The following is a 72089-nucleotide window of genomic DNA, read 5'->3' on the forward strand; positions in this document are numbered from 1 at the left end:
TCCCAAGTCCTGCTCCAGTCGGTTCAGCAACGATGAGCGCCGTGTCAGTCTACGGCATCGTCTCGGTTGGCGGCGCGTCCATGGCGGGAGTAGTAACAGACGAAACAGCCTCAAGGACAGGCGCTGCAGCTTGCTCGGACCTCTTCTGATCGTCCTCCTCCACATGGATCACCTCTGAAGGAAGCCCGACCAAACGATGTGAGACCACAGGAAAAAGGACAAGACCAAAGACAGAATTCGTGAAAAAATAATGTAAGCTCTCGGAGTCGCCACGACGTACCTTGCTAGGATGTGACAACGTTGTCCGTATCCATGGGATCGTCCCCCTGGCGTGGCAGAGAAGTCGCGGAGGTGGCAGCTCTGTCGAGTAAAATTCACTCGACCAATAAGCATGAGTTCAATCAAATACTGGAAGAAGATATAAGAACAATACACTTACACTGAGGCGACGGGAACGACGATCCTCATCCGCGGCAAAGCCTTCCGAGGCTTGGATCCACTCGGTTTGGCCACCTTAGAGGGCTGGCCCGCGGGCTCAGCAGCAGAGTCCCTGGTCCTCTTTGTGCGCCGAGCACTCGGAACCACGGGAGAAACTGGCAAGGCACTCGGAACCACAGGAGGAGCTGTCGGGGCACTCGAGGCCGCTGGAGGAGCCGACGGAGCCGCGGGTTCGTGGCGGCGTTTAGTTCGAGGCTCTGGTGGTGGGGGTGGCGAGTTCTGTTCCTCATCTTCCCCCTCTTCTTCTTCGGACTCCTCCTCCGTCTCCCCACTGTCGGAGACGTACTCGACGCTCTCCACGCTGTCCTCCTGGCTGCCTTCCTCTTCCTCAGCTGGATTCCTGTTCGAGACGGGAGAAAACCAGTTGGTCCACGCCTGCACGAGATGCAGTCGACAACATCAGACGTCACACAGTGATACAAGAAAAAGTGATAAATCTAAGACAATTGTGTGCACTCGACAAGTTATACACACCTCATTCGGAGGAGGGTTGTCCGCGCGAAAGGGCTTCACTTGCCGGGCTCCTCTGGGGTTGTCGCAGGCGCCTGTGATGTTGCGGACCCACGACGTCACAAGCTCCTCGGTCACGCACTCGGGGTTAGTCCGAGTGGAGTCCTCAGGCCCCGCGTAGTGCCACATGGCGTGATGTTGAGCTTGCAAAGGCTGGATACGCCGACCTAGAAAAATCGCCAGCAAATCTATGCCAGTGACTCCCTTTCGGACGACCTCTACCAGCGCATCGACCAGAGGCTGGATCTGGATCTTCTCCATCTTCGTGAGCGCAAGCTACCTAGGCGGAGCCGGACGGTCTAGGCTAAAAGGTGGCAGTCCAATTGCGGCATTCGGACACGCAACGTCCTGGCAGTAGAACCAAGTCGACTGCCAGTTCCTAACGGATTCATACAACTGAAGAGCGAGATAGCTACTTTTACTTTTCTTTTGGAAGCCTAAGCCTCCGCAGAGCTGGAGGAGGTGAGTTTTGTCGTCCGACTCACTAAGTCTTTTGATGGTTTGAGATCTAGCAGAGAAGATGTGCTTGAAGAGCCCCCAATGGGGAGGACAGCCGATAAAACACTCGCACAACACGATGAAGGTAGAGAGATGAGCTATTGCGTTGGGAGGAAAATGGTGGAGCTGCGCCCCGAAGTGGTTCATTATACCTCTGAAGAAGGCACTACTAGGAAAAGGGCTATAGATGATATAGATACTAATGGCGCACCACACAAGCAGTGCGCTACTACTATATAGTAGTGGCGCACCATGTGAGGTGTGCCATTAGTGTGGTGGACACTAATGGCGCACCACACTATCGGTGCGCCACTACTATATATTTTTTATTTTTATTTTTTGCAAAACTACTAAAGGCGCACCAGCAGCTGGTGCGACATTAGTAAGCAGGGTTCCTAATGGCGCATCTATTACTAGTGCGCCACTACTATATTTTTTTTGTTTTTTTTGTAAACTACTAATGGCGCACCAAAGCTAGTGCGCCATTAGTAACAAGTGTTACTAATGGCGCATCTGTTGGTGGTGCGCCACTACTATTTTTTTTACAGAACTACTAATGGCGCACCAGAGGACGTGCGCCATTAGTAACCAGGGTTACTAATGGCACATATGTAGGTGGTGCGCCATTAGTAACCTGGGACCAGCTAGATATTTTGGACATCCACCTACTACACTCACTTTCCCCACTTTCATTCTCTCCACCTCCTCCTCCAAGCTTGTCTCGGGTGCCTCCTCCTCCTCACCTCATTTGCATCATAGATTCACCCAAATTAAGTGGTTAAATTACCTTTTTTGATAGGTAAGTTAGGGGAAAGCTTTTATGTTGTAGATCTACTTTTTTGTCCCTCCAACAACGTGCACATGCACTTTTTATGGCCTAGCTAGATCTACGTATGTTTGTTGTGTTGCATATGTTTGTGGTGTTGCATATATGTTTGTGTTTGCAGGTACCGGTATTTGAAATGCGGTAGTTGTCAATATTTTCCTGGAATGTTGATTCATTTCCGTTTCGGCGAGAATTTGGCACTATGCATTCTTTTTTGTCCTATTTTTAGGCAAAGTCATGCCAATTTTTTTTTGGTTCTAAAATATCACTTTGCTCTACCCCGCAGGCGACCATGGTCCGCACGATGACCGAAGGCATCGTGAATAGGTTTTTGAGCTCCGCGAAGGCCGAGATGCTTCAAAAGAACGAGACGGAGATAAGATGTCTATGTCGAAGATGCAAGCTGTAGAGCCTTATGGACCTGGATTCCGTGAAGGTGCGGGACCACCTGCTCTTGTGTGGTTTCATGGATGGCTATCGGTGGCAAGGTGATGAAGATGATTATGAAGTCGTCCATGGGGGCCGGGAAAGAAATGAGGAAGGGCATGAGCAAGACAACCGCGGCGAGGGCGGGCGAGAAGAAGAAGGATCTCCAGGACACAGTAATCATGTAGAAGATGCCAGACATGATGATGAGGAAGATGCCGAAGCAGACGAAGGGCATGTTCATGAAGATGAAGATGCCGGAGCAGACGACGATGGACCATCGATGGCCTGGGTGCAGGACCCTCATATTCAAGAGCTGCTTCTCAAGCAGATGGCTAACGCAAGAGCTGCCGCCCGAGAGAAAGCCAAGCTGGATCAACTGGAGATAGACGCGGTTACTCCATTGTATGAAGGATGCAGGCCCGAGGATACCCGCCTAAAAGTAACGCTCATGGCTCTGGAGATGAAGGTAAAACACAAAATGACCGACGCATGCTTCGACGAGAACATGTCATTCTGGCAGGAACGTCTTCCCAAGGGGAACAAGTGCCCGACCAGTTTCGAGGAGGCGAAGAAAATCGTGTGTCCTCTGGATTTACCGCACGTGAAATACCATGTGTGCATGAACAATTGCATCATTTATCGGGACGAGCTCGCGGAGTCTACCATATGTCCGGTGTGCGACGTTAGTCGATACAAGAAGAGGAAGAAAGCTCCTCGAAAAGTGGTGTGGTACTTTCCGATCACTCCTCGTCTGCAACTGTATTTCACGGACCCTAAGGTAGCAAAGCTCCTGTGTTGGCACGCGGATAGGGAGGAGAAAAAGCGAGAAGATGACGGAAATGATCCGGAGATAAATAAAAAAGACAAGATGCTGAGTCACCCTAAGGATGCGAGCCAGTGGCAAGCGTTGAACTACGAATACCTAGAATTTGGGGACGATCCAAGGAACATCGTGCTAGGCGCGAGCACCGATGGAGTCAATCCGTTTGGCAGCCAGAGAAGCACACATAGCACCTGGCCTGTGTTTGTGTGGATGTACAACCTTCGTGCATGAAGAGGAAGTACATTCACATGAGTGTGCTAATTGAAGGGCCGAAACAACCAGGGAACGACATCAATCTATATCTGGGGCTGCTGAAAGAGGAGCTAGACACGCTGTGGAAAACGCCAGCCAATATGTGGGACGCCGCAGAGAAAGAATATTTCCCTATGAGAGCCGCACTGCTCACGACGGTGCACGACTATCTCGGTTACGGATATGTCGCGGGGCAGGTGGTCCACGGATTTTCTGGATGCGTCAGGTGCATGGATGACACAATGTATCGCCAGGTAGATAGAGATCCCGTGTCTTCAAAAACCGTGTTCATGGGACATCGAAGGTGGCTTCGCGATGATGACACATGGAGAAAAGGCAAGGATCTGTTCGATGGTGAAACCGAACCCCGAAGACGCCCCCTTATGAGGAGCGGCGAGGAAATATATGAGCTGTTGAAAAATTGGAAAGAGTGCGCACCGCCGGGAAAGGCGCCAGAGCCGGGAAAGAAGCGAAAGGCGCCAGAGCCGCTGCTGAAGGTATGGAAAACGAGATCTGTTTTCTGGAACTTGCCGTACTAGAAGATCCTCCGTGTGCCTCACAGCCTTGATGTCATGCATATCACGAAGAACGTGTGCGAGAGTCTGCTTGGTACCCTGCTCAACATGCCAGAGAGGACCAAAGATGGACCAAAAGCAAGGGCAGATTTGAAATCAATGGGCATCAGGGAGGAGCTTCACGCTAATAATGATGATGATGATGAGGCGAAGCAGGACACGGAAAGTCGTCGCAAAGGCAAAAAGTCCAAGAAGACCGGAAATGACTTCCCTCCCGTGTGCTTCACTCTAAGTCAGGAGGAGATCGATCAGTTTTTCACCTGCCTCGTAGGAGTAAAACTTCCTTACGGTTACGCGGGGAAGATAAGCAGATACCTAGACTCAGCGAAGCAGAAGTTTAGCGGGATGAAGTCTCACGACTGTCACGTGCTGATGACGCAGATACTTCCAGTTGCAATCCGGGGGATCATGGACGCGCACGTCCGTGAAATGCTATTTGGCCTATGCAAATTTTTCGACGTCATCTCTCAGAAGTCGGTTGGCGTGAGGCAACTCAGAAGGCTACAGGAAGAGATCGTGGTGATACTATGCGAGCTTGAGATGTACTTCCCACCCGCATTCTTCGACGTTATGGTGCATCTCCTGGTCCATATCATGGAGGATATCATCCAACTCGGGCCGACGTTCCTGCACAACATGATGTCGTTCGAAAGGATGAATGGTGTCATCAAAGGATACGTTCTCAACATGTCACGTCGAGAGGGAAGCATAGCCAGGGGCTTTCTGACCGAAGAGTGCATCTCCTACTGCACGAATTATCTAGGCATCGAGAACCCCGTTGGTCTGCCCGTCAACAGGCACCTCGGTAGGCTCGCAGGATGGGGTCATCGTGAGGGTCGCCGCGAAATGCATGTCGACTTCGAGGGTCGACTCGCCGACTTTGAAAGAGCAAACCTAGTCGCGCTACAACACATAGAGGTGGTCGATCCTTGGGTCGTAGAGCACAAAACCTTTATTGAAAAGACGTACAATGACCGAGGCCAACAGAGGACGGACGAAGATATAATCAAAGAGCACAACTCATGTTTCACGCGTTGGTTCAAGCAGAAGCTTCTGTTGTACCCTTTACATGAGGATTCTTCCGCGGAAGAACAACTCATATTCGCCTTGTCACAGGGCGCCGAGCACAACCTGTTGACGTATGAGGCGTACGATACCAATGGCTACACATTCTACACCGAGGGAAAGGACATGAAGAGCGATGGTTATCAGAACTCCGGGGTAACGATGGAATCCTACACCGGTAACGACAAGGACAGATACTACGAAAGGATCGAGGAGATCTGGGAGCTGAGCTACGGTGGAGAGAAGGTCCCGATGTTCCGTGTCAGATGGCCAAGAGCGTCATAAAAGAAGACCGGTATTTCACCACCATGGTTATACCCGAAGCCAAATCCAAGACCGCGGGCGCAAACGTCACCGCGAAAAATGAGCCATGGGTACTGGCTTCCCAAGTGGACCAATGCTTCTTCATTACCGACCCGCCAAAGCCCAGTCGTGTTGTCGTGAGGAGAGGCAAAAGGAAGATCATCGGAATGGATGGAGTCGCCAATGAGCAAGACTTCGACAAGTACGACGACCCAAAGATGGAACATGACGACGATGATGAAGTACCAGCATACACCGCAAGAAGAGGCAGGACCACCCTACCTAAAGGACGTCCGTTCAAGAGAAGAACTCCATTTACGAAAAATAAGGGCAAGAAGATTGTGAACAAATAGCTAGCTAAGATCGATTGTATTTAAATTGTAGCCTTCATTTCTCGATTGTATTTCGACATTTTCAAATTTGATGATATTTTTTCATATTCAATATGAAAAAATATTGAATATTCATGAGTACACTCAATCTCGATCCCCTCCATCTCGATCGCTATCACCCCTCGCAAGATCCCCCTCGCCGCCGAGCACCCCCCGCACCCTCCCCCGCTCCACCGCCGCCGTCATCGGCATACTTACCACTAGAACACCTATTCACAAGATTCAAGTCCTATTCATAGGCATCTACTTGCAAACATCAAAAAAAAAATACTAGGCACTAGATGTTGTTGTGAGGCACTAGATATTCATAGGCATCTAATTGCAAACATAAAAAAATACTAGGCATCTACTTGCAAACATCAAAAAAAAATACTAGGCACGTCTCAAACCAAGGTGCAACCAGCACAAGAAAACAATGCAAAAAAATACTAGGCACTAGATGTTGTTGTGAGGCACTAGCTATTCATAGGCATCTAATTGCAAACATAAAAAAAATACTAGGCATCTACTTGCAAACATAAAAAAAATACTACGCACTTCTCAAACCAAGGTGCAACCAGCACAAGAAAACAATGGATAGAAAAAAAGGAAAAAAAAGAGGGGGGAAGAGGATTCGAACACGCAACCTCTTGCTAGGAGGCAAAACCCACGCACCACTGCGCTGCTACTTTAGAGGTTAACAACATAGAGAAGGCGCACCTCATATACATGCGCCATTACTATATAAAAAAACATTCTAATGGCGCACCACTCGGGGTGCGCCATTCCTAAGCCGGCTGCCCTCGTGCCCTCCTCTCTTCTCCCGCGGCCTCCCCCCTACCCCCTTTCCACCAAACAGCAGCGCCCGCCGTCTCCCCGCTCGCCGACCGCCGCCGGACCTGCTTGCTTTCTTTCTTGGTTCGTGGGATTCGGCCCGGGTTCCGGCGCCGCCCGGCTCGATCCAGAGGGCCGCCACCCAGCCCAGCCCAGCGGCCGCGCCGGAGGCGTGGGGGATCGGTTTTTCTGGAGCCCGCTGTCCTCCTCCACCTACAGCTCGTCCCGTGTACGGTCGCGCCGCCGACCTGTTCATGGTTGGGCTTCGACGAGGTGAGTAGCAGAGCACTACCGACGGCTCCTTCTTCAGATTCCGGTGAGTCGTCTTCCACCTCTCCCATTCATCCCCTTCTCCTCGCGGCGGTGACCTAGGGTTAGGTTTAGGAGCTCGCCGCCCGCGTCCTCGACCTGAGACCGAACGTGCTGCTGCCGTTCCCGCTCGTGGTCGGCCTGTGCTGCTCCTCCTATTAGTAGCCGGCAGCACACTGCAGTTGTACATCAGTTTTTGGGACAGAGAGAAAACAAAGAAGGGAGGGGATTAGCACTCAGCAGCCACAAACCAAATCTGAACCGAAAGTACCAAACCACGTTTCTTTTTGTTTTCTAGGCCCCTATGCTTCTAGAACTATTTTTCAATTTGATGGCTGTTACTTTGTGCGTGTGCTCGTGTCCATGAGGCAATTCTCGGCAGGAACCATGCCTCTCGATTTGAATGTATGATTCATGCCTATTCTAGGTAAAATTTCAGTAAACTGTAGTAGAAAAGGTAAAGAACTAGTAAGCATGACATTTACTTGATATTGTCCAGATTATCTTTTGAACGCCATATGGTCTAGATTGTATCCACCCCTTTTCGAGAAGATTTCACAAGCATTTTGTTTTCCTTCGGTTGTGCCTCAGATTGTGCCTCAGATTTGAAAATGCGTGCCTCAGATCTAGGTAGGTGCGTGTGTAAGTGATAATGCGAATCTGAGCCTTATTCGAGGCCCCAACAGAGGCCCCTCCAGTATAATTCTGAGGTATCTTCTTAGAAGATGCTGAAGTTTTGCCGGCACCTCCTTTCTTCTTCTGCCAGTAGAAATCTTTCACGCTAGTAGAAGCCATTCTTGTCTATTATTCAGTCCTACCTGTGTTTTCCTGTCAAAGGCCCCCAACGGAAACTTAAAATCACTTCTGCTGTAGCTTTTGTGTTTCATTTGCATTTTGTTCATTTCACCACAAAGAATGCTATGAGCTATAATAAGTAAGTACGATGTGAACATGACAACAGCAGAAACCTTTCATGGTTTGTTCATAGGTCTTACATAGCCAAGTCCTTATTCCCGAACACTAACGACCCAATTTAATAGGAGGAATCTAATAGCTGACGTTGTTCTGTCTACGAGAATATCAGTTTTTCTGTGACGACTTCTAAAAGTCATATAGTATGATTTAAGACTACGATAAACTAGGTGCGAAACAGTTACTGCAAGAACCAACAACTACCAAGTAATATTTGCACATAGGTTGTAAGACATTAACCCAACCAGTTCAAGAGTAAATAGTCCGTTTGCCTGCCAACGTCAGAACAAATGGAGCAATCATGTGACCAAAACATGGAGGATAAATAAAACAACAAGCAGGCATGAAGAGAAGACATAAAGCATAATTGTTCCCCATGAGCATATAGTATACCGACGACAACCAAACTACAGAAGGCCTACCTATCTCTGTCATTTCAAGGTCTATTAAGCAGTGAGTTTAAGACACTGAAATGCATTGATACAAGAGGCACATCTTGGTTCTTGAAACTCTATAAAACAAAAACTCATACTACTAACTAGTTATGCCCATGGTCAGCCACCGAACCTGATGCTCCAAAACCAGAATTGACACTCTAGTGGAGATGTCATTTGTTCTACTTCCGTCACCCCCTCGGCTTAAATACACATAATGTGACTCTACGCGCTTATTTCACTAGCATTGATACAAGAGGCTTATTTCACTAGCCTGCCAAGATTTCTTGCAGATTTAATATTTAACATGTTGTATTTAACCTTTTTTTCTTATCAGTTTCATCCTTATATGACTCTGCAACATAATAAAGGTGCTTGAAGAAAGTTGTGCACACGCAAGAAAGTTGGTAGTAGTATTAGTAGTTTGGGATATTCGTTTCTGAGCCCGGGCTCACCCTTCTCCGAGCTCTCCGACCATCGTGTCGTGATGATTTTGTAGGTACCCCGAGAGGCCCTTGAGTTTTCCGAAATGTCGATTAACTTCCACTCCGGCAAATTCGGGTACTCCATATGTCCTATTTTCAGCAAAGGTCATGCTGAAATTTTCCGTGAAATTTAGCATGACTTTGCTAAAAATAGGACATATGGGGTACTTGCGACTAATGCATGGGCCGGGGTATCTTAGTACTTAATTAAGTAGGATCAACTGCCCCTTTATTCTTGCTGCATTAAACCATAAGTGGCAATAGAGCCAAGTGATTAGTCCCAACTTAGAATTCTCCTTCCCTTTTCTTGATAGGGTATATTATTAGAAGATACCCATATATATCAGTCAACCTAGGGTGCCTCGGCATCAATAAACCCTAAATGATGAAAACTGAACTTAGCATTTAGGGTGCCTTAGTGTCGACAAACCCTGAATTATAAAACCTTGGCTTTTAGGGCGCCTCGGTGTCGATAAAAACCTAAATGATGAAAGCTTAGGCTTTTAGGGTGCCTCGGCGTCGACAAACCCTAAATGATAAAAGCTTAGCTTTTAGGATGCCTCGGTGTCGACAAACCCTAAATGATGAGACCATGATCTTGTTCCTTGACAATAACCAACTTTTTGACCAAACTTTTTTCCTATTTAGAGCGAAACATGGCCCACAACGATGAGGCCGGCGGTTCGGGCAATCCATTCTGGGAGCTGCCCAGGAGATGGAGGAAGAACCTCACCGCTATGAGGACGCCGCGGAAGACACCGATCCCGAGTACACAACCCCTAGTGGCGTCGGGGATGACACCACTGATGGTGCCGCCGAGGATGCCACCACTCATGATGGCAGCGCACGCACATATGGCAGCCAATCGAAGAGGCAACGGAAGGACCGGCGCCCGAACGTGCTCAGCACCGTAAAGGAGGAATTTACTGAAGTGAACTCCGACGGGTATCCAACGGCGCCCAAAGAAATAGTCAAGGGGTACGCGGTTCAGCTCGGGTGCATTCTCCGGAGCACTATCTCGATCAACACCGAGAACCTAAGGCATAAGGACCGAGGGAATTTGCGCAACCTCCTCTTCACGAAGCTGCGCGAACGATACAAGTTCTCCGGTGACGTCGCAAACACACGCCTCTCAAGGAATAAAGTGAATAGTGCCGCCCTCACGAAGATGAGAAAGGCCCTGTCTACTTGGAGAAGCGTGGTGAAGAGAATGATTGACAAAGGTGATAGTTATGAGAAGATCAAGGCGAAAAATCCTTCGATCAGCAAAGATGACTACAAGGAGTTCAAGATCAAGTGCGAGAGCAAGGCAACCGCAGAATCAAGTCAATGGGGGGAAAGAAATGCGGGAGTTGAACTTAGGCGTCCACCAACTCGGTCCCGACGGTTACAGAGTGGCGGAACCTATATGGGACAAGGAGGACGCGGAGCGTGCCGAGCAAGGCCTACCACCCTGCTTCGAGAAATACGGTGACAAGCAGACCAGGAACTATGTCAGGGCCCGGTACAAGGTGGACCCAGTAACAAAGGAGCTTACCACGGATGCGAAGACCAGGGCACTTGAGCGTGTTCTGGTAAGGAATACACCCCACGTAATTAGGTCCATATGGTTGCATTCTAATTAATGAAGCCAAATTTCTAAATGGTTCATTCCTTCCGCAGGACACTGAAAGCAGTAGCGCGGGGTCGTCTCAGAGCTCCCATTGGGACACCAATTTAAATAGGGTGTTTAACATAATGAAAAACAAGGATAAGTCCAGTAAGCCGTCGTCAGCTGGTCGTGTGGCCGGCAAAGGCTTGTCCACGAAATGGTCGTAATACCATAACGCTGGTGGGCGAAAGGAGAGAAATACCAACTTGGAAAGCCAGTCGCGCGAGGTTGAAGAACTCAAGGCAAAACTGGCGCAGATTACGGAGATGGTCCAAGAGCTAGTGCAACACCAAGTGGGAGGGGTGATCACCACCATTGTGCCTACCTTGATTGAGGGGCTGCAGGCATGGATTGCGGGCGGCCAACAGGGGCCGCCCCCGATTCCCAGCTTCACGGCCAACAACTCGCACAACGCGCAGGCGACGCCATTGGTGTCTCCGACGCCGGTGCCATTGGTGCCTCCGGCACCGGCCGACACCTCGGCAGCAAGCGGCCCCTCCGTCACTTGCACGCCCGCCGTTGGCGGTGCCTCGACATTAGCCAAGCTCGATGCCATCACGGTAACTAAGCCTCTCTCGGCCGATGACTTCATCTCCTTGCCTTTGACTGGGCATCCCCTGACTCCCTACATGTTTTCGCAGGGCGCCAACACCGACGTTCCATGCACTCTCCTGCACTTCATGGGCGGCGAGTTGATCGATGTCGCCAAGGGCAGAATCGTTCAACCGGGGAACCCCTTGTTCCACGGTAAATCGATGCCACCCACCACGTAAGGGTTCAACTGGTTCGGGTGCTGCCAGGCTGCGACGACTTGTTACCTCCATTCCACCCCGCTGGGGCCGACAAAGATGATGTGATGACCCTCAGCGCCTGCTTAAGCTGGCCCTTGCTTTGGCCGAAGAGCCAGATTCGTTTGGGGGTGGGGGACACCACCCCACAGACAACATCACCAGTCGTGCCAGCGCCAAGCCATGGCAAGACCGCCGCAACGCTACCGGACATGCATATGGCACAAGATCTGGACATGCATATGGCACAAGATCCGGACGACGATGATGATGACGATGGTACATTTACCAAGGTCGGTAAGTACTTTGCCGAACATGGGTACGGTGAGGAATTCTTGGGGCCTCCTTCTCAAGAACCCAACCCTGCAAAAGACGACCGCGATCTAGCTGGTACCGCGGAGAAACCCAATTGCAACATGCGTTGTCTGGCGTTTAGTTTTGAGGAGACACCTCCAGCTGCCGCCTTCACCGAGCCTCAGATAGCCGAGGTGCGAAATATTATTAGCCCCAACACACTCTGAGCAGATGAAATCGATCCCATTACATCAGCAGAAGAAGGGACGGAAAATAAAGACTAACAAGGGTGCGAGCCAGCCGACACTGAGTACGATCCGTGCTCTGGAAGGGCCACCTTCACCTAAGGATATCTCGAGGAGGGTGCATGTGGCGGGTAGGCCGATGCTACCGACTAATCTACTCAATGCTGCAACCGGTGCTATGCGGAGTCTGCATGACAGTGTTCTTTGTTTGGAGAAGCGGCGTCTCTCCGAGAATAATGTGGCATACCCGGTTTTCGTGGCCAAGGTGCCAGAGGGCAAGGGCTTTGTCGATAGCGCCATCGGGGGTATGATCGTCCTGCGGTTTGCTGACATCTTCGCTATGTTTAACCTTCATCCGTTGCACTACACCTTCATTTGGCTATTTTCGCTGAGTATGGAGATGCGGATCATTAGAGACAAGACCCCGGACCTACTGATAGTCGACCCCTTCTATATGCGTGCCAAGATCTTGGGCAGCGCTGGGGACCGACAAGTCGCGAGTTCATACCTCGAAGGCGTCATTCTGGCAAACTCAGAAAAGGATAACTTCCTCGTGCCTTACTTTCCCTGGTAAGTTATCCCCTCATTGCCACGTAACATATGATTTCTTAGATTTTGATCGTCCTTTTTTTTCTAACATTCCGTGTTTTGTGCAGTGACACACGTTGCACACTCATCCTCTTAAGCCTGAAATATTCCACGACCACGTATTTCGACTCGGACTGTCAGTCAAAAAAAGACTACACAAATATCAAGAAAGTTCTTGATGAAGCTCTTCCCGGCTACGCCATATCTGGAGGCACCTTCAGCAGGACAAGTCTCAGGCACGGCAAGCACGTGTTCACCCACAATACGATGTTCGCCTGCGTCAAGAAGCCGCCTGGCAGTCAGAAGGATGCCTACTACGCCCTCCATCACATGCGGGCGATCATACGGGACAGTAATCACCTTCGGCTACCAAATAATCTCAAAGAATGGGCCGCACGCTTGTCGGCAATCCAGGATGCGGGCATCAGACAAGAATTCTTGCGCATCCAGTCGGAGTTTGCGGAAATCATCCATCAAGATGTCCTTCGTACCTCGGGGCAGTTCTACCTCGGATCTCCGCTGTCCAATAGTGAGATAGATACAATGCTACAAATGCAGGCTAACAACGACCGCAATTTCATGACCATCACGAAAGACGGCAGCTTCATCCACGTTCCCGTGAATCGCTACTAATTCATGTTGCAATATTAAACTTTAATGAACTGGTATGTCTCTTTGGTTTGGACAGTCGTTCAACTTATATATAATCGATGCTATTTGTTAGTAGGACCATGAATCATGCTGTTATAGTTGTAATATTAAACTTTAATGAACTTGTATGTCTCTGTGAATTGCTACTAACGTTTTGTTTGGCTAGTGCATAAAGATGCCGTCGTATGTCGTGTACAAGGGTAAGGTTCCCGGAGTCTACAACGACTGGGAGGAGTGTCGGAGACAGGTTCACCGGTTCAGCGGTAACAAAAGAGTACACCACAAGGGCGGAGGCGGAAGTTAGATACGCGCGCTATCTAGCGGGAGAGAGGAGGGAGCATTGGAGGAACCGGATGAAGACCAGTTTCATTGCGATTATGCTCATTGTGATGACCGCAACTCTCTTCTATGTGATGGTAGTTTAGATGGTCGATATCGACTTGTAATGTGAAGACAAACTCGCTACTCGCGGTCTCGGGACTTGTAATGTTCTAACTTTGTTCGGTATTTTAAATTCGGAGACTAATATGAGGAATTGTATTCGGAGACTAATCTTCTATTGTATTCGATAAATCTGTTGTTTATATGTTGTGCTATCTATATTCTGTGCAATAATATATTTTGTAATCTGTGCAAATATCAGAAAAAATAAAATAAATACCTAATATTCATACTAGTGGCGCATCACTCAGCACACTAGTGGCGCATCACTCAGCACACTAGTGCGCCATTAGTAAGCCAGAGCATATGGGTAAATATGGCCCTGGGAGGCATACTAATGGCGCACCAGGATCTATACTAATGGCGCACCAGGATCTATACTAATGGCGCACCGGGATCTATACTAATGGCGCATTAGGATCTATACTAATGGCGCACTACTTGCTGCGCCATTAGTATACCAGATACTAATGGCGCACCGTCAGCAATACTAATGGCGCACTACCTAGTGCGCCATTAGTATACCAGATACTAATGGCGCACTTGTGGTGCGCCATTAGTAAAAAAATCTAATGGCGTGATGCTAGTGGCGCACCTATAGTGTGCCATTAGTAGCAAAAATAGGTGCGCCATTAGCAAGCCTTTTCCTAGTAGTGAGGGATGAGGAGGCAGAGAGAAGCCTCGGTACATGTAACTGAGCAGCAGGACGCGCTCCCCCTCCTGGGGCGCCGGCTCCGTCTCGCCCTCCGCCGGCAGCCTCCACATCTTGCGCTCGATCATGCCTTGCTCCACCAGCTCCAGCATGTCCTTCTTCGTCACCGTGGAGGGGAGGAAATCCCCCTAGATCCAACCCGCTGGCAGTGCTCGCTACCGCCGCTGAGCAGGAGCCGCCGCCTTCTTCTTCTTCCACGCCTCGAGCTTGCTCGTCTGCCCCTTCGTCATGGTGGAGGCTGTAGATCCGCGGGGGAGGAGGGGAAGGAAGGAGCTTGGGATGCGCAAGAGATCACGAGAGAAGCGAGACAAGTGCGAGCTATCAGGCGAGTGCAACGAAAAACCCTGACTGAAGAGGTTTAAATAAGGTTCCGACTGGGTCACTAGCAGGTGGCCCCGAAATCTTTTCCCCCGACCGGTCGCTGCGATATTAGTGGAGGAGATGAATGCGCGGAAATCGAGGCGGCAGATACTATTCGATTACGATGTCGTCATCCCCGCCGAGCGCGCGGCAACCGAAATTTGAGGATCCCAGAAAATCCGTCGCTGTCAGTTGACTGGTCACGTCAAAAGATTCCACGGAAACACTCGGTCCCTGACGGTTCGTTTCACAAATACATCCACTCGGATCACTGGTCACGAGGATAAAATGGATCGAGGCAAACAACGCCAAAGTCGCATCCATACCAGTCGGATCCGTACTCCAAGCATCGCTTTGTCATTCCAACCCCAATCCATTCGGGGACTAATGATGGGGTTATAGTCCTAGGGTGGGGTCATTGGCCTGCCCAATGGGTCCTACCCGAGGACTACCCTTCATAAGGGATAAGGCCCTTAGTCAGTTCCGACTGAATTAAGGACTTCCCATCATCCAGTCGGTGACGATTCTTACATCATCCAGTCGGAGATGAACATTCAGAACGTATCAAACTTACCGACTGGATTCCACTCTGAACATCGTAACCCCCCTCGAGGGCAATGGTCATATGTTTCCATGTACCTTTATTAGCATTTAAGACATACGTTACCTGTAACGTATGCAGTTATTCGCCACTACTCCACCCCTATGCACCGGACCGTTATGAAGGGTAGCGCACTCTATATAAGCCGCCCTTCCCCACTGGTGCAGGGGTTAGCAATTCATTGTAATCCATATTACACTCGACATCAAGCTCCAAGAGCACTGAGACGTAGAGCTTTTACCTCCACCGTAGATAGTCCTGAACTCATACAACCTCGCCGTAGCTAAGGCTCTGCCCATCCTTTCGTACCCTACACATCTACTATCAGACTTATACCCACGACAATAAGTATATGAGTTCTTTATGACTAATGTGAGTCCATGGACTGTACACACTCTCACCTTTCCATCATTGCTAGCCTCTTTGGTACAATGCATTGCCCATTCTCACCTCGAGAGTTGGTGCAAACTTCATCGGTGCCTCAAAACCCCATGACATGATACGCTCTATCACACATAAGCCTCCTCATATCTTTCCTCAACCTAGCCACCATACCTACCTATCATGGCATTTCCATGCAATCTCCATCGTTCTGTCTCATGACATGTGTGTTCATCATTACATTGGTTTGCATGACCGTATAAAGTTGACATAGTATTTGTAGCAAAGCACTCGTTCATCATTGTAGTAGAATTTGTGCTAGATCATTGCACATCCTGGTACACTACTAGATGCATTCGTATAAAATCATATTTTTCTAGGCTTATCGAGTTGTAAGTAAATAATTGTTATTAATTATTGTTAGAGCACTGTCCTGATGAGGTAAAATAATGATGGAGAGTAATGATTCCTCCAAATAATGAGATGAGGTTTCGAACTTCGAAACAAAAAACACAACCAAAAAGAGAAAACGAGAGAAGGGACAATGTTACTATCCTTAACCACACTTGTGCTTCAAAGTAGCACCATGTTCTTCATATAGAGAGTCTCCTGAGTTCTCATTTTCATATACTGTGGGAATTTTTGGTTATAGAACTTGGCTTGTATATTCCAATGATGAGCTTCCTCAAATGCCCGAGGTCTTTTTGAGAAAGCAAGTTGGACGCACACCCACTTAGTTCCAGTCTGAGCATTCATATACTTATAGCTCTAGTGCATTCATTGCATGGTATTGCCTACTCCTCGCATTGATATCGATTGATAGGCCTCCCATTGCCCGTTGATCTATCGAGTTGATGTGATCATTTCTTCATTTTGTCTTCCCCCTATTGATCCCTATCACCGCATTCTATTCCACCCATAGTGTTATGTCCATGGCACACGCTCATGTATTAAATGGAGTTGAAATTGTTGAAGCATGTGAAAAAGTGGGATCCAATTACTTGACTTGACACCATCGTGCTCACGTTTTGTTATTACGTTACAAAGACACAGTCATGGCATGCTTACATAATTCAGTGAGTAGGGATAACATTCGTTAAGCATCGTATATTTTACATAGTAATGCTTATTTCTTTTATTCGTGGATATTATTATGTTAATAAAAATTACTTCATAATTTGTTGGTATTCATTCCATAAAAGAGCTTACATGATAAACATGCTAGGTAGCATTCAACATCGAAAATTCTGTTTTTTATCATTTACCTACTTGAGGACAAGCATGAATTAAGTGTTGGGGAATGTTGCATGGGATTTTTTTCCTACGCACACGAAGACCTATCATGGTGATGTTCATCTACGAGAGGAGATTAGATCCACATACCCTTGTAGATCGCTAAGCGGGAATCGTTAAGAAACGCGGTTGATGTAGTGGTACAGCTTCGTGATTCAAATCACTGTCGTTCCACGATCCGTTCCGATCTAGCGTTGAACGGATGGCACCTCCGCGTTCAGCACACGTACAACTCGATGATGATCTTGACCTTCTTGTTCCAACAATAGATACGGAAAAGTAGATGAGTTCTCCGGCAGCGCGATGGCGCGCCGGTGTTGGTGATTATCTATTCATGCAGGGATCCGCCCGAGCTCTGCAGAAATTTAATCTAGAGGAAGAACTATGAGGTGTAGGTTTGAGTTGCACATGGAAAAGTTGTGTCTCAAAAGACCTAAACCTCTAGTACATATAGGAGGAGGATAGAGGCAGCCTTGGGCAGCCTTGGCGCACCAAGGAAACCCTCCTTGGGTCGGCCGAAGTGGTAGGGAGGAGTCCTTCTTCAATCCCACTTGGATTAGGACTCCTTCCTTATTTTCCCACCTCTTTTGGTTTTTCCAATTTTTCCTCATGGGCTTTCCTTGGATGACTTTGTCAGCCTATTATACCTTATTGTACATCCAATAAACCCACGGGGACCACCCAGTGGGCTCCCGGAACCCATTCGTCACTCCCGGTACACAACCGGTAATGCCCGAAAACTTTCTGAAATCCAAACACCAACTTCCTATATATCAATCTACGTTTCCGGACCATTAGGGAAACCCTCATGACGTCCATGATCTCATCTGGGACGCCGAACAAACTTCGGTCACCAACACTTGTAACTCAACTATACTAAAACATAATCGAACCTTAAGTGTGCAGACCCTGCGGGTTCGAGAACTATGTAGACATGACCCGAGACACTCCTCGGTCAATATCCAATAGCGGGACCTGGATGCCCATATAGGATGCTACATATTCTACGAAGATATTATCGGTTGAACCTCTGTGCCAAGGATTCATATAATCCCGTATATCATTCCCTTTGTCCTTCGGTATGTTACTTGCCCGAGATTTGATCGTCGGTATCCTTATACCCATTTCAATTTCGTTACCGGCAAGTCTCTTTACTCGTTCCGTAATACAAGATCCCGTGACTTACACTTGAGTCACATTGCTTGCCAGGCTTGTATGTGATGTTGTATTACGGAGTGGGCCCCGAGATACATCTCCATCACACGGAGTGACAAATCCCAGTATTGATCCATGCTAACTCAACGGACACCTTCGTAGATATACCTGTAGAGCACCTTTATAGTCATCCAGTAACGTTGTGTTGTTTGATACACACTAGGAATTCCTACGGTGTCAATGAGTTACATGATCTCATGGTCATAGGAATGAATACTTGACACGCAGAAGACAATAGAAACAAAATAACACGATCACATGCTACATTTATAATTTGGGTCTTTGTCCATCACATGATTCTCCTAATGATGTGATCTCGTTATCAAGTGACCAAACTTGTCTATGGTAAGGAAACCTTGACCATCTTTGATCAATGAGCTAGTCAACTAGTGGCTTACCAGGGACAGTGTTTTGTCTATGTATCCACACATATATTTGTGTTTCCAATTAATACAATTATAGCATGGATAATAAACGATTATCATGAACAAAGAAATATAATAATAACTAATTTATTATTGCCTCTAGGGCATATTTCCAACAGTCTCCCACTTGCACTAGAGTCAGTAATCTAGTTCACATCTCTATGTGATTTTAACGAATCCAACACCCATACAGTTCTGGGGTTTGATCATGCCTTGCTTGTGAGAGAGGTTTTAGTCAACGGTTCTGAACCTTTCAGATTCGTGTGTTCTTTACAAATCTGTATGTCATCTTAGAGATGCTGCTACTACATGCTATTCGGAAATATTCCAAATGTCCACTCTACTATATGAATCCGTTTTACTAGTCAGAGTTATTCGGATTAGTGTCAAAGCTTGCATTGACGTAACCCTTTACGATGAACTCCTTAACCACCTCCATAATTGAGAAAAATTCCTTAGTCCATTAGTTACTAAGAATAACTTTGACCGCTGTTTAGTGATTCAATCTTGGATCACTCTTTGTACCCCTTGACAGACTCATGGCAAGGCACACATCAGGTGCGGTACACAACATGGCATACTTTAGAGTCTATGGCTAAGGCATAGGGGACGACCTTCGTCCATTCTCTTTCTTCTGCCTTGGTCAGGCTTTGAGTCATACTCAAATTCACACCTTACAACACAGCCAAGAACTCCTTCTTTGCTGATCTATTTTGAACTCCTTCAAAAACCTGTCAAGGCATGCATTTCATTGAAAGTTCTAGTCAGAGTTTTGATCTATCTCTATAGATCTTTATGCTCAATGTTCAAGTAGCTGTATCCAGATCTTCCTTTCAAAAACTCCTTTCAAACAACCCTTTATTCTTCATAGAAATTCTACATTACTTCCGATCAACAATATGTCAACCACATATACTTATCAGAAATTTTATAGTGCTCCCACTCAATTCTTTGGAAATCCAAGTTTTTCATAAACCTTGTACAAACCCAAAAGCTTTGATCATCTCATCAAAGCGTATATTCTAACTCCGAGATGCTTGCATCAGTCCATAGAAGGATCGCTGGAGCTTGCATACTTGTTAGCATCCTTAGGATTGACAAAACCTTCTGGTTGTATCACATACAACCTTTCCTCAAGGAAACCGTCGAGGAAACAATGTTTTGACATCCTATGTGCAATATTTCACAAACAATGCAGCAATTCCTAACATAATTCCAACAGATTTTTAGCATCGCTACGAGTGAGAAAGTCTCATCATAGTCAACTCTTTGAACATATCGGAAACATCTTTGCGATAAGTCGAGCTTTTCTTAATGGTGACTTTTCACCATCATCGTCTGTCTTCCCTTTAAAGATCCATCTTTACTTAATAGTCCTACGACCATCAAGTAGTTCTTCCAAAGTCTACACCTTGTTTTCATACATGGATCCTCTCTCGGATTACATGGCCTCCAGCCATTTGTCGGAATTCGGGCCCACCATTGCTTCTCCATACACTACTGGAATCTGCTAGTTTGCCGACAGCTTTAAGCTTTGCCGTCAGCAATATTACGGGGCTGATGGCAAAGAGACTTTGCCCTCAGCCAAAATACAAGCTGACGGCATAGGAGTGGCTGACGGCAAATAAAATCTATGCCGTCCGCTTTATCTAAGCCGGTAGCCAGCTGACGTCAAAGGACAAAAAAGCGGTCGGCATAGGAAGGCTAATGGCATAGGGGCTAACCCCAGTCGCCGCCTCGGCCAGAAAAAAAAATCGGGGGCCTTCTTTGCCGACGGCCAGCTGAGGGCAAAGACTAACGGCTGTCTTTGCCGACAGCTGGCTGAGGGCAAAGAGGCTAACCCCATAACCTGCCTTATCCCCCCGTGACCTCTCTCTCACCGCGCGCGTCTCTGTCTCACCGCGTCTCTCTCGCCCCGCCGCCGCAGCCTCGAGCTCGCCCCGCCGCCGCCGCCTCGAGCTCGCCCCGCCGCCGCCGCCTCGAGCTCGCCCAGCCGCCGCCGCCTCGAGCTCGCCCCGCCGTGCCCGTCGCCTCGCCTCGCCCGGCCGCGCCCGTCGCCTCGCCTCGCCCGGCATCGCTCGTCGCCTCGCCGCCTCGAGCTCGCCCCGCCCCCTCCTCGAGCTCGCCCCGCCGCCGCAGCCCCCTCCTCCCGCGGCCCGCCAGCAGCTCGAGGTAACATTTCATGAGCCCAACTCAGCCACTCCAAACGAAAAACACACCTTGAATTTTGGGCATTTGTAGTCTGATGCAAATCGATTTCTAGTTAAAAAGATCATTTCAAGTCACTTGAGTTTTCCTTAAAAAGACATTGACTGGCCTTTACTTAAATCGTGGTGAGGTGGTTATTGAAGACCCTATGAACACTTTGACATATGCATTGTCTGCATTTTCTGAGTTTGATGGCTGGCCTTTACTTGAGTTTGATGGCTGACATATGCACTGGCCTTTACTTGAGTCTCATGCAAATATCTAATTATACTAGTACTACAAAATAATTGATTCAGATGGGTACTTGTACATAGTGGGCCGTTTGAAAGACACTATCAAGTACAAAGGATTTCAGGTATGCCTGCACCGCCTTTGCTCAAGTACAAAGGATCCCAAGGTGACAGCCAGCCTAGGATAGATCAAAACTTGGACTATATGTTAAGAGAGAGAGAGAGATACGTTAGAGATATTATTTTTTGAGATAGAGATACGTGAGGGATGCGTAACTGACAAAAACGGATATGTGAGAGATTGAATTGGAAATATCTGGTATTTCCATAGTATAAAAATAACATAATATATATTGCAAACTTCATATTATATAGTGTAATCTACACCGTAATAACTTGGTCCCACCAGATTAACGGCTCCTAATTTCTAATTAATGTAGGAATTTCTTGTGTTCATTGAGTGCATTTAAATGTGCAGTAGCTTCTCCACGAGGGATTGGTTTTCGACGACCTCCCCTGCATTCGAAAGGGAGTTGTCGCGTGCCTTGATAGATGACATGGAAGAGTTGGCGCCTGAGTTGCTCTGCAAGTTAGAGAAGATTTTTCCACCGGGCTTCTTTAATCCGATGCAACACATGATTTTGCATCTCCCAACCGAGGCAAGATTGGGTGGCCCTGTGCAAAATCGTTGGTGCTACGCAACTGAAAGAATGTAGAAGACACTTCGAGGAAAATGTAGAAATAAACGTAGAATTGAAGCATCCATGGCCGAGGCGTTCATTACCGAGGAGGCGGCAAATTTCGTAACAGCACACTATGATGCCACTATGCACAACTTGCATAATCCAAAGCCTCGGTACAATCTGGGCGACCCCAAACGACGTGAATCCAATCTCAGCCTTTTCAAAGGGAAGCTCGCACCTTCTGGTGTGGGAAAACCAAAGTTGCTGTGCGTCGAGGAGTGGCGCACACTAACGATGTATATATTGAACAATTTAACAGAAGTTCGGCCATACATCGAGTAAGCGCTCTGTACATTGTTTCGCAACTTTTAACAAGTTTTGTGTCTAACAACTATTATTAATTGATACAGTCGATACGTCGAACAATTCTCGAATGGTGTTGCAATCGAGAAAGAATCCATTCTCGAGTATGAACTTCTTGAAAAGATAGGAGGCGGCTATCCCGGTTTCATCTCTTGGTTCAAAAAAATGGTACCTCCCTTATATATAATAAGTGATTTCCTTTGTTGCTATTACTCATGAGTAACACACCAAACTCTATCTTTTCTTAACTTCTAGGCTAATTCAGATGAGCAAGTCGATGATGAATTGAGACAAATAGCTAATGGTTTTGACTTTAAGGTCCGTACATTTCAGAAGTATGACATCAACGGGTACCGCTTTCGTACTGCTAGCAAAGAGCTTTCAATGCCCGGTCGAAAAACAAACAATTCCGGTGTCTCTGCTATAGGCGAGGGAGGTGTCGAGTATTATGGAAGACTTGAAGAAGTCTACGAACTTCATTATTATGGTGAAAATCCTCCGAACGTTGTTGTGTTCAAATGTCATTGGTTCGATCCTACTAAGACAAGACGGACTCATGAACATCTTGGGATTGTCAAAATTTGACAAGACAGGCAGTTAAGCGGTGCCGATGTCTATATTGTGGCTCAACAGGCCACCCAAGTTTTCTATCTACCATACTGTCGTCAAAGTGTTAAGAACCTAGAAGGTTGGTATGTCGTGTTCGATGTGCCGCCACATCTTAGACCACCTCCCCAAAATGAGGACGATTATGAACCTCAAATTGACCCAATAACATATGATGGAGAATTTTTCCAAGAATCACGTGGTGTCAGACGTCGTACCCGAAACTGCTCTACGTCCGCCCTGAACACGGAGGAACAAGACTCACGTGATGATGAGGAAGAAGTGGAAGTAGAAGAAGTTACCAATGCCGATGAGCTATCAATGCTTGATCGGTTACAAAAAGGCCTTCCACATGATGTCCTTGAACCCGATGACGATATCAGTCATGACGACACGTGTGATACTGATGATGATTTTGCTTCAATTGACCATGGAGAAGAGACAGATGATCCAGACTATTAGTACTTAGTATGCATCCAAACATTGTTGTTTAATTATTCAATTATTAGTTGAATTATTCATGTATTTATTATTGTTCACTTAATTATTGTCCTTGAATTTGTACTAATTATTTAACTATTTATCGTTACAGGTGGTGAGACATGGCAGGCGGGGATAAGTTGAGGATAGCACCTGGGCAGCTACGGAGAACTTTGTTGCAGAGCTTTGCCGAGGAGCCCCGTGGGAGAGGCATAGGAAAGAAGAGAGGCAGAGGACGTGGTCGTGGGAGAGGGAGGCTGCATGATAGGAGCCAGTCGCCACCACCCTCGGCCACTTCATCCTTGCAGACGAGGGTGTCACCGGTGCGGGATCCTACCGTCCAGGAGGAGACACCGATGTAGGGGGCTGAGGCGGAGGCTGAGGCGGAGGGTGAGGGTGCTGAGGCGGAGGCTGAGGCGGAGGGTGCTGAGGCGGAGGGTGCTGAGGCGTTGGCTGAGGCGGAGGGTGCTGAGGCGGAGGCTGAGGGGGCTGCCAACAAGTCGGTCTACCAACGTGGTATGACACGAGTTCCAGACCGATTGGACTTGCAGCACAGGCCATTAATTAAGCCAGAAGGCGAGAAGTAAGTTGATATATATTGTGTACCTTATATCATTATATTTCACCAAGTAGCTAATGTCTTTGCCTTATCATTATGTAGGGGGTGGGATTACCCGCAGAATACCCGGAATCCAAACTGCCTCCTTGGTGCTTTACTTAGGGAGCACTTCCCTGGGATAGTGCAGTTGCCCGGTGAGGGTATGGTTCCCGAGCCAGGACTCAACTGGGAGCACTACCAAGCCGCTCTGCTCCCGGAAAACACACATGTCAGTGGTGTTGTTTGCGTGAGCGTGGCCGACAAGGTGTTGGCTGATTTTTGGGTAAGTATACAATGTTATATATTGTTATTTCCTTCCAAATCATTTCACTATTCATCTGTGCATCTATTTGGCATAATTGCAGAGTCACTTTAGGGTCGAGGAGGGGACGGAGGAGGCGGCCAAGAAGAACCTCTTGAAAGAGTGCAAGAGTTTATTGAATAACACGAGGCACGAAATGCGTGTTCAGGCTGTTCGAGATTGGTACGCCAAGCAAGGGGAGCCGAAGACAAAGACTGAATGTCGAAAGATTTTCCTTGATAAGACCGAGTACATGGAGGTATGTACATTCCAAAGATCAATTCTTAGGGCTAGTTAGGTCTATTTAGTTATAATACTTAGTTTCATTCTTCATTAACTTACATTCATAGGTGCCCCCGAGATGGTTGGCCGATAAGATGGATTGTTGGGAGATGATAGCGGACAGGTGGTGCACAGAGGCTTGGTTGAGCACCCACACTATGGCCAAGGACCGTCGTGCCCAACTGGTTGGTGTGCCACACCACCAAGGCAATGCCAACATCAAGCAATACGCCAAAAAATGGGTATGTGTGCCTTGTTTTGTTTCATCAATAATTCGTTCGTTCATGATTTTTGTTGTACTAATTCTGTCTTTTCGTATAGGCCAAACACAATAACTAGCCCGAGCCTGAGGGATACGCCGCGTTTAGCATGGCCCATAAGGGCTCGTACAAGACGGCGAAGGCATATTCTGAGGGGGACGGGCCGTCGGCGTACACAAGCCTGTCCGCCTACAGCAAGATGACGTCTTATTCTGAGGTGGTCAAACAGCTGCGCGGGCCTGATTTTGACCCGAGCCAGAATCCTATCGATCCAGAGGCGTTAATGATCTCTGGTGGCGGTAAGAGTCATGGCACGCTGGCCATGTGTGATGGCTTCGTCCCTATCACTGAGACTCTATCTCAGATCAAGTCGAGGCAAACGAGCTCGGCTCCTGCAATACGGCAACGCGCGAGGCCAGTTGATCTTGCCATCGAGGTTAGTTTTCTTCATTAGTTCTTTCGTTCTTTTCTCCCTGCATGGATGATGAAAATTCCTTTTGAGGAGTGGTTGCAGGCCGCACTTATGAAGGAGAGGGAGGCCACCAGGCTCTTGTTGGAGGAGAGGGACCGGAATACGTAGAGGTTTCTTGACGAGGAGAGGGCATGCAATAATGCCCATGCGAAGGCCATGCACGACTTCGTTGCGGTAAGTCAGTTGTGTGAGAAGCAAGGCCATGTGTGAGATGCAACAAGGCTATTTCTTTGACTCCTCGAAAACTAATTTGCAGGCTATGTGTGAGAAGCAAGGTTTGCCGCCCCCTCCGCCGATGCCTTCTCCTGTGGGAACGGTGAGTTCCCTTTCAATGACCGACCTTGCACGGTCTTATACCATTGTCTGTTCCCGTGCTAACCACATATTTTAACTCTTGCCTTGTTGCAGCATCATTCAAGAGTTGAATCCCACGATCCCTTTGCTTCTCCTGGTGAGAGCCCTAGCAATCCAGCGACCAACGGAGATGCAGGTTCTCCTTCGTTTCCTGGCATTTGGTAAGTTATTCCTCTCCTTCTTATTCTTCTTATTGTTTAGATCAACTTAGATTATGCCAGGCTTTAATTAGCTTAGTAAATTCTAGTTGATATTAGCCATGGTTTAGTTAGTTAGTAAATTCTAGTTGATATTAGAGCTCAAAAATGACATAATTAGTTTAGAAAGTTTTAAAAGAAACCAGAAGAGAAGAACAAACAAGAGATGAAGAAATAAGAGAAGAAGAAAGATGAGAAAAAGATAACTTCTCTTCTTTCTTTTTCTCTATATTCTTCTTCTTCTTCCACTTCTTCCACTTCTTCTTCTTGTTCTTCTTCTTCTTCTTCCGCTTCTTCTTCTAATTGCTTAGCTTAATTTAGGTAACTTCTTTCTTATTGTATTCTTCTTCTAAATTCTTTCTCATTATGCAGATTTTGATAAAGCAGCATGGCATATGGATGGATGCTCGAGACTTTTTAATGCACTTGTGTAGTCCTAGATGAACTTTGTAATGCAATTGTATTTGTGGATGCACTTGTGATGCTTTGTAATACTTTGTGATCTTGTTTGCACTTTAATGACATATATTCGTGTTGTTTGCACTTGTGTTGTGCTGTCCGTACTTTGTGATGCACTTGTGGTGCTGTTTAGGGGCAGATTCAATATATATATGTTGCTGTTTGTATCTATGTTTTGCAAATGCAGGGAATTAACAGAAAACAAATATGGAAAAAAAGCAAAGAGGGTCTTTGCCGATAGCTCACTGACGGCAACGCCTTTGCCAACGGTGGGCTGTCGGCAAAGAGGACACGTGGCGGCAGCCTGTGCATTCTGGCAACTCTGGGCATCACAATTTTTCGGCTTTGCCGTCAGCTGGGACAAAGCTGTCGGCAAAGAGGCGGCCAAGGAGACCCAGGGGTAGGCTTTGCCGTCAGCTGGGCTCTAGCTGTCGGCAAAGAGGCGGCCAAGGGGACCCAGGTGTTTGGGCTTTGCCGTCAGCTCTGCTGCGGCTGTGGGCAAAGAGGGGAGGCTTTGCCGTCAGCTTTGCTACGACTGTGGGCAAAGCCTACCGTTAACCTTCTAACGGAGCTCGGCCTGCACCGTTGCCGCCACTTCTCTTTGCCGTCAGCCCGTGCCACAAGGCTGATGGCAAAGTCTTTGCCGTCGGTGGAGCTCCGGCTGTCGGCAAAGAAGGTGATTGCCGATAAAATCTTGGCCGACACCTTTGCCGACAGCTCACTGACGGCAAAGCCTTTGCCATCAGTTAAACTGTCCTTTGCCGTCAGCTCTGGCTGTCGGCAAACCAGCAGATTCCAGTAGTGATAGCTCGTAGGTTCGTTGTTGTTCAACAACATGACCTCCAAGACACGGTTACTGTACCACTCTGTAGTAGTAGGCGACCTTGTCGACCTACAGGTTTGTAGTAAGTTGATCCGAAGCTCAATGATCACCATCATCAGTTTCCACTTAAATTGGTGTAGGCGCCACAGGAACAACTTCCTGCGCCCTGCTACACACTGGTTGAAGTGACGGTTCACTAACCTCATCAAGTTCCACCACCCTCTCACTCAATTCTTTCAAGAGAAACCTTTCCTCGAGAAAGGACCCGTGTCTAGAAACAAACACTTCGCTTCCGGATCTGAGATAGGAGATGTACCCATCTGTTTTGGATATCCTATGAAGATGCATTTATCCGCTTTGGGTTCGAGCTTATCAGACTGAAACTATTTCACATAAGCATCACAGCCCCAAACTTTTAACAAATGACAACTTAGGTTTCTCCAAACCATAGTCTATACTCTGTCATCTCAACGAAAATACACGATGCCCTATTTAAAGTGAATGCGGTTGTCTCTAATGCATAACCCATAAATGATAGTGGTAATTCTATAAGAGACATCATAGTATGCACCATATCAAATAGGGCGCGACTATGATGTTCGGACACACCATCGCACTATGGTGTACTAGGTGGCATGAACTGCGAAACAATTTCCACATTGTCTTAACCGTGTACCAAAACTCGCAACTCAGGTATTCATATCTATGATCATATCATAGATAGTTTATCCTCTTGTCACGATGGTCTTCACTATGAAATAGCATTGAAATTTTCAATATTTCAGACTTGTGATTCATCAAGTAAATACTCCTGTATCGACTCAAATCATCAGTGAAGTAAGAACATAACAATATCCACTGCGTGCCTCAAAACTCATTGGACTGCACACATCAGAAATGTATTGCATCCAACAAGTTACTTTCTTGTGCCATGTGGTATGATTTTGCATGTCTCAAGTGATTCAAAATCAAGTGAGTCCAAACTATCCATTTGCATGGAGTTTTTTCATGCGTTTATACCAACAGGTATGGTTTGCGTGTCTCAAATATTTCAAAAATAAGTGAGTAGAAAGATCCGTCAACATGGAGCTTCTTCATGCATTTTACACCTACATGACTCAAGCGACACTGCCACAAGTAAGTGGTACTATCATTATTACTTTGTATCTTTTGGCACAAATATTATGAACATGTGTAACATTACGATCGAGATTTAATAAAACATTGAAGGTAATTATTCAAGCAAAGAGAATAACCATTATTCTCTTTAAATGAATAATCGTATTGCAATAAACACGATCCAATCATGTTCATGCTCAACAAAAACACCAAATAACATATATTTAGGTTTAACACTGATGGGGTCATAGTCCTAGGGTAGGGTCATAGGCCTGCCTTGTAGGTCCAACCCAAGGACTACCCCTCATAAGGGATAAGACCCTTAGTCAGTCCCGACTGAACTAAGGAGTTCCTTCCATCCAGTCGGTAACAGATCCTCAACCGTCCAGTCGGAGATTAGCATTCGGAGTTTATCAAACTAACCGACTGGATTCCACTCTGTGCATCGTAACCCCCCTAGAGGGAAACGGTCATACGTTTCCATGTGCCTTTATTAGCATTTAAGACGTATGTTACCTGTAACGTAGGCATTTATTCGCCATTTCTCCACCCCTCTGCACCGAACCGTTGTGGAGGGCAGCGCACTCTATATAAGCCACCCTCCCCCACTTGTGCAGGGGTTAGCAATTCACTGTATTCTATATTCCACTCGACTACAAGCTCCCTGAGCACTGAGACGTAGGGCTATTACCTCCTGCGCAGAGGGGCCTGAACTCATACAACCTCGCCGTAGCTAAGACTCTACCCATCCCTTTCGTACCCTACACATCTACTGTCATGCTTATACCCATGACAGTTGGCGCCCACCGTGGGGCAGGCGTCTAAGCGACTTCCGGCGAGTTTGCGACTACATCACTTCGTCATGTCGTCCGGTGGAGATTCGAGCATGGGTCACGAGATCTTCTTCGGCGCTCTCTCCTTCACCGTCGATGATTCGATATGGCTTTGGGACGCCCCTCTCAACGTCGAGGCGCTTCCCCGCCGCGGGGCTACGCACTTCCGTGCCGGCGCCCGCGGCATTCTTCTTCTCCAGCAGTCGGCTCCGGTGTTGACCTACACCGCCGTCATGCGCGGCAACAAGCGGTCCCGCCGTCCGCACCTCCAGCGTTGGGTGCAACAAGCCCAGGCATGCCAGAACGCGTCTTCACCAGTGGCAGTTCTAGAGTCGGTTGTGGTTGCCCCGCCGTCCCAGCGCTCGGACTTGGTTCCGACTGAGTTTCCTTCCGAGTACGCGGGGCGTGGGCCTGCAGCAGAAGTACACATGGCCAATTCCCACGAAGATCCCCGTCAAGCTGGCCGGAACGAGCACTAGATCGGCGAAACGTCCGGTGCACGTAGTCCGCCTCGCCGTTCTGCCAGTCGGCACACTCGGCGGAGCAACGTGGAGTTGTTCCGCACACCCCTCCTCAACTTGGCTGTGGCTGCCAAGATAGCCGATTACCTTCAGCCGACTGATTCAGAGGCTGGCAGGGGGATCGAGCAAATCTGCGCCCTGTTGCACACGGCGCAACAGCAAAATTCGGCGGTCTCATAGTCGCACAACAGGATCTACAATAGTTCTGTTCATGCGAATACGCATCGGTCAGTTCATAGCCCTGGTTCTCATCAGCGACACAGAGGAGGCAGTCGTTCCGTAAATCCCGAAGATCGTCGCCGTTCACGCACCCCTCCGCGGGGTGGGTCCTATGGGCCCCGACATCATGATGATCGTCGTTCTGTCGGTGGCACTTACGACCCAAGGCCCGACGCGAGAGGGCATATCGCCCAGCGGAGGGTTGACAGGGGCCAAGCCCACCGCGATGGTTACGATATTGATCGTGCGAGTGGAAGCAGGACCATCGTTTCTGGTCCCGAGTGTTTCAGTCGAGCCATCCGTTCGGCTGACATCCCTCCCAACTTCCGATTGGCGACGGGAATTAGCAAGTTTACAGGAGAGTCCAAGCGAGAAGCGTGGCTGGATGATTACCGAGTGGCAGTCCAGATCGGAGGAGGAGACGACCATGTCGCCATGAAGCACCTCCCTCTAATGCTCGACGGCTCGGCGCGAGCGTGGCTGAACCAGTTGGCCCCCTCAAGCATCTACAGCTGGGCAGATCTGGCCCGAGTGTTCATCAGGACCTTCAAAGGGACGTGCAAGCGCCCTGCTGGTCTCGTGGAGCTCTAGCACTGCGTCCAGGAGCAGAATGAGCCCCTGCGTGATTTCATTCAGCGTTGGACAACTCTCTACCACATGGTGGAGAACGTCATAGAGCATCAAGCAGTCTGCGCCTTCAAGGCAGGCGTGCGGTACAGGGATCTGTACCTGAAGTTCGGCCGAACAGGAGACATCTCCATGAGGAAGATGATGGAGATAGCAACACGCTATGCAAATGGCGAAGAAGAGGACCGCATCCGAAGAGGCAAGCACAAAACAGTCGCCCATGGAGATGGGAGTAACACTCGGAAGCAGAAGCAGAAAGCTTCGTCCACTCCGCAGGCAGAAGCTGCAGCCGTAACCAATGCCAAGTTCAAGGGCAAAGGGAAGGCTCAGTTCACCCCCAAGAAGAAGCAGTTCAATAACCCCATCCTGGACCAGCCATTTCCGGTTCATACGAAGATGGATGAAGAGGGCAACCCAATATATGCGAAGCATACCACTCGACAGTGTCGCCTCGTGATCCAGGGGTTCAGCGAAGGGCAACCGAGTGAAAAGGACAATGAACAGGATGAGGAGGAGAAGGATGATCCATTCCCCCAAGTCCATGCAACACTGATGATTTTTGCTGACATCGAGAGCAAGAGTCGACTGAAACTAGTGAACACGAAGGTGAACATGGCCACCCCTACCAACCCCAAGTTCCTCAAATGGTCTCAGACTGCGATCACCTTTGTCCAGTCGGATCATCCAGCGAACGTACCCACCCCAGGGAGACAGGCTCTGGTCGTCGACCCGGTGGTGGAGGGAGTCCGACTGCGCAAAGTCCTCATGGACGGCGGCAGTGGCTTGAACATCATGTACGCTGACACTCTCAAGGGGATGGGCATTCCGATGTCCAAACTCAGCGAGAGCAGCATGCAGTTCCATGGAGTCGTCCCTGGACGAAAGGCAAAGTCACTCAGCCAGATCGCGTTGGACGTCGTTTTCGGCTCCGACAAGAACTTCCGCAAGGAAAAGCTGACGTTCGAAGTGGTAGACTTCCAGAGCGCTTACCACGCAATTCTGGGCCACCCAGCATATGCGCGTTTCATGGCCCGTCCGTGTTACGTATACCTGAAGCTGATGATGCCAGGCCCGAAAGGTGTGATCACCATCACGGGCAATCGACGGTGGGCCGAAGAGTGTCTGCAGCAGGGATCAAGAATCGCCGACCAGCTGATGGCCGTCCTCGAGCTTGACGAGTACAAGAAAACAGTCGACCCCGCTGACTTGATGCGTTCGAAGAAGCCAGCTTCGGAGTCTGCATTCCAGTCGGCGGGAGAGACGAAGAAGGTCAGCATCCACCCGACGGACGCCACTGCTGCCCGGACGAACATCTCCACCACCCTCGATCCTAAATAGGAAGCCGAGCTCACCCAATTCCTCCATGAGAACTGGGACATCTTCGCGTGGAAACCCTATGACATGCCAGGTGTACCCATGGAGTTGGCTGAGCACCGACTGCATGTGGATCCCACTGCTCGGCCTGTCCGAGAATGCCTGCGTCGGTCCGCCGCGCATAAGAGGAAGGCAATCGGAGAAGAGGTGGCCAAGCTGTTGGCAGCCAACTTCATTGGCGAGGTTCAGCACTCCGAGTGGCTCGCCAATGTTGTCATGGTGCCCAAGAAGGACAAGTCGCTGCGAATGTGCATCGACTTCAAGCACCTCAATAAGGTCTGCCCGAAAAACCATTTTCCGCTCCCCCGCATCGATCAAATCGTCGATTCGACTGCGGGTTGCGAGTGTTTGTCATTTCTTGATGCCTACTCGGGCTATTATCAGATCCGTCTGTATGGCCCTGATGAATTAAAAAGAGCCTTCATCACCCCATTCGGGTGCTTTTCCTACATCACTATGCCATTCGGTTTGAAGAATGCAGGAGCTACCTTTATGCGCATGATCCAAAAATGTCTCCTCGACCAGATCGGTCGGAATGTGGAGGCTTATATGGATGATATCGTAGTCAAGTCACGCAAAGGTTCCGACCTGCTGACTGACTTGGCAGAAACATTCACCAACCTTCGTAGGTACGATATCAAGCTCAACCCCGCCAAATGTTCATTCGGCGTTCCCAGCGGAAAGTTACTCGGTTTCTTCGTTTCGGAACGAGGGATCAATGTCAACCCCGAAAAGATCGGGACCATCGTCCGAATGGAGAGGCCGGTCAGAAAACACGATGTTCAACGGCTCACAGGTTGCCTAGCGGCTTTGAGCAGGTTCATCAGTCGACTCGGCGAGAAAGCACTTCCTCTGTAACGACTCATGAAGAAATCAGATAATTTCGAGTGGACAGACGAAGCCCAAGTCGCATTCGACGACCTCAAATTCCTACTTTCCACCCAGCCGGTTCTTACTGCTCCGCTCAGTAAAGAGCCCATTCTTCTGTATATCGCGGCTGCAAATCAAGTCGTCAGTACTGTTCTTACAGTCGAACGAGAAGAAGAAGGCAAAGCATACAAAGTTTAGCGACCAGTGTATTACGTCTCCGAAGTCCCGACTCCTTCCAAGCAGAGGTATCCCCACTATCAAAAACTCATCTATGGGATTTACATGACTGCAAAGAAGGTAGCCCATTATTTCCAAGACCACTCTGTGTCTGTTGTTTCTGATGCCCCGTTTTCGGAAATCCTCCACAATCGGGACGCATCAGGCCGAGTGGCGAAGTGGGCAATGGAGATGTTGTATTGCGATATCAAGTTCGAGGCCAAGAAAGCTATAAAGTCTCAAGCCCTGGCTGACTTCATAGCAGAATGGGTAGAGCAACAGCAACCGACCCACATCTACTCTGCTCATTGGACAATGTTCTTTGATGGGTCCAAGATGATGAATGGCTCCAGCGCTGGCGTTGTGATCGTATCGCCAAAGGGCGACAAACTCAAATATGTGCTGCAGATACACTCTGATTCCTCCAACAATGAGGCAGAGTATGAAGCTCTCCTTTATGGACTGCGTATGGCCATCGCACTTGGCGTCCGTCCCCTGATGGTCTATGGCGATTCAGATTTGGTGGTTAATCAAGTGATGAAAGAGTGGGACGTCAGGAACCCCACCATGCCCACATACTGCAATGCAGTGAGGAAGCTTGAGAAGAAGTTTGAAGGTCTAGAACTCCACCATGTTCCGTGACTGAAGAACCAAGCAGCTCATGAGTTGGCAAAACTCGGATCCACTCGGAGACCAGTCCCGAGTGACGTCTGCCTCGAGCACCTCCACCTTCCCTCAGTCAAAGAAGATCCTTTCACAGAGGAACCAACACAACCAAAGAGTTCAACAGATCCGACTGAAGTCGACGTACCTGCTGTGGTTGATCTGATCATGGAGATTCTTGCTGTCATCCCCGATTGGACTGTGCCGATCATCGGATATATCCTGAGGCAGGAATTACCAGAAGACGAAGTCCAGGCCAGGTAGATAGTCTGCAGGTCGACGTCGTTCACTATCATTGATGGCCAGTTGTACAAGGAAAGCGTTTCAGGCGTTCTTCAACGATGCATCTCCCCGGAGGAGGGGCAGCTAATCTTGGAAGAAATTCACTCGGGAACCTGCGGTCATCACGCCTCTTCGAGAGCAATCATCTCCAAAGCATTCAGAGCTGGTTTCTTCTGGCTGCAGGCAAACGACATGGCTAAAGATATGGTCGACCGATGTGAGGGCTGTCAGTTCTACTCCAACAAGTCCCACAAGCCAACATCTGCGTTGAAGACAATCCCTCTAGTGTGGCCGTTTGCAGTATGGGGATTAGATACAGTCGGTCCATTCAGGACAGGCCAAGGAGGATACACACATCTGTTGGTGGCGGTCGACAAGTTCGCAAAATGGATTGAAGCCAAGCCCATCAAGAAGCTCGATGCCCTAACAGCCATCAAGTTTGTCAGGGACATCATCTCCAGATTCGGTGTACCTCACAACATAATCACGGACAACGGGACAAACTTTGACTCGGACAGATTCAAAGGTTTCTGTGCAAGCCAAGGTATCCGAGTGGATTTTTCTTCCGTGGCGCATCCTCAATCCAATGGACAAGCAGAGTGGGCGAATGGACTTATTCTGCAAGGTTTGAAGCCCCGACTCCTGCGAGAGGTGGGACATGCCGCTGGCGCATGGGTCACCGAACTACCTTCAGTGCTTTGGGGTCTCCGCACAACCCCGAACAGATCTACAGGGCGATCACCCTTCTACCTCGTTTACGGAGCAGAAGCAGTCCTTCCGAGTGACTTGCTTCACAATGCTCCACGAGTTGTACTCTTCTCCGAAGCTGAAGCAGAACAAGCAAGGCAAGATGGAGTGGACCTTCTAGAGGAGGAGCGCGAGATGGCACTGACTCGCTCAACCATTTATCCACAAGATCTGCGGCGCTTTCACGCACGCCACGTCAGGAGTCGCACGTTGCAAGCAGGCGACCTGGTGCTCCGAGTGGATCAGCAAAGACCTCACAAGCTGGCTCCTCCCTGGGAAGGACCCTTCATCATCTCCAAGGTGCTGAACAACGGAGCATACAGACTCTACAGCATCGACAAGGAGACAGACGAGCCGCGAGCATGGAACAGAGATCTCCTGAAGCGCTTCTACACGTGACCGTCGACTGAAGCAATGTAAAGAACAAGTATTGATGAAATAATATAAAGCAGATTGAGCTTTTGCAGATTCAGAATTCTTCCGCGGTCACAGACTCCGGTCTGGAAAAAAAAACTTAGCTGCGATCCAGAATCGCCTAAGTTCTAACTTTCTCCGAGTGTGCACTAAACGTCGCACTCGGAGACTTAGCTGGGATCAAGAATCGCCTAAGTACTAACCTTCTCCGAGTGTGCACTTAACATCACACTCGAGGACTTAGCTGCGATTAAGAATCGCCTAAGTACTAACTTTCTCCAAGTGTGCACTTAACGTCACACTCGGGGACTTAGCTGCGATCCAGAATCGCCTAAGTATTAACTTTCTTCGAGTGTGCACTTAACGTCACACTCGGGGACTTAGCTGCGATCCAGAATCGCCTAAGTATTAACTTTCTTCGAGTGTGCACTTAACGTCACACTCGAGGACTTAGCTGCGATCAAGAATCGCCTAAGTACTAACTTTCTTCGAGTGTGCACTAAACGTCGCACTCGGGGACTTAGCTGCGATCTAGAATCGCCTAAGTACTAACTTTCTCCGAGTGTTCACTAAACATCGCACTCGGGGACTTAGCTGCGATCCAGAATCGCCTAAGTACTAACTTTCTCCGAGTGTGCACTGCACGTCGCACTCGGGGACTTAGCTGCGATCAAGAATCGCCTAAGTAATAACTTTCTCCGAGCGTGCACTACTCGTCACACTTGAAGACTTAACTGCGATCAAGAATCGCTGAAATGGGAAAGCTTCCCGCGACTGTATCCTACAGATACACTCGGGGACTCAGCAGACCCTCATTGAGGCTCATGTGGATGTCATGACCATTGACAATTACATGACTAGCAGACCATCATTGAGGCTCATGTGGATGTCAAGACAACTGACAATTACATGAGTAACAACTCGCTCTGAGTGCAGCATGTCCGTCGCACTCGAAGACTTAGCCGCGATCATGAATCGCCTAAGTACTCCATTACCTTCGAGTGTATCCTACAGATCCACTCGGGGACTCAGCAGACCCTCATTGAGGCTCATGTGGACGTCAAGACAACTGACAATTACATGAGTAGCAGACCCTCATTGAGGCTCATGTGGATGTCAAGACAACTGACAATTACAAGAGTAACAACTCGCTTTGAGTGCGGCATGATCGTCGCACTCGAAGACTTCGCTGCGATCATGAATCGCCTAAGTACGCTATTACCTCCGAGTGTATCCTACAGATCCACTCGGCGACTCAACAGACCCTCATTGAGGCTCATGTGGATGTCAAGACCACTAACAGTTACATGAGTAACAAATCGCTCCGAGTGCAGCATATCCGTCACACTCGAAGACTTAGCCATGATCATGAATCACCTAAGTACTTTATCACCCTCGAGTGTATCCTACAGATCCACTCGGCGACTTGGCAGACCCTTAGAGAGGCTCACACAGGTGTCAAGGAAACTGACAATTACATGCTCCGCATGTTTGCCATTGGCTTCAACAAGAAAAGTTGACTCGGTGCGGATCAAGCTTACCCGCACCGAACCAAGAATGTGACGGCCAACAGAAGTGGCCAAGGTTTCTTACAACCAACACTCGGCATACTGAGGTAACAGTTTTCTTAAGCGTCGTCCGGATTGGCGCCAGGACTGGAGGGCTCCACGAATGTGTCCAGGTCGATTCCGTCGGCGATGCGGGTGGAACTCTCAAGGAAGGTTTCCATGAAGTCTTCGAATCGAAGTTTCTTCATGTTGGCGACCTTCAACGCTTTCAGCTTCTCCTCGCGCACCTCCTTGCATTGCACTCGGACCAGGGACAGAGCAACGTCTACACCACAGCGAGCCGCGGATTTCTTCCATGACCGCACCCGGTTTGGGACCTCCTCCAGTCGAGTCATCAAGTTTTCCATCTCATACCGCGACTCATCTTCCCGCCAAAGCTCCTTGTCGATCCGACCGATGACTTCTCTCAGTCGACCGATGAAAGGACCAACTTTGCCCATGCGAATGTGCGCTGCGAGCAGATCTCGATTGGCGTCCTCGCCGAGTGGAATGTTCTCGTGAATCGACCGCTCCACGTCAGCCGCTTCAGCTTCAGCGTCCATGCAAAAATCTGCAAACACAGGACAAGCAAACAATAAGCGCCGAGTGTAACGCACGTACCACAAGCACTTGGAAAAACAGGACTTACCACCCAGACACGTCATCGTATGCCGAGCCCAGTTACTGACGTATTTCTCCTGCGCTATACACCGCTTGTTTAGCACATTCATTTGCCCCATCAGATTAGTCCTTTGCGCCTTCATCTTCTCAACTTTAGTAGTCAGCCCCTTGTTCGCTTCACGAGCCTGCTCCAACGACTTCTCTCGTTCCACCAGAACCTCCTTCATACCAGCCATTGAAATCAGTGCCGCATCCAGCTCACCGGCAAACTGAACCTTTTCCGCCCTAAGAGTCTCGTATGCTGTCCCCATCTCACAAGTTTTCTGCCAGCCAGCACCAAGAGACGATCAGACAAATCCAACACTAAAAATTCTAAGTTCTTCAGACCCCTGCCGACGCAAGCAGTCGACAGCGGTCTTGGGGACTACACCCAGTGGGTTCACTGAGAGTGACCCCACTGGCATGAAACTCAAACAGGTCCGCCCTATTGAGATACATGACAACACCTACGCCTACAAGGCTAATACTACCCGACCTGAGTAAAATTACTCTCGGGGACTCTTACAGTAGGTGCACTCCGAGTGCCCCAACTCTTAGCAGTCGACCATATTATTTATGGATCTGACCAAGTCAAAGACAATATGCATAAAGACAACTGCCGGTGCAAGCACTCGACAGAAGTCTCGGGGACTACACCCACTGGGTTCACTCAGAGTGAACCCATTGCAAACATCATACGGTATACGAGCACACCCGGTGGGTTACAAGAGAAAAGTAAATACTTACTAGCCCACTTACTCGGATATCGTCCCGCAGCTCCAAGCTCTGCTGGTACAAGGATGCGATGGAGTCGTACGCCTTCTTGGCTTCTCCCGCCATTAGCTCCGCCTGCACCATTGCCCCCTTGGCCGCTCCCAGCGGATCCTCCGGGAGGCGCTGGATGTTGAACTCGACATTCGACGGGCCTGGCATCGTTGGAAGCTCCTTGGGCATCCCAAGGCCCGCTCCAATCTGTTCAGCAGCCACCAGCACCTCCTCAGTCGGCGGCACGTCCGCGGCGAGAGCAGTAACTGGCGGGACAGCCTCAAGGACAGGCTCCGCAGCTTGCTCAGGTCTCCCCTGGTCAGCCTCATCCACATAAATCACCCCTGCCAGACCGAACGGCGCGAGATCTCAGAAAAAGAAAGGGGCAAGACCGAAGACAGAATTCGCGATGCGATAATATAGAACTTTCAGAATCGCTACAACGCACCTGGCTGGGATGAGACAACGTTGTCCGCGTCCATGGGATCATCCTCCTGGTGCGCCGGAGAGGTGGTAGAGGTGGCAACCCTGTCGAGTGAAATTCATTCGACCATCAAACAGGAGTTCAATCGAATATCAGAAGAAGAACAATGCACTTACGTTGAGGTGACGGGAACAGTGACCCTCATCCGCAGCAAAGCCTTCCGAGGTTTGGATCCGCTCGGTTTAGTCACCTTGGAAGGCTGACCCGCAGGCTCAGCAGCAACGTCCCTGGTCCTCTTGGTGCTCCGAGCACTCGGGACCACGGGAGCAGTGGGCGGAGCACTCGAGGATGCTGGAGGGGCCGAGGGAACTTCAGGTTCATGTCAGCGCTTGGTTCGGTGCTCCGGCAGCGGGGGCGGCGAGTCCTGCTCTTCATCTTCCTCCTCCTCCTCACTAGACTCTTCCTCCGTTTCCCCGCTGTCGGAGACATACTCGGCGCTCTCCACGCTGCCCTCCTCCTCCTACTCGGCCGGGTTCCCGTTCGAGACAGGAGAAAACCAGTTGGTCCACTTCTGCATAGAATACAGTCGGCAACATCAGACGCCAGGCAGAGATTCAAGAAAGCAATAAAACTAAGACAGATACATGCACTCGACAAATGGTACTCACCTGGTTAGGAGGAGGATTGTCCGCGCAGAAAGCCCTCACTCGCCGAGACCCTCTGGGGTTCTCACAGGCGCCTGTGATGTGGAGCACCCATGGCGCCACCTTCTCCTCGGTCACGCCCAAGACGTTGGTCCGAGTGGAGTCTTTGGGCCCCGTGTAGTGCCACATGGCGTGGTCGCGAGCCTGCAGTGGTTGTATGCGCCGACCGAGGAAAATCTCCAGCAAATCTATGTCGGTGACTCCCCTTCTGACGACATCTACGCGTGCGCCGACCAGAGGCTCAATGTCGACCTTCTCCGCCTTCGTGAGCGCAAGCTGCTTAGGCGGAGTGGGTCGATCTAAGATAAAGGGAGGCAGCCCTATCGTGGCATTCGGGCAGGCAACGTCCTGGCAGTAGAACCACGTCGACTGCCAGTTCCTAACCGACTCACTCAGCTGAAGGGCAGGATAACTACTCCTACTCTTCTTCTGGAAACCTAAGCCTCCGTAGAGCTGGAGAAGGTGTGTCTTATCATCCGACTGGTGAAGTCGTTTGATAGTTTGGGATCTAGTAGAGAAAATATGTTTGAACAGCCCCCAATGGGGAGGACAGCCGATGAAGCACTCGCACAGGACTATGAAAGTAGAGAGATGAGCTATAGCATTCGGGGGAAAGTGGTGAAGCTGCGCCCCGAAGTTGTTCATAATGCCTTTGAAGAAAGGATGTGGGGGCAGAGAGAAACCTCGATATACATGGCTAAGCAGCAGGACGCGCTCCCCCTCCCGGGGCGCCGGCTCGATCTCATTCTCCGCCGGTAGCCTCCACGACTTGTGCACGACCATCCCGTGCTCCACCAGCTACAGCAGATCCCCCTCCGTCACCGTGGTGGGGAGGAAGTCCCCCTGGATCCATCCCGCCGGCAACGCTCGCTGCCGCCGCTGAGCAGGAGACGCCGCCTTCCCCTTCTTCTTCTTCGCCTCCAGCTTGCTGGTCTGTCCCTTGGTCATGGCGGAAGCTGCGGGTCCGTGAAGGAGAAGGAAAAGGATGAAGCTTGGGTGCGCATGGGAAGGCGAGAGGAGCGTAGCAAGCAAAGGCAAGAGATCCGGCGAGCGTAATGATAAAACCCTCGCCGCTGGGGTTTAAGTAAGGTTCCGACTCTGTCACTGGCAGGTGGCCCCGAAACCTTATCCCCCGACCAACCGCGGCGATAACAGTGGAGAAGATGAAGGCGCGAGAATCAAGGCGTCAGGCGCTACTCGAGCGCGATGGCGTCATCCCCGCTGAGCGCGCGGTAACCGAAATTTGAGGATCCCGGAAAATCCGCCGCTGTGAGTTGACTGGTCGCGTCAAGAGATACCCTGGAAGCACTCGGTTTCCGACAATTTATTCCACAAAGAATTCCACTCGGATCGTTGGTCAGAAAAGATAAAATGGATCGAGGAAAGCAACGCCAAAGTTACATCCGTTCCAGTCAGATCCAAACTTCAAGCATCGCTTCGTTGTTCCAACCCCAATCCATTCGGGGACTAATGATGGGGTCATAGTCCTAGGGTAGGGTCATAGGCCTGCCTTGTAGGTCCAACCCAAGGATTACCCCTCATAAGGGATAAGACCCTTAGTCAGTCCTAACTGAACTAAGGAGTTCCCTCCATCCAGTCGGTAACAGATCCTCGACCGTCCAGTCGGAGATTAGCATTCGGAGTTTATCAAACTAACCGATTGGATTCCACTCTGTGCATCGTAACCCCCCTGGAGGGAAATGGCCATACGTTTCCATGTGCCTTTATTAGCATTTAAGACGTACGTTACCTGTAACGTAGGCATTTATTCGCCATTTCTCCACCCGTGTGCACCGAACCATTGTGGAGGGCAGCGCACTCTATATAAGCCACCCTCCCCCACTGGTGCAGGGGTTAGCAATTCACTGTATTCTATATTCCACTCGACTACAAGCTCCCTGAGCACTGAGACGTAGGGCTATTACCTCCTCCGCAGAGGGGCCTGAACTCATACAACCTTGCCATAGCTAAGACTCTGCCCATCCCTTTCGTACCCTACACATCTACTGTCAGGCTTATACCCACGACAAACACCAATCCCGATGGTAGAGGGAGTGTGCGATGTTTTGATCACATCAACCTTGGAAAACACTTCCAACACGTATCGTCACCTTGCCTTTAGCTAGTTTCCGTTTATTCTGTAGCTTTTTATCTTGAGTTACCAATCACTTAGCAACCGAACCGGTATATAATACCCTCGTGCTACTAGGAGTACTAGTAAAGTACACATCAATATCATGTATATCAAATATACTTCTGTTGACTTTGCCAGCCTACTCATCTACCAAGTATCTAGGGTAGCTCCGCCTCAGGGACCGCTCCCCTCATAACAGAAGCACTTAGTCTCGGGTTTGGGTTCAATCTTGGGTTTCTTCATTAGAGCAGCAACTAGTTTGCCGTTTCATGAAGTATCCCTTCTAGCCCTTGCCCTTCTTGAAACTAGTGATTTTACTAACCATCAACAATTGATGCTCCTTCTTGATTTCTACTTTCGCAGTTGCAAACAATGTGAATCGCTCAAAGATCATCATATCTATCCTTGATATGTTATAGTTCATCATAAAGCACCAACAGCTTGGTGGCAGTGCCTTTTGGAGAACCATCACTATCTCATATGGAAGATTAACTCCCACTTGATTGAAGCGATTGTTGTACTCAGACAATCTGAGCACATGCTTAACGATTGAGCTTTTCTCCTTTACTTTATAGACAATGAATCTTGTCGAGGTCTCAAACGTCTCAACAAGGGCATGAGCATGAAATCTCAATTTCATCTCTTAGAACATCTTATGTTCCGTGACATTTTCAAAACATCTTCGGCGCCTTGCTTCTAGGACATTAAGTATTACGCAGTGAACTATCACGTAGTCATCAAAAACGTGAATGTCAGATGTTTTGCAACATCAACAGACAACGCTCGAGGTGCAACACACGGAGTGGTGCATTAAGGACATAAGCCTTCTACGCGGCAATGAGGACAATCCTCAGTTTTACGTATTCAGTCCGCAAATATCTATTATCATCTTTCAACTAAATTTTCTCTAGGAGCATATAAAAACAGTAGAGCTATAGCGCAATCTACATAATAATTCACAAAGACCTTTTGACTATGTTCATGATAATTAATTCAATTAATCATATTACTTAAGAACTCCCACTCAAAAAGTACATCCCTCTAGTCATTTGAGTGGTGCATGATCCAAATCCACTAACTCAAGTCCGATCATCACGTGAGTTGAGTATAGCTTCAGTGGTAAACATCTCTATGCTAATCATATCAACTATACGATTCATGCTCGACCTTTCGGTCTCTTGTGTTCCGAGGCCATGTCTGTACATGCTAGGCTCGTCAAGTTTAACCCGAGTGTTCCGCGTGTGCAATTGTTTTGCACCCGTTGTATGTGAACGTTGAGTCTATCACACCCGATCATCACGTGGTGTCTCGAAACGACGAACTGTCACAACGGTGCACAGTCGGGGAGAACACAATTTCATCTTGAAATTTTAGTGAGGGATCACCTTATAATGCTACTGTCGTTCTAAGCAAAATAAGGTGCATAGAAGTATTAACATCACATGCAATTCATAAGTGACATGATATGGCCATGATCTTGTGCTTCTTGATCTCCATCACCAAAGCACCGGCATGATCTTGATCATCACCGGCGCCACACCATGATCTCCATCATCGTACCGCCATTGAGGTTGTCGTGCTATCTATGCTATTACTAGTAAAGCTACAACCTAGCAATATAGTAAAGGCATCTGCAAACACAAACGTTAGTTTAAAGACAACCCTATGGCTCCTGCCGGTTGCCGTAGCATCGATGTTCAAGTCAATATTAACTATTACAACATTATCATCTCATACATCCAATATATCACATCATGTCTTTGGCCATATCACATCACAAGCATGCCCTGCAAAAACAAGTTAGACGTCCTCTAATTTGTTGTTGCATGTTTTACGTGGCTGCTATGGGTATCTAGTATGATCGCATCTTACTTACGCAAACACCACAATGGTGAAGTGCAAATTGCTATTTAAACTCTCTCCAAGGACCGCCTCTGTCAAATCCAATTCACCTAAAGTTGAAGAAACAGGCACCCGCCAGTCATCTTTATGCAACGAGTTGCATGTTAGTCGATCAAACCAGTCTCTCGTAAGCACACGAGTAATGTCGGTCCGGTCCGCTTCAATCCAACAATTCCACTGAATCGAGAAAAGACCAAGGAGGGCAGCAAATCGAACATCGACGCCCACAAAAACGTTTGTGTTCTACTCGAGATAACATCTACGGATGAACCTAGCTCATGATGCCATTGTTGGGGAACGTTGCATGGGAAACAAAAAAAATTTCCTACGCACACGAAGACCTATCATGGTGATGTTCATCTACGAGAGGGGATTAGATGCACATACCCTTGTAGATCGCTAAGCGGGAAGCGTTAAGAAATGCGGTTGATGTAGTGGTACAACTTTGTGATTCAAATCATTGTCGTCCCATGATCCGTGCCACGATCCGTTCGGATCTAGTGCCGAACGGACGTCACCTCCGAGTTCAGCACACGTACAGCTCGATCATGATCTCGGCCTTATTGATCCAACAAGAGAGACGAAGAATTAGATGAGTTCTTCGGCAGCGTGACGACGCGCCGGTGTTGGTGCTAATCTATTCCTACAGGGCTCCCCCCGAGCTCCGTAGAAATATAATCTAGAGGAGGAACTACGAGGTGTAGGTTTGAGTTGCACGTGGCAAAGTTGTGACTCAAAAGCCCTAAACCTACAGTATATATAGGAGGAGGGGAGAGGTAGCCTTGGGCAGCCTTGGCGCACCAAGGAAACCCTCCTTGGGTCGGACGAAGTGGGAGGGAGGAGTCCTTCTCCAATCCCATTTGGATTAGGACTCCTTCCTTATTTTCCCACCTCTTTTGGTTTTTCCAGTTTTTCCTCATGGGATTTCCTTGGATGACTTTGTCAGCCTATTATACCTTATTTAACATCCAATAAACCCACGTGGACCCCTTGAGGCGTGGTGGGACCACCCAGTGGGCCCCCGGAACCCATTCGTCACTCCCGGTACACTGCCGGTAATGCCGGAAAACTTTCCGGAATCCAAAAACCAACTTCCTATATATCAATCTTTGTTTTCGGACCACTCCAGAAACCCTCGTGACGTCTGTGATCTCATCCGGGACTCCGAAGATCCTTCAGTCACCAACACTTGTAACTCAACTATACTAAAACATCATCGAATCTGAAGTCTGCAGACCCTGCGGGTTCGAGAACTATGTAGACATGACCCGAGACACTCCTCGGTAAATATCCAATAACGGGACCTGGATGCCCATATTGGATCCTACATATTCTACGAAGATATTATTGGTTGAACCTCTGTGCCAAGGATTCATATAATCCCGTATATCATTCCCTTTGTCCTTCGGTATGTTACTTGCCCGAGATTTGATCGTCCGTATCCCTATACCTATTTCAATCTCGTTAATACAAGATCACGTGACTTACACTTGAGTCATATTGCTTGCAAGGCTTGTACGTGATGTTGTATTACGGAGTGGGCCCCGAGATACCTCTCCGTCACACGGAGTGACAAATCCCAGTCTTGATCCATGCCAACTCAACGGACACGTTCGAAGATATACATGTAGAGCACCTTTATAGTCACCCAGTAACGTTGTGACGTTTGATACACACAAGGCATTCCTCCGGTTTCAGTGAGTTAAATGATCTCATGGTCATAGGAATGAATACTTGACACGCAGAAAACAATACCAACAAAATAACAAGATCACATGCTACGTTTATAATTTGGGTCTTTGTCCATCACATGATTCTCCTAATGATGTGATCCCGTTATCAAGTGACAACACGTGTCTATGGTCAGGAAACCTTGACCATCTTTGATCAACGAGCTAGTCAACTAGAGGCTTACCAGGGACAGTGCTTTGTCTATGTATCCACACATGTATTTATGTTTCCAATCAATACAATTATAGCATGGATAATAAACGATTATCATCAACAAAGAAATATAATAATAACGCATTTATTATTGCCTCTAGGGCATATTTCCAACATTAAGTTGGGGGAGGCTGATACGTCTCCAACATATCTTCAGTTTCTGATTGTTTCATGCTAATATTTTATCAACCTTAGTTACTTTATATGCAATTTTATATCATTTTTGGGAACTAACCTATTAACCCAGTGCATAGTGTTATTTGTTGTTTTATGCTTCTTTTTGGTTTTACACAAAATCAATACAAAATGGAGTCCAAAGGTTATGAAACTTTTTGAATTTTTTTGAGACCAAGAGACACCCTATGAGCTTCTAGAGATGACCAAAAGACCTACGAGGAGACCACAAGGCAACAGGGTACACCTTGGGGGTAGGGCGCACCCTGATGTCTTGTGGGTCCTTTATGGCACCGTCTAACCTAATTCCAACTCTATAAATTCCGAAGTATTCCAAAACACCTAGAGAGCCACTTGAAACCATTTTTCCGCCGCCGTAAGTCTTTGCTCTTCCGCGACCCCATTTGGACGCCTTTCCGGCACCGTGTCGGAGGGAGAATCGATCATGAATGAATTCTACATAAACCTTGCCCCCTCTCTGATGATGTGTGAGTAGTCTACCACAAATCTACGAGTCCATAGTGATTAGCTAGATGGCTTGTTCTCTCTCCTTGATCTTCAATACCATGTTCTATTCGGAAATTGATAGATCCCTCTAGCTAATCACTATAGACCCGTAGGTTTGTGGTAGACTACTTACAAATCACCATGGAGGCAGCAAGGTTGATGATGATGGCTTCCGTCACCGATTCCCCTCCACCAGAGTACCAACCGAGACCTCCAAGTGTGATCGTGAAAGAACATAGGCTCGCGACGGTGAAAAAAGGATTCGGGTGTCCTTCTGGCGGTTTTGGGATTTTAGCGAATTTATGGACGCGGAGTTAGGTCAAAAGGCCCCACTAGTAGGTAAATTATAAAAATAAATTTTGATGTCGAATCCTACCTAGCTTGTTTATCATGTAATCCTTTACAATAGAAATGTTGAGAAACAATGACTTAGTAAATATTGAAACTATAATAAAAATGAATACTAGCAATTGACAGTTGCATTTCAAAATAACAACACTAGAGAGCGTTATCCCTAAATTCATTTACTCGTGTTAGAAATGACATAACTTTGTCTTTCTAATTTCAGGTATAAATCATGATCACCCCGGTGCCTAAACAAGAACTTAACTCATACTTTTTCACGTCCTTCAGATTTTCAACTTCACTCAATAGTTGAGCGTGAGCCATGGACTTTCAGCACTTAGGGTGGAATAGAATGATCATAGGGATAAATAGGAGAATACAAAACTTTGGATGGTATCACACTAACTAGGTGGATCGTTAGGCTATGAAGATGCCTTTCAATCGATATAGGTGTGTGGAGTGCACTAGAGATGTAAGTTTATGAAAGCTCTCAACTAAAACTAGTGGGTTTGAATCTACCTAACTCCATCATGAAGAAGTCGAGCAATTGAGGAACGTGTAAATGAAATATGCAAGCTTAGTCCTATATTGATTCCCGATAGTATATGAAAGTCACAAAACATGGAGACTCTCTATATAAAGAACATGGTGCTACTTTGAAGCAAAAATTTGATAAAAGGGTAGTGACATGCCCCTTTTATCTTTATTATTTATCTTTATTTTTTCCTTTTTCCTTTTCTTTTTTTCTCGGTTTCCTTATTTTACTATCTTTTTCAAAGTATGGAACCTCATCCTCATTCTTTGAAGGACTCATTTAGTCTCCACCACCCTTTTTGTCACTTGGGCAATGCTCTAATTATTATGATCATGATATTTCTATTTACTTCCAAATTGAGAAAACTAAAAAACCTTATGGCTACATATGAATGCCTCTATCAGTGTACGAGGATGTCCAATGATACTAGTGTAACATGTATATAATGATGAACATGTAGGTGTGTGGTAGACTACTCGCACATCACCATGGAGGCATCAAGGTTGATGAAGATGGCCCCCGTGACCGACTCCCCTATGACAGAGTACTGGTGGAGGCCTCCAGATGTGATGTGTTATTTGTGAATTATGTTGGGTTTTCCCTGAAGAGGTAGGGAGATGCAACAAAATAAAGATACATATTTACCCCAGTGAGAACCAAGGTTATATAACTAGTAGGAGAATTATGCAAACTCCCTTCGACAACACCTACACGCACAGTACCAAACACTTGTACCCAACGTGGGCAAGAGGGTTGTCAAGCCCCTTGAACTCGTTACTTTCAACGATTAAATAGTGATAGATAGATGATAAGTATAAAATTAAATAAATTTCAGCAAGTTCAATTGAGTTTTAGTAAATATATTTAAGTAGACACGCGGGCATAGTTTTTGATAGAGGCTTCTCTCTTGAACATATCTTACGGTGGGAAAACAAATCATTGTGGGGAAATTGGCAGAATAGCGCATAGTCATGGGAAGCGGCGGTTTGGCTCCCGAGCTCACCTCCACCCGCTTGTCAAAAACAATCAAAACAAATAGTAGAAAAATTCCAAAAATTCCAAATTTTTGTGTGGTAGATAATTTGATGCATGAGGACAGCTCCAAATTTCAAATTATTTGGACATCTGAGCAGTTTTGAGCAAAAGAGACAAATCGGGGTGTGTAAAAAAGGTTAGCTATTCAGCAACTGTTGTGACCCGATTTGTCTTTTTGGCCGAGAGCTGCCCAGATGTCCAAATAAATTGATGTTTGGAGCGGACCTCACGTATCAAAATATCTACCACACAAAATCAAATTGGATTTTTTTGAATTGTTTTAGTATTTGTTTTTTTACCGAGAGCAGATGACCACGGGAGCACACTTGGATTTTTGATAGTTATGACATGTTAATCATGGCAATGATCATGTATATATGCATCAAGTCCATAGAAAGGTATACCGACTCCTCTGTGCTTCTACTACTATTACCCCACTCATCGACCGCTATCCAGCATGCATATAGAGTATTAAGTACGAAAGAGAGTAGTGTTTGTATCAAGATGATATGATTTAGACAAAGTAAGACAAGTAATATGTTCATACCCCATCGTTTTATACTTAATGTCAACAATAGAAATACGTGTCATGTCCCTTTCTATCATTGGTATTGAGCACTCCAAGATTGAACCCATCACAACACACCACTTCCACTGAAGATAAATCAATCTAGTTGGCCAAACCAAACTAACAAATCGAAGAGAAATACAGAGCTATAACAATCATGAATAAAAGAATTCAGAGAAGAATCAATATATATTCATGAATAATTTGATCATAAAACCACAATTCATAGTATCCCGATGAACACACTGCAAAAGAGGATTACATAGGATAGATTATCGCTGGAATTGCGGTGAACTTTGTCTTGAAGATCAAAGAGATAGAGAACACCATCTAGGTATTATCTATGGACTCGTAGGTCTATGGTGGACTACTCACAAATCATCATGGAGGCAGCAAGGTTGATGTAGATGGCCTCCATGATCGATTCCCCTTTGACAGAGCACCTGAAAAGGTCTCCAGATGGGATCATGACAGAATAGAGACTTGCGACAGCGGAAAAAGTGTTTTTGGTAGCTCTCTGTTGGCTTACCGAATTTGGAGAATTTATAGAGGTGGAATTAGGTCCGATAGAGTCATGAGGGGCCCACTAGGCATCTGGGCACGCTTACCCCCTTGGCGCACCCTCTTGCCTTGACGTCTCCTCGTGTGTATTCTCATCTCCTTCCGAAGCTTCTAGGGTCTCTTTTGTCCAGAAAAAATGACACGAAGTTCCATATAGTTTGGACTTTGTTAGGTAACGATTTCTTGGAAAACCAAAATAAGCAGAAAACAACAACTGGCACTAGGCACTAGGTTTATAGGTTAGTTCCCAAAAATCATATAAAATAGCATATTATTGCATATAAAGTATCCAAGATTGCTAATAAAATAGGATGGAACAATAAAAAAATTATCGATATGTTGGAGACGTATCAGCATCCCCAAGCTTATTTCCTGATTGTCCTCGAGTAGGCTAATGATAAAAACAAAAAAGTTGATGCGACATGCTACCCAACATGTAATATCTTTTAGGCTTGAGAAACAATGAACTTATTGATATCAATATAATAATACCATGGACTTAAGAAGCATAATAATTCATATTTAAAATATATGATCCTTAAATAATGTTATTCCCTACTCTTTTTATCATATTATCATGGCATGACTCTGTCTTCACCACGTAAGTATAAATCTTGAGCACCTTGCTGTCAAGTCACGCAATTGGATAACACTTCTAACGCGCTTCAACATTTTCAACTGGAGTCAATACATGAGTGTGAACCATGGATATAGCATATGGGTGCAATAGAGTATGGTGGTATAGATCAAAACGAGTAAGTGGAATGAAAGTCTTGCATCAACTAGGAGGACCAACAGGTTATGGAGATGCCCATCAATCGATTTTAATGCGAGGAGTAGGGATTGCCATGCAACGGATGCACTAGATCTATAAGTATACGCAAGCTTACCAGAAGCTAAGTGGGTGGGCATCTGACTTGCTTGCTCATGAAGACTTCGAACATTTGAAGAAGCTCGTCACCGAATTATACATGCCAAGTTCTATAAAAAAATCTACTAGCATATGAAAGTGGCAACTCGGGAGAGTCTTTGTATGAAGAACATGGTGCCCCGTGTGAGCACAAGTGTGGAAAAATAGATAGTAACACTACCCCTTCTCTCTTTTACCTCATTTTCATTTTCATTTTTATTTTTATTTTTTACCTTTATTTTTTCTATTTTTTCTTTTCCTTTTTCCTCTCTTTTTTCATTTTTTTTCTTTTCCGAGTCTCATCCTGACTTGTGGGGGAATCATAGTCTCCATCATCCTTTCCTCACTAGGACAATACTCTAATAATGATGATCATAACACTTTTATTTACTTACAACTCGATATGAAAAACAAGATGACTCTATATGAGTGCCTCTGGCAGTGTATTAGGATATGCAATGATCTAGCGGAACATGGTTATAATGATGAACGGTGGCTTTGCCACAAATACTATGTCAGCTAGATGGTCATGCAAAGCAATATGATGATGAACACACAAGTCATGTGATGAAACGGTGAAAGTAGCATGGAAATATATCTTGGAATGACTATGTAAATGCCATAATAAGTAGGTATGGTGGCTGCTTTGAGGAAGATATAGGGTGTCTTATGTGTAGAGTGTATTATATCATGGGGTTTGGAATCACCGACGAAGGCTGCACCGATCCTCGTGGTGAGAATGGGTAATGAACAATACTGAAAAGGCTAGCAATTATGGAAATGTGAGTGTGTATATCCATGGATTCACATTAGTCATAAATAACTCGTATACTTATTGTAAATCCTATTAGCTCTCTCGAAGCAAAGTACTACGCGATACCCATAGGCTGGAGGTTGTTAGGAGTTAAACACCATGCACCTCCGACCCGAACAACACAGTGGGATTTCTGTCAGGTATAAGAACACTCACACATCACCACCATGCCACAACCAATATTTAGATGAGTAACAAATAACTTTCTTTAATACCGATATTTCTACTAACAAATGATCATGTATGCATGCCCTTTCATATTACTACATCAATGTAATTAACCCAGAGTTCTCTTTTATACCGAGCTACATGAAAGTTTTTATTATATCCCCCTTGAATACTTATCCATTTTGGACTAGTATTATAACACGTTGATACATCTCCAATGTATCTATAATTTTTTATCGTTCCATGCTATAATATTATGATTCTAGTATGCTTTTAGGGTGTTAGCATACCAATTAATATTATTTTTGAGCAATAACCTATCAACCCATTGACTAGCGCGAGTTGATGTTTTGTGCATGTTTTTGGCTTTTCAGGTTTACAATACCAAACGGAGGCCAATTGCCCCGAATATTTTTCATAATTTTTTCCGGACCAAAAGAAGACGTGGAAGCTTCGGGGGGAGACGAGACGCTGCACGAGGGTAGGAGTGGACAACAGGGCGCACCTAGGGGGTGCTCGCACCCTAATGTATGTTGCCCCCTCGTGTGCCCCCCGACATCCCTCTGTGGCCTATAAATTCTAAAATAACCCAAAACCCTACGAGAGCCACTAGAAAAACTTTCTTCGCCACCGCAAGTTTCTTTTCTATCGTGTGCCCATCTCAAAACATGTTTCGATGCCCTATCGGAGGGGTATTAATCACGGAGGGCCTCTAGATCAACCTTGCTGCTCCCATGATGATGTGTGAGTAGTTTACCATAGACCTACGGCATCGTAGTTAGTACCTAGATGTCCATCTCTCTCTCCCTCTCTCTCTTTTGATCTTCAATACAATGATCATCGCCTCTTCGCTTTGATCTATCCGATGTAATTATTTATTGCGGTGCATTTGTTGGGATACGATGAATTGTTAGTTTATGTTCAAATTATTCATGATAAAGATTTGGGTCTTCTCTGAATTCTATTATGACTCTTATTTGCATGATTACTATAGCTTTGTAAATCCCTCCGATCTATTGAAATAGTTTGGATAACTAAATTAATATTTCGTTAGTGAGATGGGTGTGTTGTAGTGGGTTCACCAGTGATTGAAAGGGACAAGGACACGTCTTTGTATTATTTCCACTAAGGATAAAACAATGGGGTTAATTCATATTGACTGAGTTCTCTTTGTCTACATCATGTCATTGTTCCAAATATTACTCTGTTTTTCTTAATACTCTAGATGCATGCTTGATAGCGGTCGACGGGTGGAGTAATAGTAATAGGTGCACGTAGGAGTCGGCCTATTTGCTTATGGACGTGATTCCTATACATACATGATCATTGTTGTGAGTATCATATAACTATGCAGTTTTCTACCAACTGCCCAAAAGTAGTTTGTTTACCAACCGTATGCTTACTACATGAGAGATGCCATTAGGGAAAATTATGCCCCCTGGTCTATTCACTTATAAGTTTACAAACCCTACAATTACCTTGTTTTCTTTATTTAATTTTTATTTACTTTGAAATTATCAGCTTTCATCTACACACTTTACTTACATGCAAATAACGAGTCCAAGGGGATTGGCAACTCTCTTGCCCGCGTTGGGTGCAAGCGTTTGCTTCTTTGTGTGGAGTCGCTGAAGTCGGGGGTTGGTTGTTACTCCTATTGGTTCGATAAACCTTGGTTCTCTACTGAGGGAAATACTTATCTATACTGTTACATCACCCATTCCTCTTCATAGAAAACCCAACAAATATCACAAGTATCAGGAAGGATTTTTGTCGCTGTTTTCGGGGAATATCACCAACCTATTATCAAGTAACTTCGCACAAATTATCGTTCACTTGTTCTTGTTTTTATTTGTTGTTATATTTAGCTTGCTTCATAAAAATAAAAAATAAAAAAATATTTACCTTTGTTAGTTGCTAGTTTATTTCCTTGCTTGCTTGAAAGTTGCTATCATGTCTGAGTTTGAAATTAGTGGTGCTTCCGCGCTCCTTGAATTTCCAACTTCACCTTGTGATGAAAATCCTAAAGAATTTTTTATTAAGTACATAAACCTGGTAATCTCAAGGATGATGATCCTTCTAAGGGAGAGCCTATTATGCAAACAAACAAAATTCCACATAGGTAGTGGTAATATTATTTCAAGAGTGTGATTCAAGATTTTATGACTTGTGCGGGATTGTTACCCTTGATAGGAGGTGATACTTGTGATCTACATTTGGTTTTCCGTGAAGAAGAACAGGTTATCACATCATGATGTGGGTAAGTATTTCCCTCAGTTATGAAACCAAGGTTTATGGAACCAATAGGAACATCAACCACAACTGTCTTCAGCGGTTGCACACATAAGAACAGATAACTTGCACCCAACGGAGGCAAGAGGGTTGTCAATCCTCTTGCCTTGTTATTTGCAGGCAAGTGAGGTGTGTAGATAATTGTAGATAGCAAGGTAAAATAAAATCTAGTAAATGGGAGCAAGGTAATGTAGGTTTTATCAATATGTTGTGAATAGACCCAGGGGCCATAGCTTTCCCTAATGGCATCTCTCATGAAAAATAGAGTACGACAAGTGAACAAATTACTGTTGGGCAATTGACAGAAAAGCGGATAGTTATGTGATATTCATGGCAATGATCATGCGTATATAGGCATCATGGCCATAAACAAATAGGCCGATGATACGTGTCCAACGTATCTATAATTTTTGATTGTCCATGTTGTTATACTATAATCCTTGGATGATCTATGATCATTTTATAGCAACTTTATATCATTTTTTTGGGACGAACCTATTGACATAATGCCCAGTGCAAGTTGCTGTTTTTTTCCATTTTTCCTTCACAGAAAATCAATACCAGATGAATTCCAAATTCCATGAAACTATTTGGAGAGTTTTTTTGGATCAGAACGAAACTTAAGAACCAAGGATGATCACCAGAGGAGTCCCAGTCGACCCACTAGGCACCAGGGCGCGCCCAGGGCCCCTACCGCGGCCTGGTGGGTAGTGGGGTCCCCGGGCACCTCCTCCGCCGCCTATGAGCTCTATAAATACCCAAATATTCCAAAAAGACTAAACGAGTCGATGAAAAATCGTTTCAGCCGCCGCAAGTTCCAGAATACACGAAATCCAATCTATATCCAGTTCCGGAGAGGAGCACGATCATGGGGGGGAGGAGGTTCATCATCCTCATTGGTGCTCCTCCGATGATGCGTGAGTAGTTCATATCATACCTACGAGTCCATAGGCAGTAGCCAGATGGTTTCTCTCTCGTTTTGCTTCTCAATACAATGGTCTCCCGGAGATTTATTTGATGCAACTCTGTCTTTTGCGGTGTGTTTGTTGGGATCCGATGAATTGTGACTTTATGATCAGATATATGAAATTATATCAATTCTTGATTATTATAGCCTCGTATTTCTTCTCCGATATTTGAGTTTGGTGTGGCCAACTTGATCTTTTTTCTTTCAACGAGAAGTGGTGCTTTGTGATGGGTTCGATCTTGCGGTGCTTAATCTCAGTGACAGAAAGTGACGTGACACACATGTATTGTTGCTATTCAGGATAAAATTATGGGGCTTATTCCTACATGAATTGATCTTTTCTACATCATGCCATCGTTCTTAAAGCATTACTCCATTTCTCCATGAACTTAATACACTAAATGCATGCTGGATAGTGGTTGATGTGTGGAGTAATAGAAGTTTATTCACAAATAAGTCGGTCTAATTGTCTTGGCGTGATGCCTATATACATGATCATTGTCTTCGATATCATCATAATTATTTTCTTTTCTATCAATTACCCAACAGTAATTTGTCTACCCACCATTTGGTATTTTCTCGAGAAAAGCCACTAGTGAAACCTATGCCCCCGGGTCTATTTTACATTATCTATTTGCAATCTCTATTTTCCTATCCGCGTTCCCATTTTACTTGCTGTTTTATTTCCATATCTATATTATCAAAAACCCAAAAATACCTTGCCGTGTTTTATTTTCTATCACTTTATTTGCATCTATCAATCTATCCTTTTACTTTACCCACGAGGGATTGAAAACCCCAACACACGTTGGGTTGCTAGGATTTGTTATTTGTGTGCATGTACCGCTTACATAGTATTGTGGATCTTCCTACTAGATTGATACCTAGATTTCATAACTGACATAAATACTGGCCGTCGATATGCTACATCACCCTTTAAGCGTGTAGGGAAGCCAATGCAAATAAGTGGGGAGTCAAGATTTCTAGCGCTGTTGCTGGGGAAGATCAAGTCAAGATCTATCAGGTTCCTACACATAAATTCTCATGTCCTTGAAATTACATTATTTTCCATTTGCCTCTCGTTTTCCTCTCCCCCACTTGACAAAATTTTCCTTTTTATTTGCCTTCTTTCCGTTTCCCATTTTCTTGCCGGATCTCTTGTTTGTTTGCATTCTTGTTTACGTAGTCACCACGACTCAACAAAACACTAAGTTGTATGATTTTTCCAATACCAATAACAATAATTTTATTAGCACCCCGATTGCTCCTCCCGCCATTAGTATGGAGTCTTATGATATTAATCCTGCTTTCTTGAATCTCGTTGTGAAGGAGCCATTTTTTGGTACTCCTAATGAGGATGTCACGTCCCATCTAAATGCTTTCGTAGAATCGTGTGATATGCAAAGGAAGAAAAATGTGGACAATGATATTGTTAAGTTGAAACTGTTTCCATTCTCTTTGTGTGATTGTGCTAAAATTTGGTTTTCTTCTTTGGCACGAAATAGTATCGATTCTTGGAACAAGTTCAGATATGCTTTTATCACGAAGTATATTCCTCCCGTGAAAATTATTTCTCTTAGAAATCAGATTGTGAATTTTAAACAACTCGTGCATGAGCATGTTGCCCAATCTTGGGACAAGATGAAATTGATGATATGAAATTGTCCAACTCATGGTTTGAATTTGTGGATGATTATACAAACTTATGCGGGATTGAATTTTGTTTCTAGATATCTTTTATTTTCCACTGTGGGTGGTACTTCTATGGAAATAACTTTGGGTGATTCTATTAAATATCTTGATAATATTATGGCTAATTATTCACAATGGCATACTAAAAGAGCTCCTACTAGTAATTTTTTAAATTCTATGGAAGAAATTGATGCTTTGAGTGATAAATTTGATGCTCTTATGAAATTGGTTGCTAGCAAACATGCTCCTGTTGATCCTAATGATGTGATTTTGTATACTTTGATTGAGAAAAATAATGATTCCGTAGATGTTAATTTTGTCTCGCGGAATAACAATAACAATAATGCTTATAGGGACAATTTTAATCCTAGGCTGTATCCTGGAAGTTCTTCAAATAATTATGGTAATTGCTATGGTAATTATCAGAATAATAATGGTAGGATGCCCTCTGGTCTTGAGAGTAATATTAAGGATTTTTTCAATGAGCAACAAGCTTTTAATACTACGATAGAAGAAAAGTTGAATAAGATTGATGATATGCCTAGAAGCACTGATAGAATTTCACCCGATGTAGAAAATCTCAAGAATAATTTTTTCTCAAGGTTGATATTAATGAATCAATTAAAGATTTATATGTTTTCATAGATTAAAGTAAGAAAATAACCTCTATGCTTAGAGCTATATGAGAATTTCTAGAAAGAGCGTTTCCCGATTGCTTTCATAAAAATGATGAAGAGATTAAAATGATTGGTGTTTCTTCTATTGATTCCTTGTTTACTAATGTTAAAATTAATTATGGGGGAACTAGAGAAGAGTCAACTTTATCTAGAAGTCAATCCCATGATTTGGAGGGTGAAAATATTTTCGAAAAAATTGATAAAAATGGGTTTGAAGAGGTCAAAAGTTTTGCTAGTGATGCACCCACTATTTCCAATCACAAAGAATTTAATTTTGATAGTTGATATTTGATTGAGTGTATATTTATGCTGCAATCTATGATAAATTCACCCAATGGATATGAACAAAAAATCTTTTACTAAACGTATTTCGAATGCGGTAATAAAAGCTTTGGATGAAAAATTAGAGCTAGAGATTTCAATTCCTAGAAAATTATATGATGAATGGGAACCCACCATTAAGATCTAGATTAAAAAATTGAGTGCTATGTTTTTATGTGATTTGGGTGCTAGTGTTTCCACACTTTCGAAATCTCTTTGTGATGTGCTTGGTCTTACCAATATTGAAGAATTTTCTCTCAATTTGCACTAGGCGGATTCTACTATTACAAAGTCTATGGGAAGAGTTAATGATGTTCTTATTCTTGCAAATAGAAATTATGTGACCATAGATTTTGTTGTTCTTGATATTGATTGCAATCCATGTTATTCAATAATTATTGGTTGACCGTTTTTGCGTAATATAGGGTCGTGATTGATATGAAGGAAGGGTATGTAAAATTTCAGTTTCCACTAAGAAAGGGTATGGAACACTTATCTATAACTAATATTAAATTACCATATGAATAAATCATGAGCGACACCTATGGATCAATCACTAAGAATGACAATACTTAAAATCTATGTTTTATGTCTAGCCAGGGCGTAAAACGATAGCGCTTGTTGGGAGGCAAGCCAGTGAATAAAATTTATTTTTCACTTCTGCTTTCTATTCTTGAGTGTTTAAAAAATTATTCTACTATTATGATTGTGGTTTTTATGTTTTAGTTAGTGTTTGTGATATGTAATGCCTTTAGGATCATGTGGGGTGATAGTTTCTTTGATCTTGTTGAATAACATAAACTTTTGCATCCAGTAGGAAACTCTTTAAAAAATCACAGAAGCTTCAAAAGTGTAGGAATTATTTACACGAGATTTATATACAAATTCCCAACACTGTCATAATTTTTCAGAACTTTTGGAGTTACAAAAGTATGAGTAAAATTCGAGACTTTACATATTGTTCTTTTTTTGACAGATTCTGCTTTCTTTGTGTTGTGTGCTTATTTTGATGATTCTGTGGTTTGTATCGGGGGTATAAGCCATGGTGAATTTAGAATACAGTAGGTATAATGCAAAGGAAATTGGAATAGGTTTTCAACAGTACTTAAAGTAAAGTGTAGTTTTCTTATACTAACGGATCTCATGAAAGTTTTGTTGAGTTTTGTGTGATTGATGTTTTCAAGTTTTGGGTGAGATTATGATGGATGAAGTAATAAGGAGTGATAAAAGCCTAAGCTTGGGGATGCCCCATGGCACCCCAAGGTAATATCCAAAGAGTACCAAGCAACTAAGCTTGGGGATTCCCTCGAAGGCATTCCCTCTTTCTTCTAACAACCGTCGGTAATTTTACTCGGAGCTATATTTTTATTCATCACATATCATGAGTTTTGCTTGGAGCATCTTGTATTATATGAGTATTTTCTTGCTTTGCCGGTTATTTTGTCATAATAAACCTTGCTGGACACATCCTTTTGAGAGAGCCAAAATATGTTATGATTTGTTAGAATCAGTCTTTATGCTTCACTTAAATTTTTTAGAGCCATGGAATTTCTCTAGCGCTTCACTTATATCTTTATGAACATGGTGGTGCTATTATATTGAAGAAATTTGATCTGATGCTTAACTTAGATTATTTCGAGTGTTAGTACAAATTTTGAAGAAATCCTCCTTGCTTCACTTATATTATTTTGAGAGTTGAAAATTTTAAAGAAACACGTGCTCTCGTTCTTCACTTATATTTGTTTGAGAGCTTATTATTTGCAATGGTAATTTTCTTTAAATGAAATTAGTCCCAAAGTGATAGATATCCAGGGGAGATATAATAAAACTTTCATGAAGATCATTGGATGTTAAACTTGATTCCTTGCAATAGTTTTGCGATGTGAAGATAGTGATATGTGAGTTATGTTGATGAGTAATTATGCTTCAGTAGGAATATTGGTGTTAAGGCTTGTGATTTCCTATGCATGCACATGAAGTTAATAATTATTCTATGAAATTACAACCTACTTGTGTTGCATTATTTGGTGTTATTTATGTTTAATGCTCGCTTATGATGGTTTACGTTCCTTGGTTAGGCGCTTCTCAATCTATTTGCTAGCCTTCACTTGTACTAAGAGGGAATACTGCTTGTTCATCCAAATCCTAAAACCCAAAGTTGTGCCAAATTAGTCCACCATACGTACCTATATGCGCCATTTCAATGTCGTACTAAGGAAATTTGCTAGTGCCAACTCAAATGTTCAAAATAAATTTCTGCTTTGTGTGCCCATACCACTCATGAATCAGCGAGGGGTGGCCGGTATATTCCGTGTTAAATAGGTTATTCTCAAAATGAATGTTTATTAACTTTTCATTGCACGAGAGTATGGTGGTAATTGGGATATCGAGTCCCAAAATGCAAAGAAAATTTATTTCATGTTATCAAATAATAAATTCCTTGGGAAGTGTTGTTATGGACGATACCCGTGGATACAACTAGTCGTGGAGTGTGAAAGATCGGTGGAAAAAGGAATAAACTTTATTTCTGTTTGGGAACCGCCTATGATTTGTTTAGCATGGAGGATATTGGAAACTTTTAGTCGTTTTTGTTGACAGGAAAAGCATACCACTCCAAATATTTTATCTCTAAATTTTTCACTTTGAGCTCTCGCACCTCTACAAATCTCTGCTTCCATGTGCGAATGGCCTATCTATTTACTTTATGCAATTTTTATATTGAATTTGTGTCTCCATCTTCTCTTATAAAGCACCAACTAAGGAACATATTATCATACTTGAGCATTGGATGTACCTAATATTTGGATGTGTTGCATGAATGGATCAATGATGGCGCATGATGGGCTAGGGATAGCGTTCTTTAACATTGATATTTCGGAAGACTTGGTTGCCTATTGATATGCTTGAGTATTGATGTTTTCATGTCAAATTATAGACTATTTCTTTGAATCGTCTACAAGTCGATATATCCATGCAAAAAAGAAAATAGTATGATGAACATGTTAGGCAACATTCCACATCAAAAATTCTGTTTTTATCATTTACCTACTCGAGGACGAGGAGGAATTAAGCTTGGGGATGCTGATACGTCTACAACTTTTTATTGTTCCATGCTGTTATATTATTATTTTTGGATGTTTTATGATCATTTTATAGCTACTTGCCATATTGCCAAGTGCAACTAGCTATTTTCCTTCATAGAAAATCAATACCAAATGAAGTCCAAATGGCACAAAACTTTTTGGAGATCTTTTTGGACGAGAAGGAAACTTGAGGACCAAGGATGATCACTAGAGGAGGCATAGACAACCCCTAGGTACCAGGGCACACCCAGGGCCCCTGGCATGGCTTGGTGGGTAGTGAGGTCCTCGATCACCTCCTCCACCGCCTTTGAGCTCTATAAATACCCCAATATTCTATAATCCCTAGATGAGTTGACGAAAATTTGTTTGACACACCGCAAGTTCCAAAAGCCACGAAATCAGATCTATAGCCTCCTCCGGAGAGGAACACGAGCACTAAGGGATTCGTCATCCTCATTGGTGCTCCTCCGATGATGCGTGAGTAGTTAATATCAGACCTACGGGTCCATAGGCAGTAGCTAGATGGATTTCTCTCTTGTTTTGCTTCTCAATACAATGATCCCTTAGAGATCTATTTGATGTAACTCTATCTTTTACGGTGTGTTTGTTGGGATCTCCTGAATTTTGATTTTATGATCAGATCTATGAAATTATATCCATTCTTGATTATTATAGCCTCATATTTATTCTCCTATATTTGGGTTTTGTTTGGCTAACTTGATGTTTTTATCTTGCAATGGGAAGAGGTGCTTTGTGGTGGGTTCGATCTTGCGGTGCTTAATCTTAGTGACAAAAAGATACATGGCACGCATGTATCGTTGCTATTAAGGATAAAACGACGGCGTTTATTCCTACATGAATAAATCTTGTCTACATTATGTCATTAGTCTTAAAGGATTACCCCGTATCTCCGTGAACTTAATACACTAGATGCATGCTGGATAGCGGTCAATGTATGGAGTAATAGAAGTAGATGCAGGCAGAAGTCGGTCCACTTGTCTTGGATGTGATGCCTATATACATGATCACTGTCTTGGATATCATCATAATTATTTGCTGTTGTATCAATTGCCCAACAGTAATTTGTCTACCCACTGTTTACTATTTTCTCAAGAGAAGCCACTTGTGAAACCTACGCCCTCGGGTTTATTCTACATCATCTATTTGCAATCTCTATTTTGCTATTCACGTTTCCATTTTATTTGTTATTTTATTTTCAGTTCTATATTAACAAAAACCCAAAAAATATCTTGATACATTTTATTTTCTATCACTTTATTTGCATGTATCAATCTATCCTTTTACCTTACCCACGAGGGATTGAGAACCCCTACACACATTGGGTTGCTAGGATTTGTTATTTGTGTGCAGGTACCGCTTAGATAGTCTTATGGATCTTCTTAATGGATTGATACCTTGGTTTCATAACTGAAGGAAATACTTGAAGTCGCTGTGCTACATCAACTTTAAGCTTGGAGGGAAACCAACGCAAATCAGCGGGGAGTCAGCCGACTCCTGCCAGCACCTATTACTATTACTCCACTCATCGACCGCAATCCATCATGCATCTAGAGTATTAAGTAAAATGGAGTAACGCATGGAGAAATATGACATGATGTAGACAAAGCAAACTCAAGCAATATGACTAAACCCCATTATTTTGTCCATAGTTGCAGCAACACGAAGACACATCTTGTCCCCTTCTGTCACTGGGATATAGAAATTCGCCAGGTTGAACCGACCACAACACACCTCTCTCACCGAAGAAATATCGATCTAGTTGGCCAAACTATTTCAGTAGATCAGAGAGAATTACGAAGCTATCGTAATCATGCACATAAGGATCATATAAGTATTCAGAGGATAATCAAATCTTTATCATGAATAATATGAACAAAAATTCATAGCTCAACGGATCCAAATAAACGCACCACACAAAAGGAACTACATCATATGGATCAAAGCGAAGACTCGATGATCATTTTATTGAAGATCAAAGAGAGAGATTCCCATCTAGGTACTGACTATGGACCCGTGGGCCTGTAGTGAACTACTCACAGATCATCCTGAGGGCAGCCAGGCTAATGAAAAGGCTCTCCGTGATTGATCCCCCTCCGACAAGGTGCTTAAACGGATCTCCAGATGGCCTCCCGTCGGTACCAAAAACTTACAACGACGTAAAAAGTGTTTCGGGACTCCCTCTGGTGTTTTTAGGGTAGATGGGAATTTATAAGCCAAAGAACGGAGTGGGGAGGGCCACGAGGGAGTCACAAGCTACTAGGGCGCCCCCAGGCCAAGCCCTGTTTTTTTGTGGGCCCCTCGTGAGGCCTCGAGCCTTCTTCTGATGCTCGTTGGTCTTCTTTTGGTCCAGAAAAATCACCAAAAAGTTCAGGGCAATTGGATTTCGTTGGTATGGAAAACCTGAAAAGTGAAAAATACTTAGAAAATAACAACTAGCAGTCGGCACTCTGTCAATAGGTTAGTTCTCAAAAATAACATAGAATAGTAAATAAATACCCCGAAAGTATTCTAGAATTATAGTATATCAGCATGGAACAATCAAAAATTATAGATACGTTAGAGACGTATCAAGCATCCCCAAGCTTAATTCCTTCTCGTCCTTCTGTAGGCAAATGATAAAAGCTAAAAATTTCATGTGACATGCTATTCATGATGTAACCTTGTGCATGTAGGCACATTGAGAAATGATGAATTAACAAAATTAATATAGAATATTATAGGAATAAGCAGCAAATCATTAATATTTCAAAGTATACGATCCTTAAAGATTGTTTTACCCCCATCCATATTTATTATATTAGCAAGGTATGGCTCCATCTTCACCACATTAATACAAATGTCAAGCACCACGGTGTTCAAGTAAGGAAATTGGATAGTACTTTTTCAATATGCATCAACTTTTAATTCTTCACACAATAGATGAGCATGAACCATTGGACATAGTGTAAAGGTGGAGTAAAATATGTTGGTAGGTTTCAAAGTGGTAATAGTGGAGAAGATAGTATCACATCAACTAGGCATACCAATGAGCTATGGAGATGCCTGTCGATAGATATAAATGCGAGGAGGAGGGATTGCCATGCAAATGATGCACAAGATCGATAAGTGTATGAAAGCTCTACTAAAGCTAAGTGGAGTGTGTATCCAACTTGCTTGCTCATGAAGACCTCATGCATTTGAGGAAGCCCATGATCGGAATATACAATCTAAGTTTGTGAAAAAGTGATTCCCACTAACATACAAATGATATAACATGAGACTCTCTAAATGAAGAACAAGGTGCCACTTTGAGGCACAACTGTGGTAAAGGATAGTAGCAAAGTCCCTTCCCTCTTTTTCGCTCATTCATCTTTTTCGTTTTTTATTATGGTGGACACATTTGGCCTCCCAATTTTTATTTCCTCACTGGGACAATGCTCCAATAATGATGATCATCATAGTTTTATTTACTTATAACTCAATATGAAAACTGATAGGACGATATGCCTGTGAATGAATGCCACTAGTAGTGTACGAGGATGTGAAAAGATCTAGTGTGACATGTATAAAAAATATGATGAACGATGGCTTTGCCACAAATACTATGTCATATCTATATGATCATGCAAAGCATTATGGTGATGAACGAACTAGTCATGTAAAGTGACGATGGTATTTGCATGGAAATATATCTCAGAATGGCTACGGAAATGCCGTGATAGGTAGATATGGTGGCTGTTTTGAGGTGGATATAAAAAGGTTTATGTGCAACAGAGTCTGTCATGTCACGGGGTTTGTATGCACCGGTGGAAGTTGCACCGATCCTCAAGCTGAGAACGGGCGAAGCACGGTACCAAAGAGGCTGGCAAATATGAGGAGATGCGAGTGCATATGTTCATGATGTCACATTAGTCATGAAGAATGATATACTTATTGCAAAGTTTTATTAGTTTTATCACAAATCAAAGTACGACTCGTATGCCCCGAGGGATATGGTTGGTAGGAATTAACCATTGCACGACTCCGAGTCAAGACAACACTAGAATTTTAACGAGGAATAGAAATGCTCACACATTATCACCATGCCTTTTCAATTTTTTAGATGAACAAGATGTTTAAAATCTCTTAATATCGACACCTATCTGCATTAATAATAATACACTAACACTATTTTCATATCACCACATCAATATCATTAACCCACAATTTCTATGTATGTGCTATATGATGGTTTTAATTATCACTCACTGAATATGCATTATTTTTTATGTAGTCTTATGGCCCATGCAAATATCCGTCACTGTTTTTTCGTATCTCAAACAAATATCAGTGAATAACGATAGAATAATATTTCTAAAAAATCTACACACCACCGCGCTCAAGAAGATATAAGTGAAGTAGTAGAGCAATGATTGTTTTGCTGTGTATCCCTTGCAACGGCGCCAGAAATAGTTGTTTTGATGGCACCAGGAATACTTCAGCTATGGCTACGCCTTAAGGGACTTCCTAGGAAAGTATGAAAAGGATTTCCCCCGTGGCCTTGGAGCCTTGCGTTGGTATTCCCTCGAAGCGGAAAGGGTGATGTAGCACAGCGACGGTAAGTATTTCCCTCAGTTTGAGAACCAAGGTATCAATCTGGCGGAAGAGTATCTCAAGATCCTGCACAAACACAAAAGCTTGCACCCAACGCTATGAAGGGGTTGTCAATCCCTTATAGATTGTTTGCCAAGTGAGAACTGAAAGCAACAAAGTAACAAAGCAAAGTAAAAGCGGAGATGTAAACGATGGATGTGAATAGACTCGGGGGCCGTAGTTTTTACTAGTGGCTTCTCTCATGAAAGCAAGTAGACGGTGGGTGAACAAATTACTCTCGAGCAATTGATAGAACTGTGCAGAGTCATGACGATATCCATGCAATGATTATTTCTATAGGCATCACATCTGAAACAAGTAGACTGATACTTTCTGCATCTACTACTATTACTCCACACGTCGACCGCTATCCAGCATGCATCTAGTGTATTAAGTCCATAAGAACAGAGTAACGCCTTAAGCAAGATGACATGATGTAGAGGGATAATCTCAAACCAATGATAAAAATCCCATCTTTTTACCCTTCATGGCAACTGCTTGATGTGTGCCTTGCTGCCCCTACTGTCACTGGGAAAGGTCACCACATGGAAGAACCCAAAACCAAGCACTTCTGCCATTGCAAGAATCATAGATCTAGTTGGCCAAACAAAACCCAAGACTCGGAGAGACTTACAAGGATATCAAATAATGCATATAAGAAATCAGCAAAGACTCAAATATATATCATAGATAATCTCATCACAAGTCCACAATTCATCGGATCTCGACAAACACACCGCCAGAGAAGATTACATCGGATAGATCTCCATGAAGATCATGGAGAACTTTGTATTGAAGATCCAAGAGATAGAAGAAGCCATCTAGCTACTAACTACGGACCCGTAAGTCTGAAGTAAACTACTCATGAGTCATTGGAGGGGCGATGATGATGATGAAGAAGCCCTCGAGCTCCAAAGTCAACTCCGGCAGGGTGCCGGGAAGCGTCTCCAGATGAGATCTCGCGGAAACGGAAGCTTGTGGCGGCGGAAAAGTATTTTCGAGGCTCCCCTGATTTTTTGCGGAATATTTGGGAATTTATAGGCCAAAGACCTAGGTCAGGGGGCGGCCAGGGAGGCCACAAGCCTACCCACCGCCGCCTCCCCCTGGTGGCGGAGTGGGGGCTTGTGGGCTCCCTGGAGCCCACCTGGCTTGGCCCAAAAGCCCCGTGGACTTCTTCCGATCGGGAAAAAATCATTTTGGGGTTTTTCTTCCGTTTGGACTCCATTCCAAAATCAGATCTGAAAAGAGTCAAAAACACGAAAAAAACATGAACTGGCACTTGGCACTGAATTAATGAGTTAGTCCCAAAAAGATATAAAAAGGTACATAAAACATACAAAGAAGGCAAGATAACAACGTGAAAACATCAAAAATTATAGATACGTTTGAGACGTATCAAGCATCCCCAAGCTTAACTCCTACTCGTCCTCGAGTAGGGAAGTGATAAGAATGAATTTTTGATGCTTTCATGGTACCTAGCATAGGTGTCCTTTGTAATTCCTCTTATGTGACGTGAATGTTCAGATCCATTAGATTCAAAACAATAGTTTGATATTGATGTGGAAACAGTAATAATTCAAGAAAACTAGCAAAGTAATCATGAACTTTCAAAATAACAAGGCCAAGAGAAAGTTATCCCTACAAAAGCATATAGTCTGGCTATGCTCTATCATCATTGCACAACGAGTTTAAATCGTGCACAACCAGGTATTGGCCAAGTAATTGTTTCACACCTTTACTTTCTCAAACATTTTCAACTCTCACGCAACACATGAGCGTGAGCCATGGTTATAGCACTACAGTCGGTGTGGAATGTGGTGGAGGTTGCAAGACAAAAAGGAGAAGATAGTCACATTAAGTAGGCATATCAATGAGCTATAGAGATGCTCATCAATAGATATCAATGTGAATGAGTAGGGATTGCCATACAAATGATGCACTAGAGCTACAAGTATGTGAAAGCTCTTAAAGAAAACTAGTGGGTGTGCATCCAACTTGCTTGCTCACAAAGACCTAAGGCAATTTTGAGGAAGCCTATCATTGGATTATACAAGCCAAGTTATATAATGAGAATTTCCCACTAGCTATATGGTGGTGACAAAACGAGAGACTCTCAATCATGAAGATCATGGTGCTCAATAAGCATAAGTGTGGAAAAAGTGGTAGCATTGTCCCTTCTCTCTTTTTCTCTCATTTTTTATTTATTTTGGTGGGATCTTTGGCCTCTTTTTTATGGGATTCTTTGGCCTCTTTTATTTCCTCACGTGGGACAATGCTCCAATAATTATGTTCATCACACTTTCAACTCAAAACTTAGAGCAACTATGACTCTATATGGAATGCCTTCGGTAGTGTACCGTGGCAATGATCTAGCATGGCATAGACATCAATGGAAACATCATGTTAGCTATCTTACGATCGTGCAAAGGCAATGTAGACGTGGTGGCACATATCATGGTGGTAGTTGCATGGCAATATATCTCGGAATGACTTCGAAAAAGCCATAATAGGTAGGTATGGTGGCTGTTTTGAGGGAGGCTAATGGTGGGTTTTGTGCACTGGCGAAAGTTGCACGACACTAAGAAGATAGTGATGGTGGAAGGTGAAAGTGCATCTAAGAAATGGACTCAACATTAGTCATGAAGAACTCATATACTTGTTGCAAAAGTTTTATTAGTAACGGAAAAAAAGCATTCAACGCATACTCCTAGGGGAAGGGTTGGTAGGTATACACCATCGCACGATCCCGACCGCCACGCAAAGGATGACAATCAATATACTAGTCATGCTCAGACTTCATCACAGAGCGGTTCACCATACGTGCATGCTATGGGAATCACTAACTTCAACACAAGTATTTCTAGATCCAAAGTATCTTACTAGCATGACTTCAATATTACCATAACCACAACTCAAAACTTATTGAGATGAATCAAACTTCTCTAACTATTCAATGCACATGAAGGTGGAAGTTTTCGTATCCCTTTGGATAACTACCCCTTTTGAGACTACTTTCAAAACATAGATCAACTAAAAAGCCACGCACCGCTGCGCTCTAAAAGATATAAGTGAAGCACATATAGCAAAAGTATCTAGCTCAAAAGATATAAGTGAAGCACATGTGAGCTGAATTGTCTACCAGAAGATATAAGTGAAGCTCGACAAAATCACGTTGAGTGCATGTCTCTATCTCTATAGGTGTGTAGCAAGGATGATTGTGACACAACAAAAAAATGAATAAAAGACTCCTATGATACAAGACGCTCCAAGCAAAAACACATAACATGTGGTGAATAAAAATATATCCCCAAGTAACGTTACCGATGGATTGAAGACGAGAGAGGGGATGTCTTCCCGGGGTTTCCCCAAGCTTAGGCTTTTACGACATCCTTGAATATCTTGGGGTGCCTTGGGCATCCCCAAGCTTGAGCTCTTGCAACTCTTTATCTTTTTGTCCATAAGAACTTCACCGAAAACATGAAAACTTCACAACACGAAACTTAAACAGGAACTCGTGATAACATTAGTACAAGAAAGCAAACCACCACTTCCTTAGTTACTGTAGCAAACTCAAATTCTACTTGTGATGATGTTGAGTTACTGTACTTTCAATCTTCCATGGCTAATACCCTCCGATACTATCCATAGTTTCATCAAAATAAACAACCAACACAACAAAAACAGAATCTGTTAACAGCAGACCAGTCTGTAGCAATCTATATTTTTAGTATAACTCTGGTACTTCAAAACTTCTGAACAATTACGACTTTCTGAAGAATTTGTGTAGTAATCATCAGCAAAAATAATCAACTCAAAAGCTCTTACAGAAAAAAAATGAAAATTCTTTTCGTGAGAAAAAAGTTTCTGTCTTTTCCAGCATGACCAAACGATCATCCCCAAGACTAATCATAACGGTTTTGCTTGGCACAAAAGCAAAAAGAAACACAAAAAATACAATCATAGCAGAATTATGAAAGTGTGGAAAACACAAAACAGAAAGAAAAAGTATAGATTCGTTGGGTTGCCTCCCAACAAGCGCTTTTGTTTAACGCCCTTAGCTAGGCGAAAGTGATGGAATCACATATAGTCATCTTTGTGCTCAAACCATAGGTAGCGTGATCATTTATCATCTTAAGATTTTCATCTTTATTAGATGACTCACCACTAGCTCTTGGAATAAAAATAGGCCTGACGGTCTTTTTGAGAATAAGATTTGGAGTATTTTGCACAGCGGCAAAAGCGGAACCCAAGTTGGTTATGACATCTTCTAATTTGCCAATTCTAGAAGAATCATTAACTATAAGTTCCTTCTCCTTTAAATTTCTCAAAAAGTTACCCACTTTGGATCCGTACTGAGTAATTTGATTGTGGATCTTTCTATCCAAACCCTCAATAAGTTCAACTGTGGCAATTTTGTTTTCAATAGCGTCAAGCCTTTGCATCACGTGTTCCAAGGTCAAGATAGTTCCATTAACCATGAGCGGGGGTGAGCCTACCAAATTAATGATAGCTCTATAGGAGTCAACAGTATGGCTCCCCAAAAAGTTCCCGCCTACAATGGTATCAAGGATATACCTATTCCAAGGAGAAATTCCAACATAGAAACTGCGAAGGAAGACGGTAGTGGATTGCTTATGAGTAGATCTACTTTGAGCATTGCAAATCCTGTACCAAGCGTCCTTAAAATTTTCTTCCTCAATCTGCCTGAAATTGAGAACTTCATTTTCAGGGGTGTCGTTTGGAGTGGTGATTCTAGCCATTGATGGACTATCTCACACACAAACGAGAAGGAAGAGAGAGTGAAACGGGAAAAAGAAGACAACAAAAAGGCAAAAGAAAACGGCGAAGGCGAAAGGTGAATGAAAACGGCAAATGTGAAGTGGGGGAGAGGAAAACGAGAGGCAACTGGCAACAAAAGTAAATGCAAGAGAAGAGTTTGTGAGACCTAGTTGGATAGATCTTGATTTCTCCTCCCCGGCAACGGCGCGAGAAATACTTCTGATTGTTTTGCTGTGTATCCCTTGCAACGGTGCCAGAAATAGTTGTGTTGACGGCACTAGGAATCCTTCAGCTACGGCTACGCCTTAAGGGACTTCCTAGACAAGTATGCAAAGGATTTCCCCCGTGGCCTTGGAACCTTGCGTTGGTGTTCCCTCGAAGCGGAAAGGGTGATGTAGCACAGCGAAGGTAAGTATTTCCCTCAGTTTGAGAACCAAGGTATCAATCCGGCGGAAGAGTATCTCAAGATCCTGCACAAACACAAAAGCTTGCACCCAACACTATGAAGGGGTTGTCAATCCCTTATAGATTGTTTGCCAAGTGAGAACTGAAAGCAACAAAGTAACAAAGCAAAGTAAAAGCGGAGATGTAAACGATGGATGTGAATAAACCCGGGGGCCGTAGTGTTTACTAGTGGCTTCTCTCATGAAAGCAAGTAGACGGTGGGTGAACAAATTACTGTCGAGCAATTGATAGAACTGTGTAGAGTCATGACGATATCTATGCAATGATTATTACTATAGGCATCACGTCCGAAACAAGTAGACCGATACTTTCTGCATCTACTACTATTACTCCACATGTCGACCGCTATCCAGCATGCATCTAATGTATTAAGTACATAAGAACAGAGTAACGCCTTAAGCAAGATGACATGATGTAGAGGGATAATCTCAAACTGAGGATAAAAACCCCATCTTTTTACCCTTGATGGCAACTACTTGATGTGTGCCTTGCTGCCCCTACTGTCACTGGGAAAGGTCAGCACATGGCAGAACCCAAAACCAAGCACTTCTCCTATTGCAAGAGTCATAGATCTAGTTGGCCAAACAAAACCCAAGACTCGGAGAGACTTACAAGGATATCAAATCATGCATATAAGAAATCAGCAAAGACTCAAATATATATCATTGATAATATGATCACAAGTCCACAATTCATCGGATCTCGACAAACACACCGCCAAAGAAGATTACATCGGATAGATCTCCATGAAGATCATGGAGAACTTTGTATTGAAGATCCAAGAGAGAGAATAAGCCATCTAGCTACTAACTACGGACCCGTAAGTCTGAAGTGAACTACTCACGAGTCATTGGAGGGGCGATGATGATGATGAAGAAGCCCTCCAGCTCCAAAGTCCCCTCCAGCATGGTGCCGGGAAGGGTCTCCAGATGAGATCTCGTGGAAATGGAAGCTTGCGGCGGCGGAAAATTATTTTCGAGGGTCCCCTGATTTTTTGCGGAATATTTGGGAATTTATAGGCCAAAGACCTAGGTCAGGAGGCGGCCAGGGAGGCCACAAGCCTGCCCACCGCCGCCTCCCCCCTGGTGGCGGAGTGGGAGCTTGTGGGCTCCCTGGAGCCCACCTGGCTTGGCCCAAAAGCCCGCACGACTTGTTCCGTTCGGGAAAAAATCATTTCAGGGTTTTTCTTCCGTTTGGACTCTGTTCCGAAATCAGATCTGAAAAGAGTCAAAAACACGAAAAAAACATGAACTGGCACTTGGCACTGAATTAATAAGTTAGTCCCAAAAAGATATGAAAAGGTACGTAAAACATACAAAGAAGGCAAGATAACAGCGTGAAACCATAAAAAATTATAGATACGTTTGATACGTATCAAGCAACTGCTAAGCTCAAAAGATATATGTGAATGTCGGTGATGCTAGGTCGAGACCTATGGGGATCAACGTGATAGCCTTGTGATCATAGGGCGGGGAAAAACAAAGTCAAGAGCAGACCTAACGATGAACACCCAACAAACCTTTTTACCCAGGTCCGGGCCGCTTACGCGTAAAACCCTACGTCCTGCTCGTTTGATCATATTAAGCATTCTTTTGTTCTTCGTTTACAGTGATGATAACCGTCTTCTTGGCCAATCTCCAAAAAGTCTAACCCCTTGTGAATGATCTAAGGGCCTCCTTTTATAAGAAAAGGGGTCACCTATAGTTCTCGATGGTAGGTTCGCGAGATGTTATAGTGAACCTAGAGCGGCGCTTATCCATCTACATCTGTCAGGTGCATTAAATGCACGTCTTGTCTATGTCAGCTAAGTGCTGATGAAGACATGTGTCTAGGTGTTTCGACACCTGGACGCCACGCTGGCGCATGCGGAATGCGCTGGAAGTCGGGGGGTGGTGGCACTGTGGCAAGGGCGGTTGCCCTCTAGTATCTTGCCATGTCATCTCGGCAAGGGTGCTTGCCAGGGCCTTGGTGCTTCGTCCCGGCAAGGAAGCTTGTCGGGGGCTTCGGTTGTCTTCCCGGCGAGGAAGGCTCACTGGGGCTTGTGCTAGGTACGTTCATCATGCCCATTAAACGGACGTGGCCTTGGGTGTCTTCCCGGCACGGCAGACTTGCCGGGGCCTTGCATATCTTGGGGGTGCGTCTTGTCTGGATTCTGCCGTGCCCTGCCGTCACGGGTTCTTCGCGCCCGTGCACAAGTCTGGGGCACTAGAGATCCCAGTCTTTAGGGCACTGACAGTGAACCACATAGAGTATTCTAGCAAATTGTGATGATATGGTCTATATCTCAAATAGATGTGTCGAGCAAACAATTATTGCAGCTAGATGAAAGTAAAAGAAAACGACACTCCAAGCAAAACTCATATCATGTGTTGAATAAAAATATAGCTCCAAGTAACATACCGATGGCTTTGAGTTACAGATCCTATTGTAGGATCTGGTGCACACTTGAGCCTCTTC

The sequence above is a fragment of the Hordeum vulgare genome, chromosome 5H, assembly GCF_904849725.1.
Source record: "Hordeum vulgare subsp. vulgare chromosome 5H, MorexV3_pseudomolecules_assembly, whole genome shotgun sequence".
NCBI classification, from domain to species: Eukaryota; Viridiplantae; Streptophyta; class Magnoliopsida; order Poales; family Poaceae; genus Hordeum; species Hordeum vulgare.